This window comes from Hevea brasiliensis, chromosome 15, assembly GCF_030052815.1.
Source record: "Hevea brasiliensis isolate MT/VB/25A 57/8 chromosome 15, ASM3005281v1, whole genome shotgun sequence".
Classification (NCBI taxonomy): domain Eukaryota; kingdom Viridiplantae; phylum Streptophyta; class Magnoliopsida; order Malpighiales; family Euphorbiaceae; genus Hevea; species Hevea brasiliensis.
In genome coordinates, this window is record NC_079507.1 from 61,010,615 (window position 1) to 61,066,744 (window position 56,130).

At 32.4% G+C, this 56,130-nt stretch overlaps 4 protein-coding genes and 1 non-coding gene across 5 annotated transcripts; 2 read left to right on the forward strand and 3 right to left on the reverse strand.

Annotated features, from left to right (window-relative positions):
• Nucleotides 1–1,378: 1,378 nt before the first annotated feature.
• LOC110644742 (uncharacterized) lies at nt 1,379–11,416 on the reverse strand. Its single transcript, XM_058136042.1, has 16 exons — nt 11,074–11,416; nt 10,796–10,894; nt 10,594–10,685; nt 9,820–9,920; nt 8,784–8,874; nt 7,735–7,793; nt 7,517–7,637; nt 6,955–7,023; nt 5,765–5,817; nt 5,547–5,655; nt 5,150–5,320; nt 4,884–5,042; nt 4,120–4,212; nt 2,990–3,172; nt 2,273–2,487; nt 1,379–2,079 (listed from the first exon to the last, which is right to left on the reverse strand). The coding sequence occupies exons 1-16, from the start codon at nt 11,204–11,206 to the stop codon at nt 1,731–1,733; spliced, it is 2,097 nt and encodes a 698-aa protein (XP_057992025.1). The 5' UTR covers nt 11,207–11,416; the 3' UTR covers nt 1,379–1,730.
• A 16,462-nt stretch (nt 11,417–27,878) lies between these two features.
• Nucleotides 27,879–27,985, forward strand: LOC131174200 (small nucleolar RNA R71). The gene has a single exon (XR_009144448.1). It is a non-coding gene; the product is annotated as a small nucleolar RNA R71 (small nucleolar RNA).
• Nucleotides 27,986–32,694: 4,709 nt separating this feature from the next.
• Nucleotides 32,695–35,180, reverse strand: LOC110641497 (bidirectional sugar transporter SWEET2a). The gene is made up of 7 exons (XM_021793232.2): nt 35,029–35,180; nt 34,416–34,452; nt 34,099–34,315; nt 33,850–34,008; nt 33,641–33,760; nt 33,361–33,499; nt 32,695–33,116 (listed from the first exon to the last, which is right to left on the reverse strand). Exons 1-6 carry the CDS (start codon nt 35,087–35,089, stop codon nt 33,386–33,388), a joined length of 708 nt encoding a protein of 235 aa, XP_021648924.2. The 5' UTR covers nt 35,090–35,180; the 3' UTR covers nt 32,695–33,116; nt 33,361–33,385.
• Nucleotides 35,181–39,020: 3,840 nt separating this feature from the next.
• Nucleotides 39,021–45,729, forward strand: LOC110644735 (exonuclease 1). The gene is made up of 15 exons (XM_058136801.1): nt 39,021–39,365; nt 40,153–40,272; nt 40,929–41,052; nt 41,165–41,302; nt 41,438–41,647; nt 41,787–41,961; nt 42,060–42,133; nt 42,493–42,616; nt 43,169–43,359; nt 43,452–43,506; nt 43,600–44,117; nt 44,203–44,254; nt 44,776–44,995; nt 45,075–45,228; nt 45,453–45,729. Exons 1-14 carry the CDS (start codon nt 39,205–39,207, stop codon nt 45,163–45,165), a joined length of 2,253 nt encoding a protein of 750 aa, XP_057992784.1. The 5' UTR covers nt 39,021–39,204; the 3' UTR covers nt 45,166–45,228; nt 45,453–45,729.
• Nucleotides 45,730–52,673: 6,944 nt separating this feature from the next.
• On the reverse strand, nt 52,674–53,405 carry LOC110641482 (protein S40-1). The gene has a single exon (XM_021793206.2). The coding sequence runs from the start codon at nt 53,236–53,238 to the stop codon at nt 52,855–52,857; it is 384 nt and encodes a 127-aa protein (XP_021648898.2). The 5' UTR covers nt 53,239–53,405; the 3' UTR covers nt 52,674–52,854.
• Nucleotides 53,406–56,130: the final 2,725 nt, after the last annotated feature.

The following is a 56,130-nucleotide window of genomic DNA, read 5'->3' on the forward strand; positions in this document are numbered from 1 at the left end:
ACACTATAGAAACTGGGGCGTTCTTACCACAAGATTATAGGCTCTCATGGGACCCACTTACTATTTCTTAATTTAAAATAACAAATAATATTATTTTTTAATGTATGTCATGATTTTTCATTCATTCTCACTGAAATGAAAAAGAAAAATCCAAGGCATGCAAAACAAAATAAATATTAATGAAGTAGAATTTTTCTTAAAATAATAATAATAATAATAATAATGGAAGAAGAAGGAGACAATGAAGCAGGCCTGGCCGTAACACGTGGTTAATTGACGCTATATCATGAGAAAATACCTTTTTTGCCCACCACGGATAAATGTTTGCCTAGTGGACTCCATCCTTGCATAATGTTTTAAATTGAAACTGGACACGAATATTAAAATAAAATATCTAAAATTTCGATGCAATTTATACAAAATGTGGTTTAATATTTAAACTCTAACGAAATTCAACATACAATTTTAATTAATCACATTATTTCAATTTCAAACAATAAAAAGAATTACAAACATTCAAAATAAATATTAAATAATCTATATGATATATAAAAATATGAATAAAAGGTGAACCAACTAAGCAGGGAAATCTTTAGAACAAATATGTTGTACCCGGTGAGAGAACATGCAGATTAATAGAACAACAATACCCTATTCAAAGAGGGGAACTAAACTCTAAATTTAAAGACGTATAAGACACTACAATAAAAGCATAGACTAAGGAAACTAAAGAAAAGAGATATAGAAAAGAGATAAAAGGAGGAGTTTTGTCATGGTTGCTCCTCCCAACTAAAAAAAAATTTATATGATTTTCACATGGTATGGTAATTATTCTTTAAACTCTTAATATGATTGTTATGTACGATTGTTCTCTTGTAAGGTTTTGTTCATAAAACCTTTTTAATTGTACTTTATTTAACTCCCATATATTTTTATTATTATAGATGAGGATGCGCATATACTGAATATATTCTTTATATTTCCTAAATCAACAATAGTTTAATATATTCAATTAGTCACTCATGCATTTTTCACATTGCGTGTAAATTATGCATTATATGTGTTAAAAAGGGATTTCATGAGTCTATAAATAAAATAAAATAAAAAAAAACAAGAACTTAATTTAACACAATTAAAATATAAAAAACTTTTTAAACAAAATCTTACAAATAGAGGGAATTCAAATGGTTTTGCTATTATAGCATTTAATTGATTGGTTTGTTAAAAAAATTACCATTTAAATGTTAAAATTTGCCATACCATATCTTAATTTACAAGTAATATTTTTCAAATTCAATCCTATAATTCTTTTAAAAAGTTTTTTTTTTAAATCAATATCTGATAAAAGAAAATATGCTTATTAAAAGAAACATAATAATGAGTTAAAAATAAATTGTAAATACACAAATAAACTAGCTATACAAAATAATACAAGCTAAGCTTCAACTCCTTTTTTGATAGCAATCTCACCAACCTTTTTTTAAACAAGTTTCTCTCCAAATACAAGGGATAAAACAAAACATGATAATCAAAAAATAAAAAGTTTCCCAGTATATATGGGATAAAACCAAAGGCAAGAGCAAAATCCTAGCACCTTCGCATTCTCTTGTACAATTTGATTGAATAAAATGCCACCAGCTCAATCGTTGTGCTGTGCCAGTGAAGCCACCAAGTGCAGCTAAAGCTATACGAGTCAGAAATCACTTGCACCTGAATCGATGTGTTCATGTTCACCGTCGGCCTCTTCTGCCCTTCCCCCGATTCCCTCTTCCGCCACCTCTAAACCCTCCTGATCTACCGGACTTTAGACCTAATGACTGTACTCCCCTCCTCTTTGCACCCCGTGTTTCTGTTTCTGTGTCTTCCTTATCCTCCTTGCACTTGGCTGAGCTTCTTGTAATGAAGGAAATCTCTCGTGACCCTCCTGGTCCCAACTTCACATTGTTTGGAAGTCCAGAAGTTTGCCAGTCATCTCCAAGAGCTGCCACTCTCTCCCCCAACGGAAGAGAATCTTCCTTTGCGAGTGATACTCTGTTCCAGAATGCCTCTGCATGCCGCTCATCCTTCACTTCATATAATCTACGCATTTTAGTGAAGAAGGTAGTTAGTGATTTGCAAGTATTCAAATTGTTTTGAATAAGAACCCATCCATCACATGTGTGAATGCATGCTTTTATTTCCTTGGAAGATCAATTTGATGCTCACAATTGATATTTTTAATATTGACAGCAGACACATAACTGGAATTAAAACAGGCTACAAACACCTTTACCTTGGAACTTGTGATTTATTTTTTATTTTTCTCTTATCATCGCCAGGCTCATCTTCTGATGACTCAGATGAGGCAGCATCATCACTCAAATTCTGATCTTCATCATCCATTACGGGTTCAAAGTGTTCCTCTAGCAAAGAGGGTTGCTTCTTGGAATCAGAAGCCAGTGGATGTAAAGCCAAATATTCTCGCGACTGCTCATCAATCTCAAAGTCCTAGACAGAAGAATAAGGAAGGATAGCATTTAATCAATAATTAAAATCAAGTTCAAGGCGGAAAAATTAGGAAGGATAGCGTTCAACAATATATAAAGATCAGAAAGAACAAGCAACCAGAAAGACAAGTAGCAACACAATCCTTCTTTTTTTTCATCATGGACCAACTGTATTATTTTTGAGAAAGAAAAAATGAATTTCAGATACCACAAGTGACTGCAATTTTTTTTCTTGTAACCCCTCAAGACAAAAATGAATGACTAAAAAGCTTAAATGCTATTTCTGTACATCATTATAGCAAGTTTATCTTTGAATTCCTCAACATCATCGAATTCAAAATTTGATTAGATTGTAAGCCCTATTTGCATGTTATTTATGCTATAATTGCTTCTAAACTGAATAGCATTATACTTTTTAAGCTGAGAAAGCAGTCACTTTGACGTGAATGTCATCTCACGAACACGAGATAAAATAAAAGTGCCAAATTTTCAGATCTTGATACCTTATTTTTGAACAACGATGCAAATCTCTCATCTTGAAATAACTCACTGCTAAGTCCTTTCTTTTTCTTTGATGGTTTTTTGGTCTCATTTTCATCAGCATCTTTCTTTTCATTCTCAACTTCTTCATTTTCAAGGATCCTAGCTGCAAGATCACGGTTGACCTTGGGTAGTCTTCTCCTAGTCTGCAGGAAGAAAAAAAAACTGTAAGAACCTACATAAATAAAAGTAAAAACAGCTCCTTTCCAGACCAGCCCAAGCACTATTGAACAATTTAATTATGGCACATCTGAAGCAATGATGTGAACAGATAGCAGAGAAGGGATTGTAAGTTCTAATTTTCTGTTTAACTAAAAAAGAAATATCAGCATATGATATATACATATAAATACGTATTTACAAGCAATTTCAATCACAAACTGTTTTGGGATAGCAAGTTCACATTCCCCCCCCTTCATGTAATAATTTCTCTGGAAATCAGTTCGAAATCATAATATCATGTTCACTTCTATCATGATGAATCAATTGTGTACAACCATCCTCACATATGCCAACAAGATTCCAAATGACATTACTAAATCTATTGCCCAACACCAGAACCTACCTTTCTCAAGGAATGGAGAATTTCCAACAACATATTTTACATTTAAACCAAGAAAACTATCAAACCCATGTAAGGTATAAAATGTATTGCCCAACACCAGAACCTACCTTTCACAAGGAATGGAGAATTCCCAGAACATATTTTACATTTAAACCAAGAAAAAGATAAAAAAATGTTGGAGACATCAAAAGGAGTCAAGGAAAAAAAAAAGGATTTATCATGTTAAAATCAATACAACATTATCATGTCTCGAAAGAAACTAGAAAAGTCAAACATAAAACTGTTACATGAAGAGGCATCGTTGAGAAATTATTTTCTTCAAATCACCAAACTAAAGGTAATGTAGTAATAGTTAGTACACAAAGAAACCAGTCCTACTGACACACATTTCAGCACAACGGCCTATTAACTGCCTCAAAAATTTGCTGCAAGTATAGGCAAAAATAACAATAGAAATCAGCCTCCTAAATGGCAGGATTAAAAGTACGAGTTGAGATAATAAATATTCATTTAGGATGCAATGCTGACCGTAATTCGAGATTTGAGTTGAGCTTCCAATTTCTCTCGTTTCCGCTGCTCTATATAAGCTTCATAGGCAAAAGGATCTGCCAATGCTTTTGCCTGCATAAAGGTCCAAAAGGTTGATAAAAATAGAACAGTAAAAAAGCAGACACTGTTTCTTACCATTTATGTTTGAAATGACCCTAAAAAGGAACCAAAAATCACTTCAATACACTTGACTTAGAAGTTTCAAATCGTAAGATCAGCCATGAACTTAGAAAAGCCAACTCAGAAAAGCCTTAAATTACAAATTTAGATTCCCAGCTACAAATTCAACTAAGCTTTTAGTCCTAAAGCATCTGGGACATAGAAGACATGCCTAAGAATTAATAATTTCACTCTAATTGATCTTACAGACAACCAAGAGTCAACACAAAGAAACACTACAACACTTTTGGATAAAACCTAGAAGCCAAAGAAACTAATATCAACACTTTATTTCCCAGTAAACAGGCCTGGATACTTTGTCCGAATTTTAATCTTTCTGAAAATATTTCTTTGTTTAGTCAACATGATAAAGATGTCATTCAGTCGAAAAGAAATGAAAAATTGTAAATTTCAATCCACTACTTTTTCCTTTCTCGCATGCAAAAGCTCCCTTGGATGGGAAAAGAAGAGGAAGAAGGATGACTAACTAATGCATGCATCTTTTACTAGCTGTGATCAGTTTCCTAAAATAACTGTTAGCATATATACAACATAAAAATAAGTATGTGGTGAAGCATCCACACCTTCTTATACAACCGATAATCAATGAAGAAGCCATGCATGTATGCTCTTAGAAGATTGGTTCCAATCAAATTTGTCAAATTCAATTTTTCAAGATCTTCTTTTGTCAAAAATTTGTAATCATCATATATGGTTGTTTGTGCATTCTCCTCCAGCTCTTCCTGCAAAAAAGAACTCAGATGATGTCACCGTTGTCACTTATAACACTAAGATCCTAAACAAACAAAAAATGGGAAACAAATGAAGTCAATGATATCTTGAAACATACTGTTAGATTTTCAAGATTAGAGCACCACTTAGGAGCAGGTCCCAAAGAAGGAATAAAGTAAGATGGTATCTGGCTGCAGTCCAAAGCCAGTAACATCAAACCACTGTTATTGAATACACATATATCATTTATCGTTCCAGCTGTAGGTTCAATGCTTGTCATGCCATTTCCCTGAAGAGAATCAAAATATCAACAAAAAATTTAAAAAAAAATGAAAAACATTATATTCATTTTAATAGGAATCCAATATCTAATGATCAATAATATCCAATATATTCAGTTTGTTATACCAAAATCACCCAACCAAAAAGGACTTTGCAAGTATGAAAAACACAAGCAATTGCATATGTTGATAAACATTTTGATTTCAAACACAATCAAAAAGGATTTTACTTACCGTCTCAGGATCCCATATTCTAACTATATGATTATCCGTAGTAATTAGCATATCTCGTTCAGAATTGAGAGTTCGATGCCACTTAATGTCCAATATTGGGCTGCCATACCTATGTAGTAATAACAGTGTTTCCAAGAAGCAATATGTCAAAAGAAAAGGAAACTTTGAACATAATTGTTCACCAAAATAATAAGTTAATAACCAGCAAGTGAACTTACATATGATCCTTAACTCGCACAGGTTGTGAGGATCGCAGATCATAAAGCAATACCTACACATTGAACAAGATTAAGACTACTGCACTCAACCAAAGTATTAACTCGACTGATAACCCATAAAGTATTAAATCCACAAATTCATCAGACAAAAAAGGAAATGTAAATATTTGGCAGCACCGAAAGGGAATAGCATCCATCCTAGAAGATTGTGGATTGCTACGATTTTTTTTTTAGCACAGGCTTCCTGTATAAGAAAGGAATGATGATGGCACTGGCCTTCTACTAAATGGATCTTCATTTAAAAGATCCTCTCACTTTTTCACTCTTAGAAACATGTTATCTGATGCACTTCTACTTTTCTTTCCCTCTCTTTGCACCAGCTTTACCTCATGATGACCATAAGAAAATTAAGACAAATCAATTTTAAAGTCTTAAGAGCTATGGTCTAGTTTTCATGTAAGCTTATTGAGGATGTAATTGAGTACCATCTAGTGTTTACAGTATTATAAGTATATTTACTTTAGTCAATTAAAATTAACTGGTGGTCCAGCCTATTAGAAGTTCAAGATTAATAAGGAATTTTGTAATTTCCAAGCAAAGCTGGAAAAGGCTGGCTGGTGGATAAGTCAGAGATTATAGTATTTTGAGTTTTGATTGTGGATGAGAAATAAGAGGACGTTAGAAGTAATGGAAAGAGTATTGGGCTGTTTTGGAGTAAAAGACAACATGGAAATGATTCCATGAATACCATTTCCAGCGCATATGGCATATACCAGCTCCAGGCTCCAGCAACATTGCAGCACACTTGATGTCTACCAATTTAGTCTACTAAAGCTCCTTATATGGTGTTGTAATTTTGAGCTAAAATTTTAACTTGCAATCATTTTATTAATACTCTAAAATGTTTGTGGTTTTCCCATCAAAACTGCTTACTGCATTGAGTGTCCCAGTGGAGTTTAGCATTTAATGTCGAGACTTCTATGACTTGAATAAGAATTTTAACCAAGTTGATATTCTGCATGCAGATGGGTCCTTTCTGGCTCCACCATCTGATGTATGCTCAATTATGGAGTTATGTCATCAATAACGCCAAATAACGTAGATCTATGTGAAAAACATGCGGTTGAAACTATGATTATGAACATGAAAGATTCAAACAAGATCTCACATGCTTATGATGAACATCATACCTTCCCAGTGCTACTTCCAACAGCCATGAAGAAACCCCCATCCTCGTCAAACTCTAATGCAGTGACCTCCTGCAAATCCAGCCAGTACAGTGAGAAATTATTTTTTAGGCAAGTAAGACAAACATGATATAATCCAAAAAAAAATTACAATAGATCATAGATTTATGATGTGATATGGAATGAAGAGAGCCAAGATACTATGTTCTTGCTATTCCATCTTTTAAACATGATAGCAACAACAAATTTCTATGACAACTATGTCCAATTATGTACCAGCCCTCAGTCCCTCACTACCCCATATGAGAGAGAGAGAGAGAGAGAGAGAGAGAGAGAGGCAAACAACAAGAAGTAATGAACAAAAGAAGATCTGCTTCTGATCCAAAAATCCAAATGTTGAATGTTGTTATTATCAAATCAACAATCATCAAGACTCAGGCAATAGTCTTGACTTCACAGCATTTGGCTCTCAAATATAAGAAAAATTTTGCATAAAAATTCAACAAGAATCAAATTCAAAGAAGACAACTTCCATATACATGGACCAAGATGTAGGAAATCCTACCTGATCAATATCACCAGCAGGTGCCACTGCATTAATTCTACCAACTGAAGATCTCATCCTCATATCAAAACATTCCACAGCACCATCCTCGCCACCACAAGCAACCAGCCCGTGAAGCTTGCTGAAATCAGAACACATGAACCATCTCAATCTTGGTTGAGCATAGGTCAACAGCCCGAGATATTAAGCATAAAACTATGATAAGATTCACCAACAACCTACGACTAACTATATTCAGGGCCTGTGATTGCGTGTTGAGTGAGGATAGAAATCGTCCCTGCAAAAATAGAAATATATAATTTCAAAGATAAAAATCCTGTACCCAATAAAACAGTTGATAAGGATAATAGGACACTTTAAAAACAAGCCAGATGGAATGCCACTAAATCCTTTGAGGGATTTTGCTAAAGAACTGAGATCAAGACTTACCTTTATCCAACAACAAATACATAAACACTATTAATGAAGTTAAAAAATGAAAGCAATAAAATTAATAAGAAAACAAAAAAGCAAATGTTCTGTTCCTTTGACTGTTTATCCCAATAGATCAACACCCCACGACAGACTCATAATGGACACATAAAATGGATGTGAGACTCAGCTTTGATCCTCTACCTACACCAGACATATATGTACCCAATTCCTGTACTCAAGTCCGGGCAACAAATATCATAGAGTAAATATTATCCAAACTTTAAAAAGTAGGAAAAAAAAATAGCCATACAATCCACCATCTACCAACCCAAACAATGTCAGTGCAAATTGGTGAATACTATACTAACAAATGACTTCACATACATTCCCTATTTAGCGTCACGGTGCTCCCTATATGAACAAACGCATTTTTCATAGGTTTGAGGGTTCAGTTGGTATGTTCAGTACTTTCTTAATTCTCAGACCATTAGTTCTCAAACAGACAGTGAGGATGACCTGTTACAGCTCTGTACTTATTAAAAATGGGCACCATATATAAAAAATGGATACTTGGACAATATAACAAATTTCAACAGATAAGCGCAATAGACATTGGCATGGCCATTCAAGAAGGAACTTCAAAAAGGTAGAGACACTCAAAATTTACATATTTGTGTTCACAGATTGCCAATATGACATAATTGCAATAAAACAATTTTTTCACAAACGATTAAGGATTTCTGCAAAGCTAGTTTTGTCTGCACAACAAAATCATCTAAACAATAAGAGATATTGCAAACAAACCATCATCCCCTGCTAAATCCATCACAACAATGTTAGCAAGGTTGAGTACCTGTTCTAAATTAATCCGATATAAATCTGGAGATGAAGCAGCACAAAGCAAGTCACATGACCAGCAATCATATGCAATATCCCTTCCCATCCTGTGAAACACAGAGACACAAATGAGCCCCTTTTTTTTACTATCAAATTGATAAAAGAAGAATTCAGTATAGGACGAAAGGAAAATGATCATAAAGAAGATGAGTTCTCTAATACAATCACTCACCACGCATAGAATCCAATAAGAGAATGTCATGGCCAATGAAGCAGAGTAGAAAACAAGCATATTCAAGGCACTTATAATTGTAATTCATTCCAGTAGACACTGATCATAAACCAGAAAAGGGTAGAAAATTCCAGTTGGGGAAGTTCACAATATTCAAGGAAAGAGATGCTAGCAAGGTAAGCACAAGATATTTTGCAAGTCACGTATAGCTCATTTTTTGAGCATAGATGACTGATAAAGTGACAAAGATAGTCAACATATTTGCAAATTTTTTAGCATAAATGACTGATAAAGAGACAGATGGTTAACATATTTGCAAAATTCTTATCCATAATGAAGTGGACCATTGCAGTTTCTCTTGATCCCTGTATTATGGTTAATTTGTAAATCTTTTTTTTTAATCAGTTTGGTTCCACAGAGTTGTTATTGGAACAGTGAACAGCACACTGAGAAAGCACATGAATCTTAATTCTTAAATATAGCAGACTTAGTCAAGTTACTCCATGGGCACAAGAATCCAGCTAGAGCTAATGCCTTATTTGTTAAGCAGGTCATCAGGCTTCAGCATTGCCAACAATTAAAATTCTATAACTTCAGTTTTTAGCATCCAACTTCTCTCTTTATCTTTTGTGACTTAAGAGCACCAATTTCATCCAAAGAAATCTAACAAACAAACAAGCATGATAACAGAAGAATGCCAAGCAAAAAAATAATAATAATAACTGCAGCAGAGTAATACACTATAGCAAAGTGATCACATAAAAAACAATGCATGACATGAAACATGAGCAGGAATATCAGTAAAGAAAAGAGGAGAAACCTTGGAATCCGCAAGCTGTAATGTTTTCCATATTTCGCATGTAGGCAAACAGAACGATCAGCACATAAAAATGCAAGCTTTGAATAGTCACTATCCAATATCTACATGAAAAACAAATATCACATCAATACTATATCAAAATCACAATAAAAATGTAGAGAGCGAAGCACTTTAATCTATTCTTACCACTTTCTACCCTCATTTATTTTAAATTTTCTCCCTTTTCTCTTTCTTTACTCTTTCCTCTTTTCTCTTGTTCAATTGCCCATAAACAACAGATTATGAAGGTTGTCTGTAAAATCAAGGTTAAATATTTTAGAGGTAAACCATCTCCCTTACCCATATCCCATTTGCTTTAGCCACCTTAACTAACTTTTTCTCTTCTTCTATCAGCATGCTTTCATCTCACAGAACCTCGATGTAAATTGTCTCATCCACATTTATTAATTTGCCATGAAAATTGATGGCAGAGTTATCACAATCACATTAAGAGTTCCTACCGCAGTCCTAGTAAAGGATACATAAGTGCTAATTTCGCAATCAATTTTGATAGTGAACTAAGAAACATGGCTGCAATTAAATTAAGTCAAAGCTTCATGAATCAAAGGCATGTCAATTAAAAAAAAAATAGTCAAGCAAGATGCAAATGACCAATAGTCAGTGACCAATTACAAGTATTGTATCATTCTGCAATTCAAAACTAACCCGCATAGTTCCTTAAAAAATATTAAATCCATTGGCTTAATTATAGTATCCAGGAATCATATATCATACCTGAAAATCAATTATCTCAGAATCCAAGTGTCTTTCAAACTTTAAAGACAATTCTCTTAGCTCATACACTTTAACTTGAGGTGGGTATATTCCTGCATTTTAGAGCATGTAATTCACTGAGAATGAGCGGACCAATACCAGAGGTGCAATTATTACCTAACTAAACTTTAAAAGTAAAAATAAAAAATAAACTTAAAAGCACCTGATGCGATAACATACTCTCCATCAGGAGTTGCTTTGATTTTACTTGTAGCAGTTTCAAAGCTCAAGTCCTGAATCAACTCAACTCTTTGCTGATAATCTAAGGGGGAAAAACAAAGAGGAGCACATAATATATATAAAACTAAGTACCAACTGCCTAAGGGTTTAAGCTAGGGTTTAACAAAAACTTAACAGAATAAACCAAACATTTCACAAGGCATTAGCATAAAATTAACAATCAAAAGTCCCAAAAAAAGGCAAGAGAAGCCAAAAGCATACTTCTGTCTTTGCGAAGAGCTCGTTGTTTCTTGGGGGGAAGCCAGGTGGCGAGAGAACGCTGCTGCGATGAAACCGTATACATCTTGACTCCATTTATGGAGGTGGCCTTCAAGCTCCCTCCTTGCGCCGCCATCGTCTTCTCTTATTTCTTGGACCTTTTTCGACTTCTATACGAGTTGTTATGGTTTTTGGTTAAGCTAGAATTTTGGTAGTCGACTTCAATTTTAAAGCCAAGTCCTCAACTTCGATATCCAATTATCAGCGCTGTGTTATGCTATTCACACGAGCAGAGACTGATGGAGAGCGGAGATAGGGCGAACCTCAGGTCTTGTATTGTATTGAATGTTTTGCAGGAACCTAACACTTATTAAAAGAACATTCCACGTCGGTATGCCATGTCATAGGATGGCTCCAAAGTTTCCAACGTGGCCGACTAGTCATTTAAATGAAAATTTACTATTTGATACTTAAACTTTACCATTAATAATATTGAAATTCCTATATTCAGTTACAATTAGACCCAGCCACGGGGCTTGTTTTGGTTCAAACCGGTCTGAAAATTGCTAGTTCAAGGTTCATTAAAAAGGTGAATCAGAGCCGACCCTTAAACTCTTCTAAGGTTCCAATTATGGATCAATATGATTCGATCCAATCTAATTTAAATTCAATGGCTCAAATATTTTTCAAAATTTTTTTATTTTTTAAAATGAAAGAATTCGGTTTGACTGAAAATCAAATCGAATTATTTTCATTTAATTTCAATTCAATTCATTTATAATTCGAGTCAAATATAGTTTGACCTGTTCCATTTTGATTTAAACCTATCCAATTCCCATTTTGAACCGCCCATTATCGGTTCTAGTTAGAGCATCACGGGAAGATTATTCCATAGTCCCGCTATACCGCGTCACATTAATGAATTGGTGTTCCAAACCAATAAAGTCAATACTCAGTTAATAACATAAGCCAATAAATTTGTTTTAAAAAACAAAAAACTTAATAACTTAACACTAATTTAAGAGAAAATATCCTAATTTTAAACAACAAAATTAACGAGTTAAACGCCCTCACGTTAGATTTTTAGTTTTTTTTTTCTCCACTGGCAAACCACTGATAATGATAAAATCTTTAAAAAAGAATGCACAGGGTTAAAAAAAAATTGCCAGGGACAAGACTTTGATGCTTCCATATCCATACTCATGTTACGACAGAAGTTTATTTCACGAAGTTTTCTTATTAAATAGTTTCATGTTGGTGGGCTTATACTGCTGGAGGTTTCTTAAAGAAAAGCCAACAACTAGAGTTTTGTTGAACTCTAGGTTTCATGATACTCCAGAGGACTGTCCTTTCTGTGGTGAAAAAGAAACCATGCATCATCTCTTATTCTCCTTCCCCAAAAGCAATAGAAGTGTGGGATCATCTCTCTTCAAGGATGCTCGATGAAGGACTGTTGGATGGAACTTTGCTCTCCCATTCATACCCAACTGAGGATCAATATTTAGTCTCTAAACTGGTCTCTTTGCTGTGGCATGTATGGAAAAACAAGAATAGGCAAACTTTTAATAAGAATGCTCTTCCTTACCACCAGCTCATCTTGATGGCAATGTTACATTATGAAGACTTTATCTCAGCTCACCCTGCCTCTGCTCAAGACGCTTCTATTCAGGAGAGTCAACAACCTTGGTTGCCTCCCCCCTTTGGCATGATTAAGGTCAATTTTGGTGTACCAACAACCATGAAGAAGAATTTAGGGTCCATAGCTACAGTTGCTCTAAATTCTAGGGGCAATCTCATATGTTGGTCATGCAAACCCATTACAGGTATCTCTGATCCCCTCACTCTTGAAGGTATGGCTTGTAGGGAAGCCATTTTGCTTGCCAAACAGAAAAGTTTTTGGTATGTCATTCTTGAAGGAGACTCCTAAATTGTTATCAATAGTTCTAACGGTGCCTTTATTCCTCGAGACATTCATGGCACTGTTCAGGATGTCTATTATGAACCAACCTATGGGCCGGACCGGCACTATGATCTGAGCCGGCATAAAGTTCCCGAGACCCGTAGTAAATCTTATTGTTCTCAAACCCATGACCATGCCCACAATTTAGGCCCAATATGCATATAAAATAATTTAAATTAAACTGTTATAATTTTATTTCGGGCCAACTTAACAAAGTAATTATCAAAAACTAAAATTAGGAGAGTCCAGCTCAACCCTGTTACATCATTTACAAACTATTTAAAACTCATAAAAAATTTTCATTTGTTAATACAAAACTTAAATTCATGCAGTTCCTGACAGGATTAATGCTACTACTAGTACATGCGGAGTTCTAAATTATAAATTTAGATAATAATAATACAGTTACGTAATTTTTTTCATAACATGCGAGGAAATGAATAGGTTATTCTGAAAAATGTCTCCTCTTGTAGCCTGGAAAAATATAATGAACATGAATGAGCGTTTGACTCAAAAAGTAAAATATCAATTTTAAGTACAATTTATATAGCTATCTAAAGCTAATGCATCATAAAGAGTGGAATGTAACACTATCAAAATTTTCATACACATCACATCATAATAGCAAAAAGGAAATTTGGAGCACTCACACACCCAATACTGTTTAAACAGTACATATATGGGAGCTGATCCCCTATACAACTCTATTAATCCAACATCTGCCAGCGAGTGTTTCTCAAGCCGAACTTTCGCTTAATAAACCAAATGCGGGGTCTCAATGAGTGTCTCTCAAGCCGTGTCTACTCCGACTTATCCATAAAGGACCGGGTCCCAGCGAGTGTCTCTCAAGCCGTGTCTACCCGTCCTGTCCATATCCAATACCATACCACATGCACGCCAACACACGCACACTGCTCTAAATTACCACAAATAACATCCATGGCTATTCATCAATTAAGAATGCAATATAAAACGTGCTTAGTATTTAACTACATAGATACATATTTATAAGTGATGCATGGGCATGCTTGAACATATAATAATATCGAAATTATAATTAAAATTAATATTTTACTCACAGAGTTAAATTGAGGTCATTGTGGCGGCTGGGCAGAGAAGGAAGGCTGCCCCGGCTCACCTGACAATTTCATTATAATTATTTAATACATTTGACTCAATACAAACTAAGAAAAGACCAAAGATGTCCTAAGTCGTGCTGAAAATCCGGCAGAGTCTTCCCTATACCCAGGACCTATTAAATCTGCAAAAAGATTCAAATAGCACTTCTAAATTCTCAATTTCCACAATCACATCTCATCAACATTATATGGCCCCTCCAAATCAGACAATAGTCATAAACTTGAAAATTTATGTTTTAGTCCCTATAATTGACATTTCATAAAAATTCACTCAGACAAGCTCTAAAAATTATAAATTTTTTTTTAACTTCTAATTATACTATTAGTCCCTCAACTTCTTAGAGGTTTACAATTAGATCCAAAATTATTTTATTTATAATTTAAAAATTTTGGGTTGTTACATTATTCCCCCCTTAAGAAAAATTCATCCTCGAATTTAATAAATAAGAGATAAGGAAAAGAAGATTATTAGAACAAGTACAATCATTACTCCTCCAGCTATGCAGAGATTGGTCAAACATTTATTATTTAAACTCTTTATAAATTATAGATGACATTCTACTGCTCTCTGATTCTACTATAGTATCCTATCTGCCATCATCTCTTTCTAGAGGGCTCTTATCTTGTAACTATTCATTGGCCATTTTTTCTGACATTTCAAGTATTCGCTATACCTCTCTGTACTTGACTTGATGTCTCTTAATTTTAATCAACCTTAGCGCTTACCCCTCAACCTTCTACTTCCCAAGGACAAGACTTATGTTCCTTATCCTACAATATTCTATAAGATGTTTTCTGTAGAACCTATCATAGGCATCTTTATTCTAAATCTTTACTCGTCCTTTGACCTTAACAGTTAGTACTAATGCATCTTCTCACTTTCATGATACTTCAAATTTTCAATATATTTGTGTCATTACTAAGGTACTTAGACTAACCTCTGTCTATCTTATGTAACTAGCTAGGTAGAGTTTCCTCTAAGGGCCAAGTGTACCATTTATCAACATTAGAAAGTGAACTGGGTCTCTTCTCTTATATAACAAAAGTGTTTATATTTCCTGACAACTCAGTCCATGCGACTTTATCGTTTCCCACCCCTTCTCTGTAATGGAAATATCTATACTTCTTCCTAAAGCTTATTAGCATGTGGCCTACTGCTGACACATTGGCACTTAGATCGAGGCTCCACTACTCCTTTAATCTATCATCTCATAATAACTTGTTTTAAACATCTCTTAGTGTGTTCCTAGCATACCTATTCCTTATTATCCTTATCATTATAACTAGCTCTACCGAGCTTTCTTCCTGTCCTTTGAATCTTATCCACTTCCTTTTCCTGTTTCTGCTATTGTTGATATCTTTTTAACCTGTTGTACTTATTCCTTAATCTTAGTCCTGTCTCACCCTTATACCTTTTCCTTCAAAGATGTTTATCCCATCATTAACTTTAACTTTCTTTTTATTTCTTAGTCTTATCTTGATTACTAGTTCCATTACTTAGAGAATTCTAACCTTACGATTGACTCCTACCAGCACATTCTTCACATTATGTAACACTTGTAATTAACCATAGAAAATTCTTTTTGTACTCCCTTTCCCAACTTAACTATCATAACATTATCATTCTCTACTAGCCTTAGTAGGAAATTGCTCATCCTGGATGGATAGGAGCCCCAGAAACTATAAGTTCTATCTGAACTAACACGACTGTGGAAAATGTGTGTCATGCCTTAATTCCAAACATGATACTTCACGTGTTAATTCTCCTTAATATAATCACATATACTGCCCATAGCTTTTCAAACTTTAGCCTCAACTTTTCCCATTAGCAACAATTCCATTCACTGTAACTCATTAGCAAATAACACTTCCTCCAGCTTATAGTTCAAAAGGGTTGTAAGCCCTAGTAACTAGCTTGATTTAACTCCTTAGATCGAGGCTCCACTACTCCTTTAATCTATCATCTCATAATAACTTGTTTTAAACATCTCTTAGTGTGTTCCTAGCATACCTATTCCTTATTATCCTTATCATTATAACTAGCTCTACCGAGCTTTCTTCCTGTCCTTTGAATCTTATCCACTTCCTTTTCCTGTTTCTGCTATTGTTGATATCTTTTTAACCTATTGTACTTATTCCTTAATCTTAGTCCTGTCTCACCCTTATACCTTTTCCTTCAAAGATGTTTATCCCATCATTAACTTTAACTTTCTTTTTATTTCTTAGTCTTATCTTGATTACTAGTTCCATTACTTAGAGAATTCTAACCTTACGATTGATTCCTACCAGCACATTCTTCACATTATGTAACACTTGTAATTAACCATAGAAAATTCTTTTTGTATTCCCTTTCCCAACTTAACTATCATAACATTATCATTCTCTACTAGCCTTAGTAGGAAATTGCTCATCCTGGATGGATAGGAGCCCCATAAACTATAAGTTCTATCTGAACTAACACGACTGTGGAAAATGTGTGTCATGCCTTAATTCCAAACGTGATACTTTACGTGTTAATTCTCCTTAATATAATCACATATACTGCCCATAGCTTTTCAAACTTCAGCCTCAACTTTTCCCATTAGCAACAATTCCATTCACTGTAACTCATTAGCAAATAACACTTCCTCCAGCTTATAGTTCAAAAGGGTCGTAAGCCCTAGTAACTAGCTTGATTTAACTCCTGTCACCTCTCTGATCATTCTTTCGTATGTAACATTAGGTACACCATTATCGTCATTTTCGCCTCAAAAGATTGGATATGTGCTAACGCCCATCAAATTTTCAATTAATTGGGTCACTTTGACATGACCTCTCTTCTTAACATAATCTCCTAGAATCGAAACATGAGCTAATTTGGAAAAAAGGAGAAATATTCTCTCACCATTTATGGTATACCATTGTTTGATAAATAAGATTTAGCTCATACCCCTTAGTCTCCCTTTTTAGTTTCATTATTTCTTTATAATTATTGTGCATTATTACAAGATATCAGTTGTATCTACCATCTATTATACTGTTGTCCTGCCTGACATATCATCTTAGAATTTACTATTTCCTTTTTACTCTCCATTTATCTTCCATACTTATAATTATTTATCCAATGCTCCTTATACTTAGTTATATTATAGAAGATAAAAGCACTCACAGATTCTTTCAGATCTACTCCAATCTTACTAACAATCACTCCGCTAATCTATGTACTTCTAAATATTTTATAATTACACCTATACCTATCTTGTCCTATTCTGTCCATTATTAGGGTTATGCTACATATTATCATACTATTATTTATTTATTTATTATTACTCTTTTTTTTATATAATTATTCCATCGATCACACTGAAAATATATGTCTAACTCTAATTTTTGACTCTAGGTCTCACCACTCTAAATTTTAATATCAAGCCTCTGTGACATTATCCCTCATCTTGCATATTTATATCCCTTATGTTGACTTTTATCCAACTTACTCCTACTGATCTTGCTTCTTTATCTGACAACACAATTCAAGTTACCACAGCACGCTCAACAGTTACTACCTACTTTAATCGCACACCTAACCTAATTTCCATTATACTGTCAACAACCAAAAGGGTTCTTATGTCATTGCCCCATTATCCTACCTTGGGGGTAGAAAACAGATAAGGTCTAATCCAGATCCTGTAACTCTAAGCTCTAGCCTCAGGCTCCTAACACTATATCAATTATGACCTGCTCTAAGTCCTGTACTTCTGGGTTCCATAACTTAACAATGTTCTTCCTAATGTCATCCTTTTATACGCTCTTTATCCTCTTTTTTTTTTTTATCTCGTTTAGCCTTCCTAGAACCACATTAACCTCTTCGGTGTTTTGGCTCTATTCTTCCTAATCTTATCCTAATCTGTTTTTCCAGTTTATTCTTTAGCCAACTCTTTTTATCTTACCCAAATCGAAACTTTCACTCTTCCATCCTTTAGCTGTATTTTCTTTTTGAACCTGATTGTCATATGAGAAACTTATACCTTACTATCCCTACCACATCATTTATACCACAATGTTACTCAGAATTGATCATCTAACTATCCTAGCTAGACTTCTACTGGCATTCAGGCTATCTCTCCTACTGCATTTGAACTGCACTCCATCTATATATATATATCTTTTTATCTTACCCAAATCGGAACTTTCACTCTTCCATCCTTTAGCTCTATTTTCTTTTTGAACCTAATTGTCATATCAGAAACTTATACCTTTCCACTATCCCTACCACGTCATTTATACCTCAATGTTACTCAGAATTGATCCTCTAACTATCCTAGCTAGACTTCTACTGGCATTCAGGCTATCTATCCTACTGCATTTGAACCGCACTCCATCTATATATATATATATATATATATATATACATATTTTATGATTTATCGATACTAACTTTTGTCCTTTTCCTTTTAGTTTATTTAGAGTATATTTTAGTCTTAAGCATTAAGAAGCTAAGGATGAACTTAGGGAATAACAGTCATACTTCTCCTGTGTGATCTCTATTCTTACCCTTTTGGACTACATAGTACCCCCTACTACCTTAGGGAGGGGATCTGTGGCAACTCTAATTTTTCATATCCATTTAATTAGCTGAAACTTAAAATACTAGGTATCCAAACCCATCATTCAATTTAAAGGCTTACATACATCTTGATCTTACATCTTATAATTCCTACATAGAACTTGTACCCTCTCCAGAACACCTGAGCTAACAACTCTCTATCTCACGCTATTATCCCATCTGGGACACTACTCCATAAGTCATCATTATCAGTAATAACCTTCGATCCCTTCTGAAAATATAGGACTATACCCTAACTTACTGCAACAAAGGTACTACATTTACCACCTTACCAAAACCATGTCAAATTAATGACTCTCTTATCATACCATAGCTCTATAAATCATCAATTCATAGTTCCGACCTTCCCCAGGTAGTAGGGTTGTACTTTACACCTTGTTGATACACACAAGGTATACTATTCTCACTAAGCTCTAAGCAAAACATCTGTCATACTGCAAAAACCATCCAAAATTCCATACTGAAGACCAGATGGTCTCACTCTATAGATGTCACGTTTACTTTGCAACTAATCCGCAACCTCTGGCCTGATGACAACTCTTAATGTAACTCGAGCTCATGCTAGGGTAACCGAGTTACTGACTCTAGTTATCACCCAACTGTGACCTTTCGATATTCTAGCTCTAGATCCCTAACCAGGAGTTCCCAACTCCTCTGTAGATATAGAACTCTGTTTTGGCATAATTGTACCAAAATAGAGGCCATTCGCAAACACTCTCATTATGGAGCACCATAGGGATGCACGCAGCTCTACATAATAATCTCATATTGGTACTGTAATCTGCAGCTTACAGCACAAACATCGAGATTATTGCATAGTTACTACGGTACGTCCTGACAGACTAGGTCTTCTAATTTTTTATCTCTCTCGAATATATTATTATCATAAACTTATTTTGACTAGGTCATCCACTGATGACTGCCAACAGTGGTATCCTCATCCTTATCTAGGGCAACTGTACTTTTAAGACTCACCTTTATGTACTTGTGCCTTGCACGAAATTGGCACACCACTTAAACCCATACTAACAAAAATATAGTATTTATTGGAGTAGGTGTTTCCATGGTAGACCTTAATACGTTTGCTAAATCTATTTCACGTCACCATGTACTTCACAAAATTGAGGTGCTAAACTGAAGCACTCTTATACTAACTGAGGAATAACACAAAAACTAGAAACAAGGATTTACAGAAGGAAACGAAATAGAATCCTATACTCCGCATGTGAACTTCTAATTGTACTCTTCTTAAAGCTTTAGACATGTACTTCCCATGAATCTGGAGCCTAAGCTCTGATATCAACTTTGTCACGACCCAACCTATGGGCCAGACTGGCACTAGGACTTGGGCCTGCATAAAGCCCCCGAGACCCGTAGTAAATTTTACTGTTCTCAAACCCATGACCAGGCCTACAATTTAGGCCCAATATGCAAATAAAATAATTTAAATTAAACTGTTATAATTTTATTTCTGGCCAACTTAACACAGTAATTATTGATGTGGCCCAACCGCAAGTGCATGGGTCGTACAAGTAATATAGAAAAGATATCGTTCCCACGAGGAGTTGTGTTAATGATTGAGTTTTTGATATAAAAAGTTGACTAAATTGAACTATTTTTGAAATTAAAACAATAAATTGATGGGTATTGGAGTGTGAATTTTATGTGTGTGAAATTAATAGTTTATTCAACAATGTAATGATTAAACTAAATTTGCATCAAATTAAAATAAGCAAATTCAAATATGGCAAGATTTAAATTGACAAGTAATTAAATTCAATTAGAAATTAACAATGATAAAAAGGCAATTTCGGAATTCGGGAGTTCATATTCAAGCTATTTTTGGATTTTAAATTCGTTATCCAATCTTATGGAACTTACGGGTTTTAAGGAGATTAATTCTTAAATCCTTTGAATACCCTTTCGAGTGAGACAAAGAGTGCCTTAATCAATCTAATCCAACTTTTGTGGAGTTAGAGTTAATTAAGACTCATTAAGTTCTTTAATAATCTGTAAATCCTCTTAATCCTTAGTCTATTTCTAGATCTAAGTTAATTAAGTCCAATTTCTTGATTATCTATCACAAGGTTTTCTCCTTTCGGTGTGTCAACCATGGATTAAGAACATCACTTAATGGGATCCTACACTAAGCATGTCATTAAGCACATAAGAAATGAATAAAACTCATTAAGACCACAAAATATGGATTACCCAATCAAAATCCACAAAATATCTCAAATATTACATCCCTTACTCCAGAATCTAATTAAAACTACTCACTACCCATAATATTTACAAGATATTCTGAGTTAATATAGAAATAAAGCTTTAATCTAAGCTAAGAAACAAGAAACCCAATACTAGAAAGGTAGGAAAAATGTAAGAAAAGAAAGAAATCTCCAAATCTGGTTGGAAATGGTGTGGGAGATGATTGTGACTCTTCAGCTGCTGCCTGCACCTTTCCCTTTTCTTCCTCTCTTTTTTCTTTTCTTCTAAAATGGGATATGGGGCTATTTATAACTTTTTCTGACATGGAGCCCTAAAATGATGTGTTTGAGGTGAGATTTTCTGAGGAAATCTTCTACCAGCTCATTAATGAAGTCTTTGTGGGACTGCATAAGTTATGCAGTCCCTTATGCAGTTTTCGGCTGGTTTCTGGCTCTCTTATGCGAAACTACATGACCATGCGCATAAGTTATGCACAATTCTGTGAGGCTGCATAATGGAGGCACGAATTTGCATAAGTTATGCGGGAATTTATGCACAATTCGGCAGGTATTGGAACAGTGTTTCTTCTCCTTATGCAGATCTGCATAACTTATGCGGCAAGTTATGCGCAATTTGGCCAATGCATGCTTCAACTTTGAAACTTGTTTTTGACATCTTTGGCTGCAGAAATCATTCCTCAAAAGTAAAATTTCTTTTTAGTCCTTCAAAAACACCATTTTTCCCACAAAATAAAGTAAAAATTACAAAATAATTCAAAATTGGCAATTATGAAAAACTAACTCAATAACTAATGAAATTAGCTAAAAGTGACTAATAATCAAATAAAATGGCTATGAAATTAAACCTAAATGATTATGCAAAATGTATGCATCAAATACCCCCAAACTCAAGCTTTTGCTTGTCCTCAAGCAAACTTTAAAATGTGATGCAATTTTCAGGGGTGCCTTATCCAAAGAGCTATGAAAATCACCTATTAAAGTAACTTAACATACCTTTAGCCATACCAACAATCCATTTACCCATCCTTCAAAAATGCGAAGAATTTAATGCTTATCCAAACTTTCACCGCTTAGCCATCAAGTCAATTATCAATCAAAATTCCCAAACCAACCAATCAAAAGAGAGAGTCATGCTCAAAAGGAATTCTAGAACAATCAATAGTCAAAGTGTCTCTATATAGAATGATAGAATTAAATGAATGAATGGATAATTTTCTAATCCCATAGGCAAATTCCCTACTCCTATCTCCACTAATGTAGCAAATACTATCAAGAAATCAAAGGTCTTTTTAGGGATGTAATGGGGCCATGGGGTTCAAAATGAGGCTAAGAAGAAAAATGGGTAAAAATGATTCAAAGCATGAGAATATTTTCAATCTTGACAACATAAGGTACACTTCTTATTTTATTATATTTTTTTTTCTCTCTATTTTTATATATTTATATGGGGGAGAGAAATACACAATGAGGATTGTCAAGTGCTAGCATATTTTACAAAACACATAAAAAATGGAGGGACACTTTGATACTTTAAACTTGTATCTTGCATTTTTTTTTATGATTGTCCCTAAAATTGCCACCCCCAAACTCATTTCTTTTAATACTTTGGGTGGATTTCTTTCATTTTGAATGACAATAGTGAAAAGCACATATACTAGCACTTTTACAAGATGACAAGCATTTCTTCTCCCTTTTATTGTATTTTTTTCTTTTCTTTTTTTTTCTCTTTTTTTTTTATATGTACCTAATGTTATAAATAATTATTCTCATAAAAAGGGTTGGAGTGTTTGGTTCATTGGCTAGGTAGCAATAAGGGTTTCAAGAAAAATTAGGAATAAAAAGGCTCAAAGGGGTTTGCAAGGGTCAATTTTAATTAGGAAAAGGGCCAAAGGTTTAAAATGAGAAGGTTTAAATCAAAGAATGCCTAATCATCTCTCTTTTCAAGTACAAGCTGGTATTTCACCTTGAAAGGTTTAGAAAATTTGTTCTAGGATTGGTGAGACATCATTTGACTACCTTATATCCAATAACTCCCTCTAATCACTCCAATCTCTAAAGGACTAGTTGGGTGGCTTTTTGGCTAAGAAGATATAGGCAAGGGATAGACACTTCAAAACTTTTCACCTCTTAGGAAACTTTCAATCCACAAACCCAACTAAAGGTAAGTCAAATCACTCTCATGGGCAACTTGTCAATACTCAAGGGGTTTGGCAAAAGATTTTAATGCATGATGCATGATTCCTAAAAATGAGTAATGCATTAACTAAATGGAGGAAGTCTATTTGTGTGCAATGTGTACAATTTCTAAGTGATGTATAATGTGTGTGTGAATGTATTATGTATATGTATATATGGATGTATATGTAAAATATTTACAATATATGTAAATGGAATAGGGTGAGATGTTCCTATACTGAAAATGTGAAAAATGTAGCAAAAATAGCAAAAAAAAATCAAAATGCACACCCCCAAACTCAAAATTAGACATTGTCCTCAATGTCTCAAGCAGTGCATTATCAAAACTCAAAGCAAAGGGAATAACTAGGATTAGTGAAATTTAAGAGCAAAAAGAAAGAGTTACCTGATATAGAGCAGATGAGAGTTAAAGAGATAATGGTGATGCATAAGAAGCTGCACAGGTTATGCAGAATAAAATGCTATACAGAACAGGTGCATAAGGAGGGTGCATAAGCTGTGAAGTTCTGCATGAGTGGCATAAAGGACTGCACAGGCTATGAAGAACATTTGCATAAGGAGATTCACAGCCTGTGCAGTATATTCAAAAGCTGCTGCATGATGAGTAGCAAGGAAAAATGTGCAACCACCAGTAGAAGCATGCAAATATATACAATGTATGGACAAGTATGCACAAAAGGGCAGTAAAGGCCATGAAAGTCAATGAAAAACTAATGGAGTAGCCATGCAATAAAACTTTAAGAAAAACAGAATTCAAGGCAAACTAAAATTGTTTCAGCACATCCAAAAAGAAAAACTCCTAGAAGTTTGTACAGAATCAAAATAAAGACTAATCTAATTCTATTCTTTTGCCCTTGTCCAAAGATGCTGCTAAGGGATTGGTTGGAACTGGCTGCTGTCGAAGGGGTGGTTCTGGAGGAGGTGATGGAGGTGGAGGGGTTTGTTGTGGAGGCGAATCGGGGTTTGGAGGCTGCATTGCCAAGGGCGAGACTTGGAGAGGGGAGGTTTGAGGAGAATGAGGAGGTGAGTCCATGGGGTTGTCGACGATGGAAATGGAAGAAGTGATGGAGAAAGTAAAAGAGACAAAGGGGCGTTAGGGTAAAGGGGGGCGAAAAGAGGAGTGGAGAAGAAGGGGAAGAGTAATGCCGGAATAAATGGACGTGAAGGGACAGGTGTGAACAGAAAAGACGGGAAGTGGAGGTGGAAAAGTGGATGCCGAAAAAAAAAATTTTGATTTGCACAGGACTTGTGTAAAACTGCATAAGGGGAGAATGAGTGTGCATAAGTTATGCACTCTCTTATGCAGGTTTCGACTAATAATGGAAGTGTAGGGAATGTGGTCATGCAGAAGTGCATAAGCCATACACTCTCCTTATGCAAGTCTCGGTAGGTTTTGGGTTTCTAGAATTTGTGGTCATGCAGAAGTGCATAAGCTATGCGCTCTCCTTATGCAAGTCTCAGCAGGTTTTGGGTTTCCAAAATTTGTGGTCATGCAGAAGTGCATAAGTTATGCGCTCCCTTATGCAGATTTCGGCAGAAAGAGAAAATGCAGGATTTGAAGTCATGCAAAAGTGCATAAGTCATGCACACACTTATGCAAGTTTCGGCAGATATGAAATTTGACAAAAATGTGGTTATGCAGAATTGTATAAGCTATGCACATCCTTATGCAGTTTGCAACAGAGATGAAAAATGGCAAGAATTGTGGTTATGCAGGATTGCATAAGCTATGCACATCCTTATACAGGTCTTAGCAAGATGAGAAAATGGCAAAATTTGTGATCTAAAAGCTGCATAAGCTATGCAGTTACTTATGCACAATTCAACAATATTGAGATTACAATTGAAAATGAATTGCAAGTTTGAAAAATATACTAGAATGCAGAAATGTAATTCTATTAAGCATAAATCATGAGAAATTATCATCAAAAACATATCAACATATACAAAATTCATCACAATTGCATCAAACAAGCTTGTAGAAGTGAGTTTTGCATAAGAGGCATTTGTGAGTTATGCCATTTCAATTCAAATTCTGCAAATCAACATTTAGCACATTAAAAACTCAATAGAATCTGCATAAAGTTGCATTTATCCACAAATGAGAATGGACTCCCCAAGTTATGCCAAGAAAATGCAGTATGTCCAACTTAAATCTCACAACCCAAATAAGCTCAAAACTATAAAAATGACCCACTTACCATCATATTAACATGATAAGCACAAATACTTAAAAGTTACACACCCAACCTCACAAAGAAACATAAGTTATGTGCTGCAGCCCCTTCTTTGCTGCAAATTTTTTTTTTCTACATAAACTAAGAAACAGACCTGCACAGGTTATGTAGTGAAAATGAATCAATCTTGGAAGAATTGAAGGACATAATTTCAGATTAAGAGTCACTCCCCAGCAGTTCACCAGCCTTCCTCCATTGAAATACATCTACAAGGGACAAGAGTTAACAATGTCAAAAGTTGAATTTGGGGAGATTTAAGATAAAAACAAAAGCAATGTAAATAAAAGTAAATCAACAAAAGTAAAATAAAAGAACTTGGGGTGCCTCCCAAGAGCGCTAATTTATAGTCCTTAGCTGGAATCTTTTCATGTTTCATGATGGCTGAAATTGGAATTTATTGCCTCTGTTTCCAATAGGTGCTTCAATGAATCAATACTTCATTTTCTTTCCATCACATGAGAAGATCCTTGTTGCTTTATCTAAAAATCCAACCATTTATTTCTTGACGACCTTTGGTGCATCTTTTTCTTTGAGAGATGGTTGCTTGACCTCATTTTTCTCCACTTGCTCAACTTGAAAGATTGGTGCCATAGGACAAGGTGGATTAGTATTCAAATGTTGTGCAAATGCAACCTCTTTTGGATTTTCATCATTGATACTCCCTTTATGGATAAGACAACTTTCAAAAGAAACCTTCGGATAGCTCTTTCTAAAGTGCTCTTTTACTAACTCATCAACTATATCAATTCTCAAACAAGAGTTTACAGCTTCATGTTGCTTCTTTTTATCATTGCCAATGTTGAAGACTAACTGATCCTCTCCGACTCTAAGAGTAAGCTTTTCACCTTTCACGTCAATCAAAGCACCAGTTGTAGCCAGGAAAGGCCTCCCCAAAATGATTGGCATATGAGAATCCTCTTCCATGTCCAAAATGACCAAGTCAACTGGGATGTAAAATTTTCCAACCTTCAGTGGTATATTTTCCAAGATCCTTACGATATTTAATTGATCCATGCACAATCAAGAGAAATGTGGGTTGGCTTAAGATCTCCCATGTTAAGCTTCTCATAGATGGAGAGGGGCATAAGGCTTACACTAGCCCTTAAATCACATAAAGCTTTTACAGAACATGACTCCCCAATGTGGCATGGAATTGAAAAACCCCCTGGATCCTTGAGCTTTGGAGGAAGTTTTCTTTGGAGGATGGCACTGCATTCCTCAGTTAAGGCTACAGTCTCATAATCTTCAAGTCTTCTTTTGTTTGAGAGAATTTCTTTCAAAAACTTAGCATAAGAAGGCATTTGGGATAGAGCATCAATAAAAGGCACATTTATATATAGCTTCTTCAAAACCTCTAAGAACTTTCCTAATTGCTTATCAAGCTTGGCTTTTTGAAATCTTTGTGGAAAGGGAAGTTGTGGCTTGTAAGGCTCTGGAGGTATATACTTCTCTTCGTTCTCTTCAATTTTCTCTTTACATTTTTCTGCACTTTCTTTCTCACTTTTACTCTCATCAGTTTCTTTCTCATTTTCTCTCTTCTCACTATTTTCACTTTTCTCATTTTTTTCACTCTTCTCATTATTTACAACTTTTCCACTTCTTAAAGTAATAGCTTGACACTGCTCTCTTGGGTTTTTCGGTTAACTTGGAAGTTTTCCAAAAGACTTGGTACCTGAGGAAGATGCTTGTTGTGCAATCTGATTTTCCAATATTCTGTTTTGTGTTTGCATCTGTTCTAGCCTTACTTTCATCTCTCTCATCTCTTCATCATGCTTAGTTTGGTTAGCAATAATCTGTTGTAATAAAGCTTCTGTGGTGGAACTTTGTTCTTGCTGTTTTGGTGGAGGTGCAGGATTCATGTTTCTCTGCTGAAAATTAGGCAATGGTTGCCTATTTTGCTGATATGGAATTCCTTGTTGCTGTTGTGGTTGAAGATTCTGATTTGGAACTTGATTTTGCTGATTTCCCCATGAAAAGTTGGGATGATTCCTCCAAGTTGGATTATAAGTTTGAGAGTAAGGATTCCTCATTTGTTTGTTTCCATAATTACCAACATATGCAGCTTGCTCTCCATAGTCTACTCCACAGCTGGTAGTTCTTTCTGCATAAGCAACTTGTTATGAACTTCCAGATGATGATGATAAACTAACCAACATACTTAAATCTTCCATCTTCTTAGCCAAGACATTTGTAAGTGCATCAAACTTTGCATTAATCATGTTGAATGGATCAAGGTCATACATTCCAGCAGCTTGCCTCTTTTAAGATGGACCTGATCCTCTTGGACTACTCCAAAGATGAGTATTCTTTGCAATTTTCTCCAATAGCTCATAAGCTTCATCTTCATGTTTCATAATAAATTCTCCTCCTGTTTGAGCATCAATAATCCCTCTAATTGCAGGAGTAATATTCGTGTAAAAATTCTGATTTATCATCCATTTTGGAATGGCATGATGTGGGCATTGTCTCTCTAATTCCTTCCACCTCATCCATGACTCATAAAGAGTTTCATCTTCTCTTGGTCTGAAAGCTGTCATTTGATTCCTCAATTCTTGAGTTTTTCCAGGTGGAAAATATTGTGCAAGAAATGCATCAGTGAGTTGCTCCCAATTTGTGATGGAGTTGTGAGGTAAAGAGTCAAGCCAATCCAATGCTCTATCTTTCAAAGAGAATAGGAATAGCTTCAATCTTGCTGCATCATCAGATATTCTAGGTTATTTTTGCATATCACAAATCATAGCAAACTTCTTTAGATGTGTGTGTGGATTTTCAGAAGGATGTCCCCCGAATTGGGAATTTTGAATCATTTGAAGAACTCCAAAATCCATCTTGTAACTATTTGCATCAATTCTTGGTCTTGCTATACTTTCTCTCAAGTCATCAAAACGAGGAAAAGCATGATCCATCATACTTCCCCTAGGCACATTAGCATTTACAACCTCTTCTCCTTGGGCTACATTTTCATTGTTTCGATCATTTCCAGCATTACCTCCATCAATTCTTATTCTTCATCTGCCATGTCTGCTTCTAATTCAGTTTCTCTCAAGGCTTCTTTCCTTTTTCTAGTTTCTTTCTTGTTGGCTTTACAAAATTTCTCAATTTCAGGATAAAACAATAAGGATGTGTCACTTGTGCTTCTAGCTCTTCTCATAAAAGATTAAAAGTACCTGAAAAAAAAAAAGAACAAACAAACACAAAATGAAAAGATAATAAAGATAAAACTATAAACAACTAAAATAATCAAGAATTCAATCTTAAACAAACAACTCCCCGGCAACGGCGCCAAAAACTTGATGTGGCCCAACCGCAAGTGCACGGGTCGTACAAGTAATATAGAAAATATATTGTTCCCACGAGGAGTTGTGTTAATGATTGAATTTTTTATATAAAAAGTTGACTACATTGAACTAATTTTGAAATTAAAGCAATAAATTGATGGGTATTGGAGTGTGAATTTTATGTGTGTGAGATTATAGTTTATTCAACAATGTAATGATTAAACTAAATTTGCATCAAATTAAAATAAGCAAATTCAAATATGGCAAGATTTAAATTGACAAGTAATTAAATTCAATTAGAAATTAACAATGATAAAAAGGCGATTGCGGAGTTCGGGAGTTCATATTCAAGCTATTTTGGGATTTTAAATTGGTTATCCAATCTTATGGAACTTACGGGTTTTAAGGAGATTAATTCTTAAATCCTTTGAATACCCTTTCGAGTGAGACAAAAAGTACCTTGATCAATATAATCCTACTTTCGTGGAGTAGAGTTAATTAAGACTCATTAAGTTCTTTAATTAATCTGTAAATCCTCTTAATCCTTAGTCTATTTCTAGATTTAAGTTAATTAAGTTCAATTTCTTGATTATCTATCACAAGGTTTTCTCCTTTCGGTGCCTCAACCATGGATTAAGAACATCACTTAATGGGATCCTACACTAAGCATGTCATTAAGCACACAAGAAATGAATAAAACTCATTAAGACCACAAAATATGGATTACCCAATCAAAATCCGTAAAATATTTCAAATATTACATCCCTTACTCCATAATCTAATTAAAACTACTCACTATCCATAATATTTACAAGATATTCTGAGTTAATATGGAAATAAAGCTTTAATCTAAGTTAAGAAACAAGAAACCCAATACTAGAAAGGTAGGAAAAATGTAAGAAAAGAAAGAAATCTCCAAATCTGGTTAGAAATGGTGTGGGAAATGATTGTGACTCTTCAGCTGCTGCCTGCACCTTTCCCTTTTCTTCCTCTCTTTTTTCTTTTCTTCTAAAATGGGATATGGGGCTATTTATAACTTTTTCTGACATGGAGCCCTAAAATGATGTGTTTGAGGTGAGATTTTCTGAGGAAATCTTCTGCCAGCTCATTAATGAAGTCTTTGTATGACTGCATAAGTGGACTGCATAAGTCATGCAGTCCCTTATGTAGTTTTCGGCTGGTTTCTGGCTCTCTTATGCGAAACTACATGACCAAGCACATAAGTTATGCACAATTCTGTGAGGCTGCATAAGGGAGGCACGAATCTGCATAAGTTATGCGGCAACTTATGCACAATTCGGCAGGTATTGGAACAGTGTTTATTCTCCTTATGCAGATCTGCATAACTTATGCGGCAAGTTATGCGCAATCTGGCCAATGCATACTTCAACTTTGAAACTTGTTTTTGACATCTTTGGCTGCAGAAATCATTCCTCAAAAGTAAAATTTCTTTTTAGTCCTTCAAAAACACCATTTTTCCTACAAAACAAAGTAAAAATTACAAATTAATCCAAAATTGACAATTATGAAAAACTAACTAAATAACTAATGAAATTAGCTAAAAGTGACTAATAATCAAATAAAATGGCTATGAAATTAAACCTAAATGATTATGCAAAATGTATGCATCAATTATCATAAACTAAAATTAGGGGAGCCCAGCTCAACCCTGTTACATCATTTACAAATTATTTAAAACTCATAAAAATTTTTCATTTGTTAATACAAAACTTAAATTCATGCAGTTCCTGACAGGATTAATGCTACTACTAGCACATGCGGAGTTCTAAATTATAAATTTAGATAATAATAATAATAATACAGTTAAGTAATTTTTTCATAACCTGCGAGGAAATGAACAGGTTATTTTGAAAAAGGTCTCCTCCTGTAGCCTGAAAAAATATGGTGAACAGGAGTAAGTGTTCGACTAAGAGAGTAACATACCAATTTTAAGTACAATTTCTATAGCTATCTAAAGCTAATGCATCCTAAAGAGTGGAATGCAACACTATCAAAATTTTCATACACATCACATCATAACAGCAAAAAGGCAATTTGGAGCACTCATACACACAACACTGTTCAAACAGTACATATATGAGAGCTGATCCCCTATACAGCTCTCTTAATCCAACCTCTGCCAGCGAGTATCTCTCAAGCCGGACTTTCGCTTAATAAACCAAATGTGGGGTCCCAATGAGTGTCTCTCAAGCTGTGTCTACCCCGACTTATCCATAAAGGACCGGGTCCCAGTGAGTGTCTCTCAAGCCGTGTCTACCCGTCCTATCCATATCCAATACCATACCACACACACGCCAATGCACGCACACTGCTCCAAATTACCACAAACAACATCCATGACGATTCATCAATTAAGAATGCAATATAAAATATGCCTAGTGTTTAACTATATAGATACATATTTATAAGTGATGCATGGGTATGCTTGAATATATAATAATATCGAAATTATAATTAAAATTAATATTTTACTCACAGACTTAAATTGATGTCACTGTGGCGGCTGAGCGGAGGAGGAAGGCTGTCCTGGCTCACCTGACAATTTCATTACAATTATTTAATACATTTGACTCAATACAAACTAAGAAAAGACCAAATATGTCCTAAGTAGTGCCGAAAATCCGGCAGAGTCTCTCCTATATCTAGGACCTACCCAACCTACAAAAAGATTCAAATAACACTTCTAAATTCTCAATTTCCACAATCACATCTTATCAACATCATATGGCCCCTCCTGAACCCTTCAAATCAGAAAATAGTCATAAACTTAAAAAATTACGTTTTAGTCCCTATAATTGACATTTCATAAAAATTCACTCCGACAAGTTTTAAAAATTCTAATTTTTTTTAACTTATAATTACACTTTTAGTCCCTCAACTTTTTAGAGGTTTACAATTAGGTCCAAAATTATTTTATTTATAATTTAAAAATTTTGAATTATTACAATGTCCTTCATTTTGCTATTGAGTTTAATGTAATTCTCTATCAATTTGTTAATGTAAAATTTTCAATTTAAAGGCGAGCCTCAAGGAGAGGACACCCATCACAATGGCCAATCACAAAATGACCCTCATTTGAGGTTGAGAAAGTAGTTAAAGTCGGGAGTTTTGAGAATAATTGTCTAGGCCAGGAAGTTGTCGTGCCGAGGGCAACGGTAGTAGATAAAGTGGGTTCGGGGCTGTTGGAGTTGGACGACATTCTGGTTCAAGTGCAAAATAAGGAAGGATTTAGATAGTTTTGAAAGGGAAAAGGTTTAGAGAGAAAATGAAAGAGAGAAAAGAAAAGGAAGGGAGATGCAAAAGTACTGCTAGATTCAAGCTAATGATCCTAGACACAATTTGCAATAAGAAAACTAAAATTCCAGCGAAAGAATTAATAAAGGTAGAAAGTAGAGAGACAGATAGAGAAAAGGGGTTCTTGGCAAATCCCAGAAATCGTCCTAATCTGAGGATAAGTCGGAGAAATGATTCAACTCAGCTGTAATGGTGCTGAATTATTGAGCTTTTTTAACTGACGTGTAGTGGCTTCATTAGTTTGAACAAGTGAGGTGGCATACAGGGAATATATAATAATTTCCCCACAATCAGAACTTGCTGCGCATGAACATTAAGATTCAGACATTTCTTCAGACAATCGAGTCAAAGAAATTCACTTCAAAAGTTCCATTAGTTGAGAGACGATCATCTGGAGCAGGAACTAGCAATGGCCATTATTTCTCAGTTTCATTGGTTGGGTTTTCTATGGGAATTATTCTCCGAAAATTCCCAAGAAGAACACCAATGTTCTCCACAACAAAAACACACTCCAAAAGGGTGTCCCAATCCGCTGCCTTGCATATCTCAACAAGCCTGAGATTCCAGTGCTTGTATATGGATCTATAGCTACAAGTGTCAATGTAATAATATGACATAATCCGACCTTGAAACTTTTATGTAATAGACAGACAGACAGACAGATACAATGGGATCAAACATTATAAATTCTCAAACTTCAAATCTGTAGTACAAAACAACTAACGACTATTAGGATTGCTAATTACAAATAAACAAAACAATCAATGTGAGCAGTACTGCAGCAGCATGAAATTGGAAATGATGGTGTAATAACACGCTTGCCATGGCATTATCAAAGAGTACAGTGGGTTACTGCTGTAATAGATGAGTAGTTGTCATCAATAGAACCCGCCCATTTGGAACAACCAAGAAAAATTTGCTGTCTTGCTATCACTCCTCTTATTTTCTTCCTCTCTTGCAAATAAGAGTGCATCGAGTATTATCAGAATCCATTGATTATTTAATAACAATAATCTACTTTACTGATCATGCAGCAGCATATATCTGTCGGAATGTTGCAACTTGAAATCACTAGATCAGAATCAAACTCCTGCAAAATAAACAATCTAGCGTAAATACAGATACCATTTTTCATAGAGATGTGTTATGAACTAGGCTGCTAAATGGAATTAGCTAGGTAGACGTTTATACACAGCTGAAGTTGATATCACATCTTTTAGCTTGAATTGCAGCTAACAGCAATTACCACGTTTATTGTTGCAGAATACATCTCAGTTAAGGATCATGGGTTTGATACCCAGTCCTTGCATCTGGAAGAATAAAAATAAAATTACCATGTATTATTGCCAAGGGATGTGCTCAGGCATATTGGGCTATCAAGGGTTCTCTCGAGTCTTCGCCATATTCGCTGCTATAATATGAGTACAAAACCAATTGACATATCCCCAAAATTGTTCCAATTCCATTTGGGACCTGAATCCAGGACAAAAACAAGTACAAGAAAAGGGGGAAAAAAAATCAGAACCCCTTGTTCCTCGCATTCACAACATATTAAGACACATAAATCTCAAAATTGACTAAATTCGTTCTGCATTAATTAGACATGATACTTACATAAATGAAAGGATCAAACTTCAACATTCCATATGCAAAGAAAGAGAGACTCATCGCGAAGGTTGCAAGAGAGAGATAGAAAGGCATGTACTCAACACTCCTTGTCTTCATCACCAAATTCTGGAACACAAATAAAAATAAAGTCATAAAAAAGAAGCAAATAAGCAATCTGCATTGGAAAAATGTGGGAATGTTTTAGATGAACTTACGATGACACAAAGAGGAGAAGCAAACATGGAAATGAGAGAAAAAACACTTAGATATCCAACAAATGTCTGCCGATCATGAGAGTGAAAAAAATTCAAGCTCACAAAGACTATCACTGCAAATACTGCAAGAACTGCAACCAGTAGTCCTGACATCTTTAGCTGCATGAAGCATTCAAAAAAGAACGAAGCGATCATTATTCAAAATGCAAAAATGGGCAAGTGCAGGCAAAAATTTAGAGGCAAGATTACCTTTTTAGCTTTATCAGCATAACATATGAAGATACTTATGTAGATCAATTGAAAAATTGCCCCAATTGAATTGACTGTTGCAACTAATATGACACCAGGTGATACGATGGGCATGCCATACCAGAGGCAGATCAAGCAGTTCAAGAAGGCATATACATAAGGCAATCCTGAGAACTGTTCTGTTGATTGGCTTCTGATAATTCTCCTAAATGTTGGTCTGGAAAAGAAAGAAAAAAAAAGGGACAATATTTAGCTTTTGTAAATAGGCAATTTTCATTCTGGCTCTTTACATCAGCTAAATGATAATAACAACTTACATGGGTGATAAAAATAGCACAAAAGCAAATATATTCCCTGAAATTAAGCATCAGAGATTAGAATAGACCATATATTCAGATAAGCAGGAAAGGCAATAACATTTTATCATTTGATGAAACTTTAGTAAATTTTCTGGGCAAATTTGTATGATACTTGAGACATCAGACGTAACTGATGGTATGATTTTAGCATTACATTCCTCTTCTCAGTACGTCATTGAAACAGAAAAGAAAAAAAAAAGGAGGGAAAAGAAGAAGAAGAAGAACAGTCTTGTTGTATCTAATTTATTTCTCCATTTTCTAGCAGACATGTAGAGGAAAAGGGCAAGAATTTTCCTGTTTAAACATTTCAATTCTGAATGAAAAAGCTGTAATTAAAAAGTTCTCATACCCCAACATAATAATCTTTGAACGGCATCAGAAATACTAAATTACCAACAGAAGGAGGGAAATCACGAAAAACCTTGACAAGATTGAGATAGAAATCCATAAGCTTCATAAAAAACAATAAAAACATTCATTTGGTTCATTTATATTTGAAGGCAAAAACAAGACCAGAAATTGAACCTAACAAGGAAGCCGAGGGAAGGAAATAGACGTGTTAGCTAGTTACCAGCAATTCCAGCTGCATCACTGCAACCAGAGAAAACAGAAGATAACCCAGTTGAAATCATCTATCATACAATCTACAGAGTTCTCAAAGGACCAAAAATCAATTCTCTTTCTGTCTCTCTTTGTGTCTTCCTCTTTGTACCTTTATACAAAAACATTGCCTGAGAAGTTGGCTCTTTTTCATATTTCTTTTTTTTTTTTTAATGGAACTGTACTGTGTTTGGCCCATTTTGTCACAGAAAGATAATCATGAAGTTTTCCTGCCTATCGTATAAGCACTCAACTACAAAACGATAAGAAGATTGTAACGTTCAACTGTAGCCATGCCATGGATTTTTCTGCTTTTTATCTTATTTTTGCTTTCCCACTTGAAGGACAACCTCATGTTGATGAGAGAAAATAAAATATCATCAAGTGGCCCATATACGGTGCCTAATTTTCTGGTTCAAAGACAGTTCAAGTGGACTCTCTGCTGCCTGAAAAAAATCAATACAATTAAGAGGGATCCATTACTTTGCAATATTTGCATGTGTATCTTATGGTACAATGATCCGAAATTTAGACCTACAATTTCATTTTTCTTGTCTCTTCTCATAACTTCTTTTTCAGTACTTTACCTTAACGTGTCTCAAAGTTTGTGGTGAGGAAGCTGAATTATATCAATATGTGTCCCACTCAATAACACGGTTATTAATCAATAGTGAGCATCAATTGTGAATTTGTAAATTAATCATTTGATTATAAGGTGTTTTATAAGTAATCAAGTTCATAAAAAAGGTCTAATTTAGTTTAATAAAATGATTTAAAAATATATTATTTTCTTGACTTTTTAATCTCAAATTCTCACTCTCTCAATTTCTACTTAAAAATATAACAAAAGTAATCCACATAAGTTTTGCTTTAACATTTAAATCACTTTTAATTTTTAAAATTTGTATTATTATAGATGAATTAACCTAATATATAACAGGACTTAATTGAAGGAAGCAATTTGCTTCATGAATGGTTGAAACTCAAACACGGGAGCCCATTGGATATTTGGAATTAGATGGCTGCCATTGATTACTACGCTGCAGACCATTATTTTTTAAGCAATTTGTCTCACGTGTGCTTATAATATCCGTCATTGGATTACTTCGTAATTTCATCCAACGGTTCCTATTTCGATGCACACACATGGATATTCGCATAGAATCTTTCTTTTTTTTAACATAATCTCTCCTATTTTTAAAAGATAAGATAGAAATTAAACATATGATTTATGTGCTGACTCAGACATCAGAAGAGCCAAATTTTGGAAAGCGAACTTCCATCTTCAAATTCCGACAAAAAAAGCTTCCATCTTCCAAAAATAGACCTTCTACACACACCCACACAAAACTGATAAAATTGATAAAAAAAATAAAATTTTTAAATTTAAAATTAAAAATTTTAAATTAAAATTGATAAAAAATTAAAAATAAATTAAATTTAACTACCCTAATAAATACATAGTAGAATTGAGCTTTAATTCATATGCACAATATACAATATTTAAAATTTATTTTAAATACAGTCATTTCTATATTTGTAAATTAAATCCTCCGGAATCAATTAGCAGAAGAGCTATGAACTTAGGAAGCTCTTTCTAAAGAATAGGAGAAACATAAAAACAAGCAACCTGAGCAAGAGCATAAGAGAGAATAAAATCTCACTCTGACCAATCTCTTATATATGAGATCCTATCTTTTGTTCTTATCAATTAAACTAATCTCATCCGATTGTAATAACTTTATTTATTAAACCCTATCGTCTTTACAACTAATTATTTTAGTAGGACTATGCCATTATGAATTTGAGTTTTAATCATTTAATTAAAATTTCATCATTATTAAAAATAAATTATCATTATTAACATGTTATCATCTGTTTGATATTACTGTTGAAATTATTGTTCAGAAAATCATATTTTTAAATATATTAATTAAAAAATATTAAAAAAATAATTTAAAATTAAATTTGATAAATTTTAGTAATAAAAATATTAAAATAATAAAACAGTTTTTTTCAAATTATTTTTTTCAACAGTATCTAAAATGATGTTTGTATTTAGAAAAACAGTTTCAACCCTCTGACCGCAATGTTAAATAGACAATAAATTGATTAATTTGAGAATCAGATTTTAATCCCATTTAATTCAAACATTAAATCATGACATGTGAAAAATCGATTAGAACTGATTTATATTTGATTGATTAAACAACCAATCAACTGTAGTTCAGTCGGATTTAAACTGATTTTCTAGTTCAATTAATCAGCTGAATGTTCAATAAAAATAGGTTTAACCGGCTTTTGGTAGGTGTTGAGCATAACATCAGGCAGCGTATATTTGAAATCGCTTGAGCCACTCCACAATCTTGGTACTTTGCTTGCAATATATATATATATATATATATATATATATATATATATATATATATATATATATATATATATATATATATATATATACACGCGCACACAATCAACTTAATTATTACATAAACTATTCCTTTTATTAATTTAAATTATATTTTATTAACTAAAAATAATAAATATTATTTTGAAATGGAAAATTTCTCAATTTTACCCCTTATAATCTAAGTTATTAAAAATATAAATAATTTTTTATAATAAAATATTAACTTAAATGATTGAATTAATATTCACTTAAATTATTGAATTTTCTTTTCTCATCATCATTATTATTATACACCAACAAAATATAATTATTATTTTGGATGATATTGGGTAGAATATATATGGAATTTAGGATAACTCCATTATATATGTAATATTTAAATTTATCTTAAATTTGATTAAAAATATTTTTTCTTATTATGTCCGTTCTAAACTTTCTTATTATTACTTGCATATTATTTAAACAGTCCAAATTCAATATTTTTTGTATAATTTTATTGAAGTTTTAATTATAAAGGAAATCCGCGAATAGAACATCTAATTATAAATTTAAAATATTAAAATTATAATAAAAAAATTTATAAATTTTAAAATAAATAAATAAAATAGTATTAAAATTTCATTTCAAATATTAATTTTATAAAATAAATCATAAATAAATAATAAATACAATTAACAATAAATTAAACAAACAACATGTTATAAATGTGATATAATAGATAAAAGTATTTGCAATTATTCACTGCCCATTACTCATTTAATTAAATGAATTCAGGTTATAGGTATATAGAGATATTGAATCCGAACCACGATAAGTATAAAATTTCAAACTTGAATCCATCCATCCCATGTTAAAAATTACTTAAATCTCTCTTATTAATATTCAAACGGGTTGAATATCTATAAAAAGATTAGATTACCACCCTTATTTATAATGGATAATAATGTATATTTTTATTAATAACATTAAAAATTATTAAAAATTTATTTAATTTTAAATTAAACACTCAATTAAATCACTGCTCCATTAATAATTAATACCATATTTGGTGTAACAACCATGCTTATTTCCACCAAAAATAATTAATCAATGCTTGCAAATTTTTTTTTTTTATTTATCATTAATTATATAAAAGGTTATACAATAATAACAATGACTATATCACCAATGATTATTTAATTTAGTGATTACCATCCATAACAAGCAATTCTATACTAGTCCTGTAAAGCATATGAGGGAAGTGAATATATATTTTATAAAATTTAACTTCTTTGATATTGTTTTACATCATAAATTCAAAAATAATAAAAAATATATACCATTCTTGTTGATCTTATTTAGAAGTTTATATAAATTGAATGAGCTAAAATTATAATTTTATGTAATAATTATAATAAATTTACATAGTCATAATAACAAAATAGAATAATATTAAACATAAATTAAAAATAAATAAAATATAGAATTATAAAATCTAAGCCTTATGAAATTGAAGTCCAACACATATAATGACCTAATGACCCACTAATTAGTAATTACTCAAAAGAAAAAAGTTCCCGCCAACGCTAATCTTTTGGCGCATCCTCATTACTCTCTCCATCCCTCCCTAAAATGAATTTGATGACAACACAACATTAGGGCACCGGTCTGGTCTGGTCTCCACCGGAGTTCAAGACTTGAAGCCCCAACATTCGTCATCAGGTTCAGAACACGGCGGCTCGTGGAAGAGGACGAAGAATGGGAATACAAGGCCTTTTGCCTCTTTTGAAGTCGATAATGGTGCCTATCCACATCAGGGACTTAGACGGCTGTTTTGTTGCCGTTGATACGTACTCTTGGCTCCATAAAGGTGCCTTGTCTTGCAGTACTCAGCTATGCAAAGGATTACCCACTTCCAGGTCCCTCTCTTCCTCTTTATCTAATGTATGGATGCTTGTGGATATGCGCGATTCAATGAAGCAAATCTGCTCGATTTTAGTGGGTTTTTTTTTTTTTAATATCGTCTTTTCGTACATGCACACACCATGTTGCATACATGCTGAAAATTGTAAAAATTTCATACACATTGATGCAATGGGCATTCTTGTTTTCATGGATTTATGCTTTGGGCAATGCTAATGGGGATCGAAAGATACGTGTTTCAATACATCTTTGCCATTATGTGAGAGAAAATTTTGATGATTTCCCAATTTGGGGGAGTGGGTTTTTGCGTGCTAGTGACTATATTCAATTTCTATAATTGCATTGTCATCTGCAAATCACAGGCCGCAACAATTTTATGTCTTTTGCTATGGGTATTCTCACTCTAAACTCATGGTTTTGCGGGGTGATCAGATGTGAAAAACTGTATTCCGTAGGAAATTTTATTAGTTCTATTGGAAACAAAAGGTGAAAGTTCCATGGCTACATAAATCTCAATTTCTTTGCTTTTTTCCTCTTGGTTTCCTGGAAATCAGTTGGAGTACATCAGAATTAGTAATTCAATTTTTCTGATATTCCTTAATGTTTCATAATTTGACAAAATGACAATGAATTTATCTTATCTAACTGCTGTTAGGTAATAAAAATGTATTTATACTGTGGTCAACACATACCAAGGAAGAATAGAAGGCTAAAGGCAGTATGCTTTTCCCATTTGTTATGGACGTACATTCTCATATGATGCGTTTTTGTCTCGTTTCTTAGGCACATTGAATATTGCATGCACAGAGTAAATTTATTGCGGCATTATGGTGTTAAACCTATTCTTGTCTTTGATGGTGGTCTTCTGCCAATGAAGATTGAACAAGAGAACAAGCGTGCAAGGTATGCTAAATGTCTTTCAAAATCTTAAATTTTCTATTGAATTATTATTGCACATCTTACATGTCCTACTGTATCAAATATTGAATCAACTCAAGGTACACACAACTCTTTTGAGGATGTCATTCCAACAGCTTGGTTAGCTAAAAAGATAATTAAAAAAAATCGTTTTTGGGTGTTATAAGATGACAGTCAAGTAGCTTTACAGGTTAAAATTAAATATAAAATGTCTCCTAAATCTTCTTGTCAACATTTGCTGCTTTTTAGATCTGAAGGCATCAATGCTTGATACATATGTGTTTGTGATACATTGTTGTAACATGGTATGGAGAAATATTTCCAGCTCTACCTCTAGCTCTTTATTTTCATCTTTACTTTCTGATGAGGTATTTGAGCACTTCAATCAAACACTTATCAAGAAAAAGCTTCCTGATCGCTGCTTTTTATTGCCTTGTTTCTTGAGCAGTTTCCTTTGCTAAAATATTTGATTGGCTGACCTCAGAAAATGAGAAAGGTGGAGAGTTGTGCTGCTTGTCACCCTTAATTTGACATGTTTCTGCTTAGATAGTTATATCCAATGTGTGTAGTCCAGAATGTGGGATTATGAAACACATGCTCTTATGCTAATTAATAGAGGTTGTATGCCCTACAAAATGCAGAGCAAGGAGGGAGAATCTTGCACGTGCTATTGAGCATGAATCAAATGGAAATTCTGCTGCAGCTTATGAATGCTACCAGAAGGCTGTTGATATTTCACCTTCAATTGCTCATGAACTAATCCAGGTAGGAATGACACATCATGGTAGACTGATTCCTGATCTTATCTGCTTCTAAATTTTCAGGTCTTTGTTCTAGGCAATTTAACTTCTTCTATTATTGTGGTTGAATGTGGAAGATCTTAAAGCAGGAGAATGTTTCTTATGTTGTGGCTCCTTATGAGGCTGATGCCCAAATGACCTTCTTGGCAGTAAGCAAACAAGTTGATGCGGTCATCACTGAGGACTCTGATCTTGTACCATTTGGTTGTCCCAGAGTGAGTTCTCTATTGGTTGATTATCCTAAACTCCTAACATTGCTGTTATATTTATGTTAAATTTTGCACTCTTTTTCCACTCTTGTGTTAAACTCTTTTACTGAGATGCTTTAATAATCTTTTTTCCTAATCCAGATTATCTTCAAGATGGACAAGTATGGACAAGGTGTAGAGTTCCACTATTCAAGACTTAAGCTGAACAAGGAGCTAAGTTTTGCAGGATTCACCCATGAAATGCTTCTTCAAATGTGCATCCTGAGTGGTTGTGATTATTTACAGTCATTGCCAGGAATGGGACTTAAAAGGGCTCATGCTCTAATTAAAAAATTCAAAAGTTATGAAAAGGTGAGTTTCATTGTGAATACTCTTAACAAAATCTTACCCCTGTCTGTGAAGATTTCCAAATTACTTTGCAATATAGTTATGTACAATAAATATATAATGTACAATAAATATATAGCAATTGATGATTGGTTCCTTTTAGGTAATCAAGCACCTGAGATATAGCACAGCTTCTGTTCCTCCTCTTTATGAAGAGTCTTTCCAGAAGGCAATATGGACCTTCATGCATCAAAGGGTTTATGACCCTACAACCGAAGATATTGTACATTTATCTGTCATATCTGATAATCTTGGTGATGATTTTGACTTCTTAGGCCCATATCCTTTAGCTAGTGCTTATCTCTGTGGTCTTATTATCTGTTCATATCTGTTCCAATTTATTGACATACTTTGTCTCATACCTTAACCTGAATTACAACGATACCACAACACATAGCTAAAGGAATAGCGAAAGGTGATCTGGATCCATTTACCCAAATGCCATTCAAGGTAACTTTGTGTGTGTTTATATATTTCTTCTCCACCTCCCTCCAAAAAAAAAAAAAAGAATTTGATGAGTGTCGGCTTTTCCTTTTGTATAATATGCATTAGGCAAACTAGTTTTATTACGATTATGCTCAAATTATCATTTTATTAAGGTTTTACTGAAAGTGAAATGAAGGCTTGGATGCTTTTCAAGTTTTTTTGAATCAGCTAACAGTTTTCATAGTCTGTGGCTATGCTGTTGGGTATTTACTTGTTTTATGGCACAGGTTAATCATGTGAACACATAAGCCAAACAACACTTCGTTTAAAGTCTTTCCTTTGGTCTACTGTTTCTTGAATTTACTATTTTGCCGCACTAACAGGGAGAAAATGCTAGTTCTGGAGTGGTGCTTAACAGAATGTCTGAATGCAAAAATTTTAAACCTGAAAGTGGAAGGAAAAAGCTAGATTTACCTGTGCAGAAGAATGTTCTAACCAAGTACTTCTGTATCCGTTCAAATTCATTAGCTTTGACCTTACGATTCTGGTTTTTAAATTTAGCTACATGTCATACAAGTTTATTTGACAGTTGAGACAACTTGCTTTCTTATTACAACTGCATGTTTTTGCAATTGTCATGCCCTATTATGGTTGCTTGTTGCTTTTCTGGAATCAGAATGGAAGAAAAATGTTTGTGGGAGAATCAATTGGCATACAAGAATAATCCAGGAATAACTGTAATGCAACATATTGTGGTGTTCTATTAGCTGTTTGTGATGTTCCTATGTAGAAAGGTCTGGAATTGAGGACCAATTCGGTGCCAGCATTCCTTGAATTCAAGGACCTGGCAGAAAAGAACATAGTATTTGAGGATGTAATTTTAAAGAGGGATGAAGCATACACACATCTGCAAGTGTGTGGTAATGCATACAAAAATTTGAGCTAGTGGTGAGTTGAGGGCCGTAGATCTCTTCCATATTCTTACTCATTTGAGTTATTGCTTTTCTCATAGTTTCTATGTGTTGCTTTTTCTTTCAAATTTTCCTTAATGCCCATAAGGCGTTGCATCTCTTGAAGCAAAGAGAGAATTCAGGGCTCCTCGAACTTCACCTATAAATTCAAGTCCAGTAGATAATTCTCACAGTCCCAAGGAATATTGCAGATTAAAGAGTGCATCTAGTAGTATGCACTGCTCTTCAGAATCCCCACTTGACTCTGAAAATGGGGGAAGCACCCCACCCAATGACACAGTGAGTAATAATGCCAGGAGTTATGATAACTTTCAGTTATTACTTTGTTGTAGTCTTCTGGTCTTATAAAATTAGTAAAATTCCTCTTGTAGGTGGAAAGTGGGTTTGCTGCTGAAGTTCTTGAATTTTCAGAGTCTCCAACTCTTGGTAAGGATATAGCCTCTTCAAATAGGTCTGCAAATTCAGTTGAGTTATGTTAATATAGATTACTTACCTCACTGTATATTTCTGACACCCAAGGCATGTCTAATGAGGAGGAGAGTACCAAAAATACATTGCTCCAACAATTTGGGCATTCAATGCATAAAACTTGTGAAGCATTACTAAAGGAGTGTGATTGCAAGAATGTTCAAATGCCAAATGCAGTTGAAGACAAAAGAACGGAGAACAAAAAGGTCATTGTACAGAGTTCTTATTTTAATCACAAATCAAAAAACAAGAGTGATGAAGATGATAAACAAGAAAAACTCTTAGTCAAGGATGATGTTGCAAGTGATCCATTTGACAGTGTCATTCTTAAGAGTACTTACAAGACAAGAGCAGCAAAGAATAAGGTCGTCGTAAGGAGCTCTTATTTTCAGCACAAGTCAGTAAACAAGAATGATCAGGTGAATGAACAATTTCAAAGGCTCTTAGTCAAGGATGATGCAGCAATGGATAATGAAATGAATGATGATATCATTCTTGAAAGTGCTTCTTCTGATAATAATGGCATCACCATGAAAAGAAAGACATCTCCAAATGACACTGTTCTAAGAGTAAGTGCTCTACTTTTTGCTTCTTTTTACTTTTACACCTATCTTTCTGGTATTTGAACCTTTTTAGTGCTTTTAACTGCTTCAGGAGAATATGAAACCCAAGCGTCTTCATGCAGATGGATCACTTTTTGAGAATGGTATGTCTAATTTAAACAGTTATTGTTGAACTCTGTCTTGGCAAGTAAATAATTTTTTTTTGAATTCTTAGTTCTCTTTCATTAAATTGAAATTTTGTTACTTTGCAGCTCAATAAACTATTTATGTACCTTATTAATGATTTTTAGGTCATTTTTAATTTATATTTTGAGGGTGAGTCTTGATGCAATGGTAAGGTTGTTCCTTTATGACCATGAAGGTCATGGGTTTGAGTCATGAAAACAGTCTCTCTGCAAAAAGCTGGGGGACGATTGCGTGCAGTAGATGATCCTCCCTCAACCCTTGCAAAGAGGGAAGCCTCATGCACCGAGAAATCCCTTACTTGATTTATAAGACGTTTCACTCGCCTTTGTTGCTTTACATATGAAGAATTTCTTTTATCATGGGTGTTCCTTAAGAAATGATCTCTAAGCTGCATCAAGTTTAATGGTGCTGCTGGATAGTCATCCACCATTTTTGGGCAGAAGAGTAAAAAATCTGATTTGCATTTCTTTTCCTTTAGGTTGCTGTCCTCGTAATCTTGACGAAACATATGTGGAACAAAAGACAGAAGGAAAGTTTGGATCTAATATTTCACATATAGACCATTACTCTGACATAGCGGAGAAATCAATGGAGAGATTTGTTTCAGTCATATCATCATTTAGATTCTCCTCATCTGGTTCTCGTGCTAGTGGTCTTCGTGCCCCTCTAAAAGATATTCGAAACACATGTAACAGTAGGTAATATGTTTAAACCTGATGCCGAATTTGTGTTGTGGCTGCATATCTAAATCCTTAACTTGGTCTCTACTGATTTCAGGTCAAATGCTGATGTGGATTTTAGCCATTATGCTTATACACCAACCAACAATAAGCGTCAGAAGACTGGCATAGCATTGCGCAGATGCTGATTGGCTGAGAGTCGTAACTGATTTCATTAGCAGGATCTCTGGATTCTATTTTTCTTTTAGAATGTAAGTATTAACTTTTCAGTTTTTTACAGCTGTTTTTTATGATAACTTTGTCCTTCCCACTATAGGATGGGATTTGTTCAAATAATCCAAGGATAGTTTAACAAGATAAGGTTTACTTAAGGAAAATGACCTTTATATATATATATATATATATATACACACACACACACATTAGATGAGTGTTGCTGTAGTTATTGCTAATATTGACATTTCATCTTATCTAGGGCCAAGTTTATTCAAAATTCATTTTTGGATTACTTGAGGCATTTAGTTGCTCTGCCAGTTGTACAAGTGATGTTCCTCATATTCCTGTAAGTTGAGATGTTACATTTTGATTCTTTATACTTTGATTTTCATTTATGTGGAACTCCTTTGATTGCACAATGTCCCAATGAATCTGATTTTTGTATTATTAATTTGCTATTGCTTACGATCTAATAACCCGGAGATGGATTTGAAACTTAAGAATCAATCTTAAAAGAATTTTACTTTATTGATGAATGCCAGTCTAATTCCAGCACGTTTCTATTGGTTGTTTGACCATGCGTGTTACATTCATGAAGAGTAAGAAAGATACACATCGTCCAAATTACCAATATTCAATTCTATGTGAATAGTAAAGGGATGGATGGCCTTCTCGAGAATCCAGATTGCCCATGAGTTCGTATTGTCTTTGGGTTTGGTGTGTGTGAGTCCAATCTTTGAATGATACATAACATTCTGAGGCTGAAGCCTCTGCAAAGGTTTCATAGGATCTTACTAGCCCAACCCCTATACAACGAATCGTAACATTTGCAAAAGTATATCCCATATGGCTTGATCTAATGGCTGAAAGTATATCATTCACCTGCCAAAGCTAAATTCGAGTTTCTACTTCCTCAAAAACAGAAAAAAATCTAAAATATAAAACCCACCTACCCAAGTCCTATTATTAGATTTTGGAGCATGGTTTTTTCCCCTCAGTGGTTAAATTGCATATCATGATTTATTCCCCTTTTCTCAACTCGTTATATTAAGAGTTAAGGAAATTTGAACTTAGATTTCTCGTTTGAATGATTTAAGAGTCTATTGGCTATTTTATACATCTAGGTAAATTTCAACAAAGTTTGCTGGCCATTCTGCTTCTAAATCCTTTCTGGATATTGAGGGAAATTCTTGGTCAGATCATATAATTATTGACATTGATCTTTAAAAAACTTGAGGTGTTATGGATAAAGTCAAGTTTGGTTATGAAGAAAATCCATTTCCCCTTAGAAAACTATCATCCTTGTTTTTAAAGAAACAGGGACAGAAGGAATTATTGATGGTAAGGTTGGAATTTTCATGTCAATTCCTAGATAGTCTTGCCCTTATTAGTACAATCACGCAATGTAACTATTGATGCTTCTTTTTTCTTCACAAGCTCTACTTGTAATCAGAAATTGGTTTCCCTTCTTGATTTGACAAAACCTTGGATGGCAATTTCACAATACGAAGAAAAAACAAAGAAAAAAAGGACAAAAAACAGAAAAATTTCTGATCTCTAATAGTAATAGTCTATGATTGAATAAAGGGTAGAGCTATACATAAGATAGGCGTTAGTGTAGTGGTAAAGCTGTATAAGATTGAGGCCTTCAAGTCATACTATTTTTAGTTATTGTTATGTTTTATTATTTATTTTTATATTTGTAAATGTTTTTAACCTTAGTCAATTTCATTTGTAATTAAGATAATTAATTATGATATATCTTGTACTCCTATTTCTGATTAAAAAAGATAAACTGTAAATATCAAACTTGAACAGTTCAGTCAAGATAAGATCATTTTGCATTATAAAACTTTAGAAGCATGTATGCATTATATGATTAATGGATAAGGCAGATGCTGAAACTCATGATGGGAAGCTAGTTTTGATTTTTGAATAATGGGATTTAGAATCATTCATTGATTAAATATAGTAATATGGTCAATTTTGTTTTTGTAATTTTTCGAATGTCATAATCAACTTCCTAACCCTAATGTGGAAGAAAGTAATTCTTACCGACACGCATCTCTGTGTTTTAAATCATTTTCTTGCATTGACTTTATCATTATATATAACATATGACTTTCATCTCATTTTCTTCTTTAATTAGGGTGATGATTACATTAACCCATTAGCATTTGCAGCATAGCATGATAATCCTTCTAGACTTCTTGTGATTTCTGGAAACTAATTTGTGGGTTTGTTTTCAATTTTTTTTTTTTTATAAAAATATAAAATTAAAGAATTGTGAAAACAATAGGCTGAAAGTGTTGCATTTGTCCCTTTGTGTGCTATTTCAGAATATGATATGGATATGTAGGGTTCTAAATTAAAGCATCTGTTGGCACATGATTATGCTCACACCATTAACGTTTTCATGGTGTTACATGATAAATGACACTTTTAAGCATTTTATTAATCATACTGAAATAATGCAAGATTATTTAATAAAAAAAAAAAGAAAAAAGAGTATGATTACATTGTGAATTATCTTTAACAAATCACAGTAGTTGCTTTACACTTCGTTTGGATAGCAAAATATGGGAAAGGATAAAACAAATAGATTAGTGATATTCCTCATTCAAAAGTTTTATAAAGAAAAAAACAAAGGAGATAAAAAGGGAATTAATTATCATTTTAAACTTCACTTTACTCTTTCTTTAAAAATTAATAGAATATAGTTATTCCTTAAAAAATATATATGTATTTTTTTAAATATGATTATTATTCAAATAATTTTAATGAATCATTTATTTATTATTTCATTTATTAATTCTTTTTTAAGCCTATGCCAAAAATTAATAATTAAATTCAATTACCCATTTTATTTTTATTACACAATTTAATTAATTTTTCCATTTTTTAAGAATCTCTGGATGAGATACAGTCCACGTCCTTTGTTGATATGAGCTGACAATGCGGTCTTTTTCTGACAAGTACTTGTTGTAAAACACGTGGCAGCGAATCATTTATCAGCCTCTCGTACTGCACGTGGCCTGGGTGTATGCTGATTATTATTTTTTTTTAGAAGGATTGTGAAAGTGACATTGTTATAACACAGAACTGACCTGGTAGATTGACTTAGAAATCCACACATAAAATTGGATCCTTTTTTTATTATTATTGAATTAGACATTAAGTTGATCCGTAAAAATTTAGATAATTTGGTAGTTGAATCCGTAATTCATTGTCTCAATAACCAATGACCCAATTAATTTAAAAAATTTTAATAAATTTTTTTTTAAGAAAATCAATGTTATTAATATTTTGATATTTAAAAATTTATACTTATATTTAGATTATTAAACCATCATTATTTTATTTAAAATAATATAAGAAATTTAAAATAATATGTTTGTTTTATTTTTAATATATAGTTAATATTTCATAATTATTAAGAAGATAATTATTTATTTATAAAATTATTTTTAATTTATAAATTAATTATAAGTTCTGAAAATAAAAAATATTTAAAATTTAAATATTTTTAATATTTTTATATATAAAATTATTATTAAGATTTATATAGAAATAACTCGATAAATGTTGAAATATTGATTAAAAAATAAATTTTACTTAATTAAACTTATTTAATTATATTAACAAGTATAATATTAAATTAATATATATTTAATTAATTTTTAATGATTTATTGATTGAATCCCTGATTCATTAATTAAACTAGTGTCTCATTGATTTGATTCTTCAACTGAGTTAAGTTTCAGACCGGATTTAATAACTATACTTATTGATATGCTTTTTAACTATTAGATGAAATTGAATTAGCATCTTATACTTATCATTAAAAATATTTTTAGTATAAATATATGATCATTAAAAATTACTAGTTACGAAATAGTATATATAAGCAGATGAAGAGTATTTTTGATAATATTAATATTCTTCTAGATAGATAAAAATTTAAAAAGCTCTAATAAAATATAGAAATGTGATAAATTTTTTTAAGTAAAATTTATATTTCAAATTATATAGTAAGCTATTTATGTACCATAAATAATGCAATTTCTTATTTTCCATAACATTTTTTTTTTGTAAATCAAATGTTGAAAGCAAGGATAAAATTAGTTAAACATGTCATTTTTTTCACATTAATTAATTAATTACCATACGCACAAATGAAAATAACGAGATTATATATAATGTCAACAAACACTTGGAATCACTTTTTTTTTTTTTCCTTTTAAAAAGGATGAATCACTATCTTAATTATAATTAATTAAAAAATGTAATTTTTTTTAACCTTTACATATTAATTAAATGAATATAAGCTCAAATTTTTTACTAGAAAATGATTATTAATACGCTTAAATTAAAGATTTACACCTACACTACACGTTATGGAAATTAATATTAATAATCAAATGAGCGCATGAAAGTCATTGTATAAGCAAAAGAAATGTTCAAAAAGAATACTGTTAATCTTGATTAGCTCTACTAATTAATTATTCCTTCCAAACAAATTAAGTTATGTACAATCTTCAAGTTAATATATTAAAAAAAATAATAAGAACTTTATTAATATATAATATGATAATAAGGAGGTAGGATTATATATTTTTAAAACCTAGCTGGCGTAAATCAAGATGCATCCCTAAATTCCGGTGTCATCTCCTAATTGGTTGGAGACCCAATAGATCCCTCTAGCAAATTTGTAGACTCTCAATCTCTTAAAATATACATATATATGTTTACACTTTGAATTTTGATTTTATTGATTCCATCGCCATCAGTAACATGTTTGAAATCTCTTAAGAAATAAGGTTCAATTTATCGCTTACACTTATTGAAAAGACTCAATTTAACTCAATTTTAATTTTTGATTTAATTTAATTTATAAATTTTAATTTATGTTTAAATTAGTCTAATTAATTAATGTGTGTTATTTTTTAATATTTAATTATTTTTAAATATTATTATTTAAATAAAAAATAAAAATATTATTTTTATTATTCAATATTATTAATAAAACTGAAAATATAAAAAAAATATCTTTATATTTTAATATAATTAATTAAAATTTTAATTATTTAAATAAAAATATAATTTTTATATTTCATTATTTTAATTTAAAATTAAAAAATTATAATTAAATAAAACTAAAAATATAAAAATATTATTTTTTTCATATTATTAATTAATATTAAAAAAGTAAAATATAAAAAGAATTAATTATAGTTAATTAATTAAGATAAAAAAATAATAAACTAAATAATTAACTTTAAAAATATTTAAAAATTATAAAAAAGGTAACTCATGCATTAAAGTAGTGAGTGAGTTACACCTTCCTTAAAATTGAGTTAAATTAAACATAAATTAAAAAATTTAAATTAAATTAAATTAATAATTAAAAATAAATTAAATTGACTTTATTCCAAGAAAAATTAGTTAGATTAATCTTTATTTCAACTCCCTTAATATGATTGGACGCGCAGAGTGAAATCATTGGAGGAGCCTCATCATGAACTCATCAATCATATGTTGAACAAAACAAAACTCAATATTTTAACAAATCTACTCCTTGTCTTAATTACTCACACAAAAACTCAGAATAATACCATCTTACAATGAGAAAGCTAAAATATATTTTATATATAATACGTTGCAGGCCCAGCAGGGTGCGTGATTCCGAATAGGTTCATTATTATTATTTTATTATATTTAATACAAAATCAATTTTATTTTTTATTTTAAATTATTAATTATCTAAATAAAGTTTAAATATTTTTATTAATAGTATTTTTTAATTCTTAGTAAATTTAAAAATTAAAATAGTTTTTAATAATAAAATTTATTTGAAAATATGACCAATTAATTAAAAATACATAAATTTAAAAATATGAGTAATTAATAAAAAAAAATACTCTAAACATTTTTTTCAATTTTATTTAAATTTTAATTTGATTAATTTTATCAATATCGTAAAGTTAGCGCTATTTTAAAACTATATTTTTTTCCATATCAGCAATTTAAAAAAAAAACTATAAATCTATAATAAATAAAGTGGTTGTTATACTTAATAGAATTAAAACTTTAAATTCTTTATTTCAACATTATTTAGAGATTTAGTGATAGATATAAAATTGTTAAAAGTTATTGGTTACGAAATAATATAAATAAGCCTCTCATTGCTAAAAGTATTAGTTATATATATTTTATCGCTTTAGATACTTTTTATTGATATTTTTATAAATTATATAAATAAAAAAAGGTATTTTTAATAATATTAATATTCTTTATCCTTCTCCCTCTATATAAATTATAGATAGATAAAAATTTAAAAAATTCAAATAAAATATAGAAATCTAATAATTTTTTTAAGTAAAATTTATATTTCAAATTATATAGTAAGCTATTTATGTACCACAAGTAATGATGCAATTATGCAGTTTATCTTATTTTCCATAACATTTTTTTTTTTTGTAAATAAAATGTTGAAAGCAAGGATAAAATTAGTTAAACATGTCATTTTTTACTAGAAAATGATATAAAGTTCAAATTAATACAATTAAATTCAAGATTTACACCTACACTACACGTTATGGAAATTAATGTTAATAATCAAATGAGTGTATGAAACTCATTGTATAAGCAAAAGAAATGTTCAAGAAGAATACTATTAATCTTGATTAGCTCTACTAATTAATAATTCCTTCCCAACAAATTAAGTTAGGTACAATCTTCAAGTTAATATAAATATATAAATAAAAAAGAAATTTACTAATATATATAATATGATACGGACGTAGGATTATCTATTTTTAAAGCCTAGTTGGCGCAAATCAAGAGGTATCCCTAAATTCCGCTGTCATCGCCTAATGGTTGGATACCCAAGAGATCCCCCTAGCAAATTTGCAGACTCTCAATCTCCAAAAAAAAAAAAAAAAAAAATTATATGTACAAATTTGTAGACTCTCAATCTCTAAATTAAGACAAATTTGTAGGCACATTGTGAAATCATTAGAGGAGCCTCATCAATCATATGTTGAAGAAAACAAAACTCAATATCTTAACAAATCTACTCCTCATCTTAATTACTCATACAAAAACTCAGAAAAATACCATCTTATAATAAGAAGGGTAAAATATATTTTATACATAATATGTTGCAGGCCAGCCCAGCAGGGTACGTGATTCCTAATAGATTCATTATTATTATTATTATAACAAAATAAAAAGTTCTCAAATGAATTAAATTAATAAAAATTTACAAAATCATTAGAGAATTTGTTAATGGTAAGATCATCGAAATGCGAACCCTGTGCATGAAACCCATTTTTAAGCTAAATATCATCTGGAATGAAGAGTGAAGACAAAATCTCCAACACATTATTGACGTTACGACAATTCACATTCTGGCTACCTTGCTAGCTGTCTGTATAATTAAGCTGCTGCATTATTTAATTCATACAATAAATTAAAATTAGCAACCAAAAAAATATTAATTATAGCTCAATTAATCAACAATTAATCTTTTTCTAACTCTTTTGCTTACAATGACTAAAAGAAAGGAAAGGGGGAAATCAAATTATTTTCCTTTTCCATCTTTTGGAGACTTCTAACGAAACACAAGTGAGATTGATTCAACTCGAATGAATGGGTTGTCATGTTTCTAAAAATCCAGTCAACCTAAGAATTGAATTCCTAACTTGACTCAAATCCCTTCCCTTTAATGTTCTTCCATTTCCAGTGCAAACGGAGAACGCCATTTTCCCTTCAATTCTCCTCCCAACTAGAACATGCGGCGGAATCAATTGATCTTCTCCTTCGAATTCTTCCTCAAACTCATCACTATCCGAGAACTGGAACACATTGCTGGGGATATTCACAGGCAAGGAAGAACTCGATTTCTTCTGCTTCTTTTTGTTGCCTTTCCGATTACTAGTATTTTCACGATCCATTTGTTTGAATCCGAAGTGATGGTGGTGGAGGAGGTGATCTTGGTCGGAGAAGATGATATCAGATTCCTGGAACTCTTCGGCGGCCATGTAACGTAAAATTGAAGGAAATGAATAGCAGAGATAGAAATGAGAATGGAACAGTAGAGAGAAGGAAAAGGGGAGAGATTTATAGAGGAGAATATGAAATGGCTTAGAGTACAGTTTTTGATTGTTTGATGGTGTCACTATGTGAGAGTTGAGTGCGGTCCCCGCCTTCTCCCTCTTCAATTTCTCTTCTCTTTTTAATTTAATTTAATTTTTTTTACGTGTTTCTCTCTCTACAAGTTATTTATAATTTATGGCTTATGGGTGGGGGTTTTAATTTCTCCATGCTAATCCATGTTTTGTATAAGCAACAAATAATAATCTGTTACGTATGGCTCACGGCTTTTGTTTTATGCTTTATTCCAGCTTTTCTTTTATATATATAATTTAAATGTCATAACTTTAATTGTCTAAAATACTAAATGAGGGGTTGGGCCTCTGAATATAACCCATGTCATCAAGAAGAAGGAAAGCAATTAATTGTGCCAAAGCCATTTATCATTTTAAAGCATAAAATCTTTGAAAACAATGTGGTTGAGTTGAATAGATGTGCCCTTTTCATCCAATGCCTAAAGGAAGGTTATGGTACTACCAATCTTGACTAAGTATGTATGGTAGTACGCCTTACGCGTAATCACGAAGAGAATGTACAATAATGTCATCATATCAAATTTGAATAATTAACATTAATACAATATTTTCTATAAAGTTTCTCTCTCGAACTTTACAAGGAGAAAATTTTTTTCTCAACTTCTTTCTAGAAGTTTTTAATTTTCTCAAATTAACCGAGTTTTTTGATCGACGATTTTTTTTAAAGCAAGAAAAGGCTTTTTGCTCCGATCAAAATTTGAATTCTTTCCTCATCCTAAATTGGTTGCAAAATGCAACAAAGCAGGTCGATGGCAAGAATTGCTCCCTCGTCCTCGCCCCATAATAGCTTAGAGTCGAGGTAAGAACTTCCTCACCGCATGTTTTCTCGTGGAACTTTTCTTTTTATTTTTTCATTTAATTAATTATTACATAATAAATTTATTTATTAAAAAATAAATTATAAATTAAAAAAACATAAATTTTAAACATAATCTTAATAATATATGTATATTTTTTTATTAAAATTATATTATTTAAATATATAAATATATAGAAATAAATTATTTTTTAATAAAAATTAATATATTATTGTATAGGCAGATTCGGAGTGAAGAAATTTTCTTTCTATTTTACCTCACATAATATCAGGATCGAGATAAGATAAAAAAAAATTGATCGAATTCAAGGCAAGTTAAAATGAGTTTGAAAATAATTACCATCCTCATCCTGATAGTATTGTTTTGGGTTTTTGGTCTACTGATCTTAGAGCTTCACAGTGAGGTAGACATGCATAAAATTAGGTTTCAAGAGAGCCAGATTTATTGAAACTCTCTACTTAGGATGGGTCCGCATGCTCCGCGTCAGATAGTGATGGATGGGTCCCCCTTTATAAAAATTTCCGACCGGGGGTTGGGGGAGGTGGGGTCCGCCGAAACCTAATCTATGGTGATAAGCAGAGAGAATGATTTCTAATACGACAAAGCATTTGCAAAGGACACGTGTTCCAGATGGCAAGTGTCACGCAAGTCTCAATGGTGATCGTAATGTGTTAATGTGGCAGTGAGGATGAGGTGCCACGTAGCTTCGTAGTTGTCGTGCAAGTTCGCACTACACACCATGCAGTGGTGTGTGGGGGGTTTTGGCAAATTTTTATTTTCATGTTTAATTGGTTGATGGGAGTCCAGGCTTGTAAGTTCCTGGTTCAGTTTTTATAGAATTTTTTTTTTAAAAAAAAAAACCTAGAAAATGCGTTTATAGATTAAGAATATAATTTTTTAAAATAAATTAAAAAATATATTTATTAAAAATTTTTGAGTAAAATATATGGCAAAAGTATGTATATTTTTTTGTAATAAATAAAAAATAAATTAAAGAATAATTAAATAAAAAAAGATAAAATAAAAACAAAATTAAGAAACCAAATCACAGCCCAAAATAATAATAAAGAGAATTAAAAAGGCATTAATTCTACAGAAATTCTTATTTAAATTTAAGATACAATATATGTATAAAATAAATAAAATTTATATATTTATGTTAAATAAATTTTTTCTTTAATTGAGATCCATTAGCTTACACAAGAATGTATAGATTATAATATATATATATATATATATATATATATATAAAGAAAAGAAGATTGAGGGTTGAGGCTAGATACGATTCGAAACCCACCAAAAGGAACTAAAGTGTTTTTCCACATAAAACATTATAAAGTTGTATTCTACAAGTGATTATAACTTTAGAAATTCTTTTGAAATAACAAGTTTAATTGCGAAAAGGAAGAATAAGTACTTTTAACAGTGATGAAAAATTGAATGTTGAATGGTTAAGTATGTTTGATAATCTATAAAATGCTGTTGATGATTGATAAACAAGGATAGAATACTTATAATTTATATTATTATTGTTTTTAAAATTATTTTCTATCAATTAATAGTTGGTTTAATTTTATTTTTATTTTGAATATATTATCTTTTTAAATATTGATTAATTATAAAATTTGTATTTTTAAAATAATTTCTTACACTAATAGACTCTTTAAAATATATATAATAAATTATAAATAAATATAAAATATTAAAAAAATAATAATTATAATGCTTATTTTATATATATTTAAAAAATAATTATATATTTAATATGGTGTATAATAAATTAATAATTATATATCTATTTTAATACAAAATAAATAATAATATTATATATATATATATATCTTATTACTCATTACATGTATAATATTAATGGTTAGACATAATTTTATTAAGCACTTAGAATATATAAATTAAAATTATTATCTAT

Excerpts from the sequence above, each read along its gene's own strand:
- LOC110644742 (XM_058136042.1), bottom strand. The coding sequence starts at position 11,206 with ATGGCGGCGCAAGGAGGGAGCTTGAAGGCCACCTCCATAAATGGAGTC. Across the intron at positions 9,921-10,593 it reads CTGAGATAATTGATTTTCAG|ATATTGGATAGTGACTATTC; the intron begins GTATGATATATG and ends TTTTTCATGTAG. Across the intron at positions 4,213-4,883 it reads ATTATCGGTTGTATAAGAAG|GCAAAAGCATTGGCAGATCC; the intron begins GTGTGGATGCTT and ends ACCTTTATGCAG.
- LOC110641497 (XM_021793232.2), bottom strand. The coding sequence starts at position 35,089 with ATGATTTCAACTGGGTTATCTTCTGTTTTCTCTGGTTGCAGTGATGCA. Across the intron at positions 34,316-34,415 it reads GTGCTATTTTTATCACCCAT|ACCAACATTTAGGAGAATTA; the intron begins GTAAGTTGTTAT and ends TTTCTTTTCCAG. Across the intron at positions 33,761-33,849 it reads CTTCTCCTCTTTGTGTCATC|AATTTGGTGATGAAGACAAG; the intron begins GTAAGTTCATCT and ends TTTGTGTTCCAG.
- LOC110644735 (XM_058136801.1), top strand. The coding sequence starts at position 39,205 with ATGGGAATACAAGGCCTTTTGCCTCTTTTGAAGTCGATAATGGTGCCT. Across the intron at positions 43,360-43,451 it reads GCACCCCACCCAATGACACA|GTGGAAAGTGGGTTTGCTGC; the intron begins GTGAGTAATAAT and ends TTCCTCTTGTAG. Across the intron at positions 43,507-43,599 it reads TTCAGAGTCTCCAACTCTTG|GCATGTCTAATGAGGAGGAG; the intron begins GTAAGGATATAG and ends CTGACACCCAAG.
- LOC110641482 (XM_021793206.2), bottom strand. The coding sequence starts at position 53,238 with ATGGCCGCCGAAGAGTTCCAGGAATCTGATATCATCTTCTCCGACCAA.